The 72089-nt window shown below is 38.4% G+C and overlaps 3 protein-coding genes across 3 annotated transcripts; 1 reads left to right on the forward strand and 2 right to left on the reverse strand.

Annotated features, from left to right (window-relative positions):
• Nucleotides 1-416: 416 nt before the first annotated feature.
• On the reverse strand, nucleotides 417-29464 carry LOC128125793 (vomeronasal type-2 receptor 116-like). The gene is made up of 6 exons (XM_052763509.1): nucleotides 29253-29464; nucleotides 8451-8742; nucleotides 7293-8099; nucleotides 6390-6605; nucleotides 3941-4064; nucleotides 417-1345 (listed from the first exon to the last, which is right to left on the reverse strand). The coding sequence occupies exons 1-6, from the start codon at nucleotides 29462-29464 to the stop codon at nucleotides 417-419; spliced, it is 2580 nt and encodes an 859-aa protein (XP_052619469.1).
• A 13290-nt stretch (nucleotides 29465-42754) lies between these two features.
• LOC128124340 (vomeronasal type-1 receptor 2-like) lies at nucleotides 42755-43654 on the reverse strand. The gene has a single exon (XM_052760480.1). It carries the CDS (start codon nucleotides 43652-43654, stop codon nucleotides 42755-42757), a length of 900 nt encoding a protein of 299 aa, XP_052616440.1.
• Nucleotides 43655-71031: 27377 nt separating this feature from the next.
• Nucleotides 71032-72018, forward strand: LOC128124341 (vomeronasal type-1 receptor 4-like). Its single transcript, XM_052760481.1, has one exon. It carries the CDS (start codon nucleotides 71077-71079, stop codon nucleotides 72016-72018), a length of 942 nt encoding a protein of 313 aa, XP_052616441.1. The 5' UTR covers nucleotides 71032-71076.
• Nucleotides 72019-72089: the final 71 nt, after the last annotated feature.

Raw genomic sequence — 72089 nt, forward strand, 5'->3', positions numbered from 1 at the left:
TGGAGTTCACAAGAAAATCAAAATGACTTCATGAGAATTAATGATCTATTTTAAAGGATGATATAAATTTTAAACATGGAACAAGTGTGGTTCACACATTCTTAAGCTCAGAACAGTGGAGGAGGAAGTAGTTAGATCTCTATGAGCTCAAAATATCATGATCTTCATAGAAGTGTCTAGGCAAATACATATGCATAGTGAGGTCCTGTACACAGAAAAAAATACAACCTGGATTTCCTACTTAAAAAGTCAGTGGCTCCATTTCAAGAAGACACTCATAGAATTGGATGAAGAAATAATTGCCCATAGAATCAAACTGGTACTTTAATTCTATAATACACTATTAGAACGCTATTGTATATTATTTAATATTTCTACTTATTTTTTTTAACATAGGAAGTAGGTGTATTTTTAAACTAGTTTTTGAGAGTATTACTTCTTCTGGAATGGTTTGTTTCCCTTATATAATGAAGTGAGTTTTTATCTGGTCTTAACAAGATAATATAGCACTTTGGGGCAAAGATGAAGCCAAGAAGTGCTGCACTAGAAGCCAAGATAGAGAAGACTTCCATAGCCACCATGACATTTCCCTTGGTGCTGTGGTAGACAGGGAGGAAGGTGACCCAAACACAGAAGAACACCAGCATGCTGAAGGACAGGAATTTTGCTTCATTGAAAGTGTCAGGCAGATTTCTGGACAAGAAGGCCATGATGTAACTTCCAAGTGCCAAGAAGCAGAGATATCCCAGGACACAATGGAAAGCAATAGCTGAGCCCTTGTTGCATACAATGATGATGTGTCCATATTCTGCATGAGCATCTTGGTCAATGAAGGGTGGAGAGGTTGCTAGCCAGATTCCACAGAGAACAATTTGGATGAGAGAACAGAAGGGAATGATGAAGTTTGGGGCCCTTGATACTATTAACCATCTCACCACTCTCCCTGGAAAAGTGACTCTGAAGGCAATAATCACAGTAATAGCTTTGGCCAAGACAGTGGCAAGAGCCACAGTGAATGAACCTCCAAATATGGTCTGCTGCAGGATACAGGTAATAGTGTTGGGACGACCAATGAAGAGCAAGGGGCAGAGGAAACAGATAGTGAGTGTGATGAGCAAGGTGTAACTGAGGGACCGGTTATTTGCCTTCACAATGGGAGTGTCTTTGTGCTTTACAAAGACTCCAAGAACCACAGTTGTGAGTGCAGAGAAGCAAAGGGCTATGCTGGTGAAAATCATCCCCAAGAGGTCTTCATGAGCTAGAAAACTGACAACTTTCTGGAGACATTGGTTCTTCTCCTTGTTGGCAAAATGATCTTCTGGACACTTCACACACTGATCCACATCTGGAAAGAAAGCAGTGATTGTGAGTTTATGACGATGTGATCCCTCTTCTCTTAATTGTTTTCCTATTACCTGTTCATTAGACTGCTACTTAAGTCACCTTGCTATTTTCCTCTAGGCACAGAAATAGGTACTCTAGTGAAGTTTTTGTCATTATATTTGGTGGAAAGCATATATTGTCACAGTAGGAGAACTATTGAAATAGTTTTAGGTCTTCAAAAGACACATTTCTTATCCTCTGCTCTTGAAAAAATTGAAATCCATCTTGAACAAAAATAAATGCACATTGAGCTATGTGTCATATTTTTTATTTCAATGATTTTTTTTTTTAGTATTTCTTGAAAACCGAAGTCATTGCCAGATTTCAATTTTATGTCATTGGTAAACTTTATTAACATATTTTCAATTTTATTTTTTAGTAGAATGAAATTTGTTTTTTAAAAACTTTTCAATATTTTCATGTTTTGTTAAGCTGTCTTGACATGTTAATAAACTGCTTTTCAGAGTTTACTATCAGGGTTATCTCTCAGATTCTGTTATTTTGGTCATTCCCTCTTGGAGTTGTTTCTTTTCTGGTGGTTTTCTCCTTTGTATTGAATGTTTTAGGCAACATAACTACATCTCTTACTAAAGGCTCATGATATACTATATAAAAATTGTTTACATAGAAGTAACATATCTCCTTTATGAGAGAATTGGCTTATTGTGCAACATTCAATCAGCAATATTTTCAATTTTGCATTGCTTAACATATTTTTGATATGCACATTGTTGTAAAGTATAAATATGAAACAGAAAACCTGAAGAATTGTGTGTAGGTGAGTGGCACTCCTTATATAAATACACACACACAGTTGGGGATACAGTCCATTATATATCAAATGTGGTAATTTATAGAAGAGAGTGCAAAGATTTAAGACTCTGATGCAGTGGAACACTGAAAGGAAACAGTGGTATCAAGACACAGCCACACATTTGCAGATAAATATAGTTGTGAAAGCATGTACATAACCTTTGTAATCTTAGGTCACAAAAGAACACACCGTGAAGATGAGATTGTCATAAAGTTCCACAATTATCGGAGGAGACACTGGAATTTCATATCTGCTAAAGGAGGAAGAGTCCATATTCTTTAAGAATGTGACTTCTGGGCCGGGCGGTGGTGGCACACGCCTTTAATCCCAGCACATGGGAGGCAGAGGCGGGTGGATTTCTGTGAGTTCGAGGCCATCCTGGTCTCCAAAGTGAGTTCCAGGAAAGGCGCAAAGCTACACAGAGAAACCCTGTCTCGAAAAAACAAAACAAAACAAAACAAAACAAAAAGAATGTGACTTCTGATGGTAATATCACGCTCCACTGCAAGTTGCACACACAAGAGTGTTTGAGCAGCACAAGTTAGAATCGATATTTGTTTGTTGGTTTGTTTTGTGAGAGGATAAGTAGGGAGTTAGAAAGGTAGGGGTAGATCTGGAAGCATTTCTAGGGTAGAAATATGATCAAAATATGTAGTACAAAATTCTATAAGAAATAAAATTACCACTTAAAGAATTTCAGATTTGATATAAGTTATAGATCAACTGTGTTGACAGATGTGGACATACTGATGTTAACAATTTTTTTTTTTTTTTTACCACAGAAGGCATCAAAATGTGTTCATGATCTCCTATAAATGGAGATTCTGTAGCCCATTCCAGGCCTTGGATCATGGTATGTCTCTTCATTTCACACTATTCCGAGTGTTCTGAAGTTATTGTTTCACATACTGTTAAATGGAGCATGATAATAAGGTAGTAATCCTACTCATTAAGGAAATTTGAATTTTTTAGCTATATCGGATAGCACATATGTATATAAAATCAAACACAAATTTCCAATCTCTTGATTTGTATAAAAGATTGAGCTAGGAAGAATAATTATTAGATGCAATAAATCAAAGATTTATGTGAGTTCTAAATGTGATTAAAATATAGTTTGGAAAGCATCAAGTTTGATACTTTAAAATTATGTGTTAAATTGCATTGTGAAATAAAACACATTATTATATGCAGAAGAAATTTGTTTCTTCAGTAAACAACTTACACAGTGGATCACAATCCTAAACCATGTATAAATTTCAATGCCTAGCATTTGCTGTTTCAAGAGGACTATAATAAACTGTGACATTTTACTTGCTTAAAAATAAGAAAAAAATTGTCTCTGACTTCTTGCCAGATATTTCCCTTTTTTATGATTACAATTCTTTTTTAATTTTTTAAAAAATTTATTCTGTGTCTTGTATCTTGATCTCATCTTTCTCCATCCCTTTGCATTTGCCATTTGCCCTAGAACTCTCCAATAAAACAAAATGCAAGAGAAAAAAGTAAAAAAAAAATGAAAAAAAAGGGAAAACATTAAAATCTTTTCATGGAAGCTGCAGTGCAACCCAACAAGTTACACCATATACCCCTTTGTCCATACATCTCTACTTACTAGTGTTCAGTGCAAAGAGTCTGGTTTGAGGTCCCTGGTCTCCACTATATGATCAATGATTTTTACTTGCTTAGGTATTGTAGACTTCTGTAAGGAAGTAGGAAAGTTCTCTGTAAATACACATTTACCTGTCTCATTGGAAATCTCATGGTCTGGACAAGGAGTGCAATCATAACAGCAAACAGCCTTGCCCTCCAGCGCAGCTTTTCTGAATCCAGACCCACAGCTCTTACTACACTCAGAATGAGGAATCTGGGAAGAACAAAGGAAAGGTTTTGAAAGGCTTAAGATTTTATAGGAAACTGGGAAATACAAAAGTTTTAAATATTATACAACTAATTTACTTACAATTATGTCTATAAATGAATGTGGTTTTAAAAGAATGAGTGGAACGTGAATCTTTTTTTTTTTTTTTTTTTTGGGTTTTTTTGAGACAGGGTTTCTCTGTGTAGCTTTGCGCCTTTCCTGGAATTCGCTTTGGAGACCAGGCTGGCCTCGAACTCACAGAGATCCACCTGCCTCTGCCTCCCGAGTGCTGGGATTAAAGGCGTGCGCCACCACCGCCCGGCCTGGAACGTGAATCTTAAATGGTATTATTAATAAAAAAAAACCTGGAGCCAGGTATTGGGGTCAATGGTGAAAGATCAGAGAAACAGAACAAGTCACAGCCAACCTCACCTTGCCAGCTCCTCAGCTGACCTTGCTTCTTCAGACTGAAAGCCTCTGAATCCTCACCCGAATGGATCTCAGCTGAACTGTACAAAAGCCTCTAGTTACTGCTTCTCATACCTTATATACCTTTCTGCTTCCTGCCATTACTTCCTGGGATTAAAGGCATGTATACCTTTCTCTGCCCAGACATCACTTCGTTCCTAGTGATGGGATTAAAGGCATGTGTGCTTATCAAATACTTGGTAGCAAAGGCATGAAAGCTCAAGTACTGGGATTAAAGGTATGTACCACCACACCTGGCTCTGTTCCCAGTGTGGCCTTGAACTCACAGAGATCCAGACCGATCTCTGCCTCCAGAGTGATAGGATTAAAGGAGTGTGTGCTACCACTGTTTGGCCTCTATGTCTAATCTAGTGGCTGTTCTGTTCTCTGACCTCTAGATAAGTTTATTAGGGTACACAGTATATCAACCACAACTGAGCCCATCAAAAAGGCCCATGTGTTTACAGATTGAACAGGAGATATCACAGCGTTAGAGGTTATGGAAACTTAATGAGGTAGAGACAAGTATAAGGAAGTTGGGTCATTGGGTACATGATGTAGAAAAGGAAGAGATCCTTCTAAACTGAACTTCTCTCTGGACTTACTGATTATTAGGTTTAGCAGCTATTACTTTCACTGCAATTGTGTGTTTTAGTTATTAAATTGATGGACATTTGAAATATTCTGGAAACAAACCTTTGCACATTTCTGTGAGGGGTTTTATAGAGAAATTTGCCTATGGTGAAAGAGCCACTAAGGAAGTAAATATTACCACGTCATTGGCTGTTGTCCCAAATGAATAAAATGTAGAAAGATTGAGTAGCAGCATTCCATTCATTACTACCTAAATACTGGCTATTAATGTGATGCTGTCATTCATCTAATGCTTCTACAATCTTGCATTTTCAAAGATAATGAACTGTGCCTTCAAACTGTGATCCAAGCGAAGTGTTTCCTTATGTTATTTTAGTTACTTGCTCTTTTGCAGCAGCCAGACAAGTAAATGACACATACATGCAAACCATGATATTCTCTCTTTCCAGGGGCCTAAATGGAAAAGGATAACTGTTTGAAGATGAAACTTCTAAGCATAGAATCAAAATAAACCTGTTAGTGTCTAGAGGCAGTGAATGAAATGTGACAGAGACCCTATGTGGTGATTTGGAGGGAAAAATGTCCCTCAGAATCATAGGTATTTAAATATTTATTTTCTGATTGTTGTCATTGTTTGAGCAGTTATTGAAACTGTATTAGGTACAGATTTGCTGGAGGAATTGTGTCATTGGAGTGGACTTTAAAACATTAATAAACCGTACCTGAATTCTAGTTTTCTTTTCCTACTACCAGTGTATGGATGGAGACATTTACTCTTAGGTACTTACTCCTCTTTCCTTGGTGCTACTTGTCATGCCTCATGTATATAATGCACTCTCATACCACCAGAACCATAACTGAAATTAAACTCTACCAAGTCATGTTTGGTCATGGTATTTGATCACAGCAACAAACTGCCACTATTATACTTTTCCAGAATGTAAATCACTAAACACATGCTTTCTCTAAGACATTGGACCGGGTGACATTTTAGGCCTTGAGATTCCCTCTTAACAGATGTCCCACATTTTTGTCCTGTTGACATAAACTAACTCATACACAAACATTAACAAAAATAATTAAAGTGAAACACTTCCAGTCATCAGAATTAAGGCATGAGAAAACAAACCTATTGGTAGTAGTTTTTTGTTATTTCTTACAGGTAATTTCATAGTGATAGGCTTTGAGTGAGAAATAAAAAATTATGACAATGAGAAATATATTTGTTTTCACAGTAAATTGAAAGCATTGAACTAGTAGACAGCCCACCTCTGAAAATGTTTCTGGCCATTTTATCATTTGCTCATGTAAAGACAACTGTTGATGTTGGGGAGTAGTTGGGGAAAAGGTTCCTACTTTCACCTTTAGTCCAAGACCCTTTGGAAAATTCCAAAAGTTGAGAATGTCATACTCGGCATCATAATTCTGATTCCAGTCTAAACTCATGTTGTGTTCCACATTAATCTTCCTCAGGAAGTGGTGAAGCTGAAAGGGATGAACTGTGTTAAAGTGCATGCTAGACATAGATAAAAACTTTCATAGTGTTTCTTTCATTATTTTTAACCTCTGATGTAAAACATAACATTAATATTTTTATCAGTGAGTCAACGATAGCCTCGGTGAGTGGGATTTCATTCTGCCTTTGAATGGGCAGTCACCTTCAAGAAATACTTTGACCAAACTCAAGTAAGGAATCAGTGACTGTTGAATAAGACAAACTTCAACTTGAAAAACTAGCCAAACACGTTTACTTTTGGAGTATATTCAGAATTTCAGTATGTAAAGTGAGAGTGCTGATGACTAAAGGGTGTTTAAAAGCTTCATTTATGTGTTAATATAATGTTATAATGAGCTGTGTTATTATTTATCTTAAGGATCCACTTCCGTGATTACATTTTGAAGAAACATGTAGAAGAATTCTGAATTTTGTGAGAAGATTGTAAGATTATTTGTGATATAAACTAGACACTGACTAATCAAAATTCTTCCTTGCCAATTGCACCCCATTCCTCAGCAATGGATCTGTATTAATCTCTGAGAATATGAAAATCTATATATTCTCCTGTGCTTTTTAACATGATATATTGAAAGCTACAATAGCTAAATTGGTACCTTAGTGAATGCTCAAACTGTAACATAGCTGATGTTCCAGCATAATGGAATGTATATTACCTGCCATGGGAAAAACTCAATTGTGTTCCCATTTTCATTTGGCTGTAATTGTACTTGCTGAAGACTTATCTCATGGAGACTGTGGGCCACAACATACACGGCATTGTATATATTGTAACTCTCTTCACTCATGGCCATGTTAAAAATGTGCCTAGGCAAGAATTCCAATGAAGCGTTGGGTTGGCAGTTCTCTACAAGTTGACAATCAAGCTCAGAAAATGGGCATTTGAAGAACAAAAACCACAATTTAGGAAGGTAGTTGTCTTCTGGGTATTTATATGGATTAACTGTTTTAATAAAATTGGTAAACTCAACCATCTCCTCATGGTGGTGTTCAAAAATGAGACTCCCATGGAAAGAGTCTATCATGAAATAATCAGCGTGGTTGGTAACATCCCATTGAGAGTTTAAAACCCAGACTTTCTGTGTCAAAAACTGTTGCCCTAGATTTCTCATTAAACCTTGTAGAGAATCAGTGTCACCATAAATAATGATGACATTGGCAAATGATTCCTGAATCACTCCCAGATTTTTCCAAAATTTGTTGGAAAATAAAGTCCAGGTGCCGGGGATCATTTCTACAAAAGCTGTGCATATTCTACTACTCTCCATCTTTTCTCTTAAATCTGATAGCATCTGTGTCCCTCTGTGGTCATCTGGGAGTAGTAGACCAACCCAGGTCCAGTGGAAATGCAGCATCAAAGAAACAATGGCAAGTGACAGAAATGTGTCTTTGGGGGCCATCTGGTAGACAGAAGAAAACTGACCTTGGTTGCTCAACATAGGATCAAAAGGCCCAAAAGTAAGCTGAAGAGAAAATAGAATAGGAAACAAGGGAAAGAACATTGGCATCATACATAATCTCAATCAAAAGCAACTAGTGGTCAGTTTGAAGTTATACTCATTCTTATTTTAAAGACAAATCTCTGTGACTGAGTTTTCCAGAAAATTACTGCTACATCTTCCAGTTTTAATAACACATCTTGTCTGGTCCATTGTGTTCTTCCTTTCTGTTCTAAGCATTATAAATGTGGGTCTATCATCAGTGTCTGAACCTGTGCATTTTTAGATGCATAATCTATATGTCCTTTTTTCTTCAAAGACACGTGAAATGTCAGCAACAGAGATCTAGCTTTCTTTTTCCACACCATAACTTACCTGTGGGAATTTGTAGAGTTGCAGGAGTGTCCCTATGTGGGCAGATATTTTCCATGATCTTCCTGTTATCACAGCAGCTGCCTTGTTCTCCTTTCCACAATTGTAATTAGAGAAGGGATTGCTCATTCCTGTGAGCCAAATTGCAGCATTCATAAGAACCTGTAGTTCGTTGTATGGGAGATTATAGAAATCAAACCCCAGGGATATGTTTGATAGAAGGTATGGGTTCCTGTTGATTTCCTCAACAGCAAAAACTAGAGCCAGAAGAAATTCATAGTTCCTAAAATTATACCTGCATAGATAACATGAAAATATACACACATCTATAGATTTAGCTCAATATATTTTCTAGTTCAAATGTTAGTGTTTCCCTAAGATCCATACTTAATATATTTGTTCAAGTGACTGGAATTCTTTTGAGCATAATATATTTTAAATACGAAATAAGATCTTGTAATTATGCCTCAATTTTGACAGTTGCAAGAGAGCTCTGTTTATATTTCTTCTATGTTAGATATATTACCAATCCTCTGTGGACATGAACAAAGATACTCACAAAATAACACATCTCCTGGTTCATTGACCTTGGTCTTTTAGGTTCTCTAATTATAAGCTCATAAGCTTTGATTAAGGCAACAAATTTCCTAAGAAAATATCCTGATCCATAGGTATGATGTTAATGCAAACCCTCTAGAGAAACAGTTATTTCTTTGAAAACATCATTTTTGTTTGATTTTATAATATTTATGTGTCATTCATATGCATATGTGTCTCTTTGTCTGTGAAAGTACAAGAATTTTAAATGTTGTGTGTGCAAGACAAAGCACAATGTCAAGGATCGGTCACAGCTTTCCAAGTTCTTTAATAGGCTCTCTTTAGAGTTCCCCCTCTGTATGCATGATTGTCTCCCTTAAATACTTCCAGGGCTTCTTGTGTGTTTTTCCCCATTACAACACATGCTTACTGGATTACAGATGTACACTCATGTAGTTTCTCAGAATCTGAACTCAGGTAGTTGCACTTGCATCTGAAGCCTTTTGCTTTCTGAGACATCCTTTATCTTAATATCAAAGTTTGCAATTCAGAAAAAATTGCTTTAAGAAACTAAACAAACCAGTGAGAGGCATTGGAAACCTCTGTTTTAGTTGTTGGTTAGGGGAGCTCAAGAGACACCACCCATAAAATAGAGGCTACTACCACTGTCCTTAGTGGCATCCAGAAAAAGAAGATAAGGCCCAGTTGCTAAAGACACCACACACTTCAGAATCAGAATGTGGATGAATCAATCTCTATTTGACATTGAACCTCCTCACAGAGGAGTAGCTCTCATAGTTACAGAAAGAGACCTGCAATCTTTCTATGGAGAAAAGCAAGCAGGAGTCTTATCCAGTTGTAAGGCAAATGAATCACTACAAAAGAAACATGATGAGATATTCTGATAGGTGGAATTATGTCACTTATGACCTGGGATAACCTACAGATGCCTAATTGGTTAAAACCTGTTGGATAGGAAGAAATCCATCCATGCTTGATACTATGTATTTAGCCAGCTACCTGTGACTAGTGAGGCTATTAAGGCTAAAGGAGAATCCACTTCTGCCACTTTTCTAAACCAGTATAACCTGTAACTGCATTTCAAGTACTTATAATTAAATCCACATGTGAGTATTATTCTCACCTTGTATTAAAGAAGCTACTCTATGCAGCCTACATAGATCATTACAGGATGACACAATTGGGTACAAATGCAGAGATTAACTAACCATGGGGTGTCTGCTTCATATTAATGCATTTACTACATAACCTCTACACCTAAGGTTCAAAGAACATTTTGGAATGGGAACAGAACATTGTTAAGAGCCAGAGGCCTAGGACATCTGCTTTAATATAGTCTGTTTAAAAATAAAAGAGGACATGAAGTGGGGTGTGTGGTGAGGGGGGAAAATTTTGAATAGTTGGAGAGATTTGGAGATTAGTATGATTGCGATATGTTATTTGAAACTCACTAACAACTCACTAAAATATTATTTACAATGTTGTATTTTACAAATTATTCCTTGATTTGATAACAAAATATATTGTACTAAGAGATATTTGCAGTTTCATAGAGAAACAATATTATTTTCTTTATGCTGGACACAGGCACCAAGAAGGAGATTAATTCTCCTTTAAACACATGTAAAAAGGATAGAGATTGGGCACGTTTGGGTGTATAGCTACCCAGGAGAGTCTTGGCCTTGTAATCATAACATTTATTTTCTCCTTTGACAGTTTGCTTAACTGATCATATATAATATACTCAGTAGGCTGATAATGGTAGCAGAATTTATAGACACATCAGTAGGAAAGGTTAGAAATCTCAAAATGTTTATACGGTTTTTGAAATGTTTCCCAGCATCATATAATTTCCAATGCAAATCAGAAGAGATATCATTGTTTAGTTATTTGATTTCAAAAAATGCAAAAATAACATTGCATAATTTTATATTTTGTTATTCACGTCAGAAAAAAATCAATCCACAGAAGTTTGAGTTGTTACTGGATGTAAGTACAGTAATGGGTTGTACATATACGTTCCTGTAACTTACAGTTTGAGATGAATGGTTAAAAAAAATCCCCACAGTGCTGACAATGACAGTGTCAGCATTCATCTCAGGGAGACCTGCCAAACATGCTTATATCAGGGAGGCTGCAATATTTCTGATGGGTTGCTTGTGTTTGTGATTTTGGGTGTAATGGAAAATATCTCAGAAAATTGCTTCTTCTCTGTGAAATACTCTTAGAAAACTAGGAGCTAGAAGACAAGACTTGAGAGGAGGAGTGGATGAGGAGTGGGGTAGATGGGAGTTGGGGGAGAAGGAAGGGGAGGAAAGGAGGAAGGGGAAACTGTGGTCGGTATGTAAAATGAATGAAAAATGTTAATAAAATAAAATAAAATTTAAAAAAGACAAGATCCAAGTGCCAATTAAAAAGACAAGCTGGAGATGAACAAAGTTCAGTGGCTACAACAGGGCAGACAACAAAAATGTGGGTCTCAAGGAAATGAATTCAGGACAAATAGTCTTCCATAAAAAATTCAGAGAACATTCAAGAATTACTTTCACCATTTGCAGAGAAAAGCAGGAAATCCCACAGGGTAGCAATTCACTGAAAGAGAAACTCCAATAGGCCACAGGCAATTATGGAGGGAAATGCTCAGAATCAAGGTACAATTATGGGTTAGAACATTTTTCACTACTAATATACAGAAGGGAAGATGTGAACAAGGAAACCAGGATGGCTTTATTTATATGAGAAATGTTCTAGAAAATTGGAAAAGCACCTTTTATAGTTTTTCCATTCTTAAAATGAATACATATTTGAATAGTACATATTTGTTTAAGTGTGTATGTCCTTATGTTTATTTGTGATTCTTAAAAGAAAAAAAGCTTTAATAATTATCAGAAAACATAGGCTGATAAATTTTAGTCAAAGTGAGTCTTCATGTGATTTTGAACATTAAATATAAATTTCAAAATGCTTAAAACAAGCATCATAATGTAACATTTTAGAATTATCTCCAAGGAAATGTTTTGACTTTTAGTACTTAGTAAAATTCATACATACATATGTCTATAGTAAAATATTAAAATACAAAATTTCAAGTAATATTTTATTATACTTAGGATACATCAATTTCATCAAGCTATGATGAAAGATAAATATTATGGTAAATGAAGAACTAAGTGAGAAGGAAGGAAGAAGACTTTTTGGTTGCATTATGTATTTATGTGGTCTATCCTGTATGAAAACAATGCATTTAGTAAATAAGTTCTATAAGACAAGGCTGATAATCTTGTGTAAAAAAAATACTGTTTTTTGGGTTGGGGATTTAGCTCAGTGGTAGAGCGCTTGCCTAGCAAGCACAGGGTCCTGGGTTCGGTCCTCAGCTCTGAAAAACAAAACAAAACAAAACAAAAATATTGTTTTCCTATCATGAATTTGGTTTGGAATTAAAACATAATGCTACAGTTACAGCTGTGACTCCTTAAAATGTGATAATTACATAACAATGTATTTATATATGTAAAAGTGAGGAAACACAATGGTGGAGAGACAGAACATAAGGCCTCTTTGCAAACGTGTGTGCATGGTCAAGTAGGCTGTGCATAGAGCTTCTCCGCACTCTCTCTGTTCCCTCAGACCAAACCTACAAGATCTTCTCTACTGCTGCAACACAACACCATCTGCAGCCTTCCCTCACCCCTGTCCACTCCTCTGGGGATTCCACTACCATTGTCCCCTCACCTTCTTCCTCCACATCATAGGTATTTCACAACCACTGCCCAACTGCTGGTCATGCCTTCCAGAAAACCAGGTAAATTGCCTGTGGAAATTTTTCTCTTTTTCTCTTCCTCTAGACTGAATCCTCAGTTTTATCCCACCACCCCTGAAGCCCCTGTTCCCCCCTACTCATGCCTGCTGTGGATCTCAGAGACCATCCCCACTCTGACTACTCATTCCTAGCCTCCAACACCAGGAAGTACTCCTAACAAACTCACAGGTGAGCAGGCAAGTAAAACAGTTGGGTGTGTGATGTCTGTTTTACTTGCCTGCTCACCTGTGAGTGGGGATGGTCTCTGAGATCCACAGCAGGCATGAGTAGGGGCACACCCTCTTAAGCTCCAAAGAAGAAACAGAAAGCAGTAAAGAAAACACCAACTCAAATAAGACAAACATAGAAATCAACACCTGTAACTATAATCACTCCAACCCCAGATACATAGATACCAGCATAAGAATACAATCAATAATAGCCAGAGAAGTATGTTTCCACCAGAACCCAGTTATTATGACTCAGCAGGCCCTAAATATGTCACCATAGTTGAAGTACAAGAAAAAGACCTTAAAATCAACTATATGAAGATGATAGAGGTCTTTAAAGAGGAAATGAATAAATCTCTTTTTTGGGGGGTGGGTTTTGAGACAGGGTTTTTCTGTGTTATTTTGGTGCCTGTCCTGGATCTCACTCTGTAGACCAGGTTGGCCTTGAACTCACAGAGATCCGCCTGGCTCTGCCTCCCAAGTGCAGGGATTAAAGGTGTGTTCACCACCACCAGGCTGAGTAAATCTCTTTAAAAATTCAAGAAAAACACAAACAAACAATTGGAAGAATCCATAAATTTTTTTTAAAGAAAGCCAAGAAAAAGCAAACAGTTGATGGAAGCAAAAAATTGTTCCAGATCTGAAAATGGAAATAGAAGCAATAAAGAAAACCCACACTGAGGGAATGCTGCATATGAAAAATTTTGGAATGAAAATGAGCTTCACCAACAAAATGTAAGAGATAAAAGAGGGAACCTTAGGCATTGAAGATACAATACAAGAAATAGATACATTACTATCTACATAAATAGATACAAAAGAAAAACGTTACATCTGACAATTTCCTGACAAAAACATCTAGGAAATTTGGGACACTATAAAAAGGCCAAACCTAAGTAATATAAGAGTGGGGAAGGAGAAGAATCTTAGCTGAAAGGCAGAGAAAATCTATTTTTGCTAACCTAAGGAAAGTGAAGCCTACACAGGTAAGGGAGCTTAGAGAACACCAATTAGATTGGATCAGAAAAGAAAGTCCCCTTTGACATAATAATCAAAATACTAAATATACAGCACAAAGAAAGATTATTAAAATTTTGCAGGGAAAAAGATGAAGCAACACAAGGGACACCTATTAGAATTACAGCTGACGGACTCTTCTCCCACCCAGAGTGTCCTGCCTCTAGGACCCAGGCCCTGGGACACAGCCCGTCCCCAGGAATCCCCATCCAACTCTGTCTCAGTTACTGGCCAGCAGGAAAAACTCCTGCGGGAAGCCTCCCCCAAAAGCCCCCGTTAGGACCCTGCAATCTACAAGTTCCATGCCGTGCCCCAATACCCATCCAACTGTGACCCAGTAACTTCCTGAGACAAGGAAACAAAACTGCCAGCTCTCATTGGACCAAGAGCTCTCATTGGACCAAGAGTAATTTCCAGAGACAGGAATCCAGCAGCCCTCATTGGACCAAGAGTGCCTTTCTGAGACACAGAATCTTCCACCTCTCATTGGACCAAGAGAAGCTTCCTGAGACACAGAATCTGTCAGCTCTGACTTGACCAAGAGCCATGATAAGACCAAGAGCAGCACCGTGAGTCACAGAATCAGCTAGCTTAGATTGGACCAAGAGCAGCTTCCTGAGATACAGATTCTGCCAGCTCCAATTAGACCAAGAGCTAAGATTGGAACCAGAGGGGCCCCCTGAGACACACACATCAGAAGCACAGAGTGGACCCATAACAACTCGCTCACACACAGGCAACTCTTGAACCTATTAGATGAGGGGATGGGCAGATGTCAATGCAAAAAATACATACAACAACATAAAGAGTAACATGGCATTACCAGAACCTGGCCCTCACCCAACAGCAAGACTTAAACATCATAATGTAGAAGCAGAAGAAAGCAACCTTAAAAATAGCTTCATGAAGGTGCTAGAGGCCTTTCAAGAAATAATGAAATATTCCCTTAAAGAAATTGAGAAAAAGACAAACAAAAAATTAGAAGAAATCAATAAAGAAATTGAGGAAAAGATAAATAAAAAATTGGAAGAAATCAATAAATCCCTTAAAGAAAGCCAAGAAAACCATGAAAAAGCAATTAAACATGTGAGGGAAACAGTTCAAGACCTGAAAAGGGAAATAGAAACAGTGAAGAAGACACAAACAGAGGGAATGCTGGAAATAGAAAATCTGAGTCAATGAACAGGAAACACAGATGCAAGCATAACCAAGAGAATACAAGAGATGGAAGAGAAAAATCTCTGGTTTAGAGGATACAATAGAGAAAATAGATTCATCAGTCAAAGAAGATACCAAAGACAAAAAAGTCATAACACAAAATGTCCAGGAAATCTGGGACACCATGAAAAGGCCAAGCCTAAGAATAATAGGGATAGAAGGAGAAGAATACCAACTCAAAGGCACAGGAAATATATTCAACAAGATCATAGAAGAAAACTTTCCCAATATAAAGAAGGAAATACCTATGAAGATACAAGAAGCCTGTAGAATACCAAACAGACTAGACCGCTCCCCCAAAGATTCCTTGCCATATAATAATTGAACAACTAAACATACAGAATAATGAAAGAATATTAAGAACAGTAAAGGAAAAAGGCCAAGAGACTTATAAAGGCAGACCCATCAAAATAACACCTGACTTCTCAATGGAGACTTTGAAAGCCAGAAGGACCTGGACAGATGTGATGCAGACACTAAGAGACCATGGATGCCAGCCTAGACTAATATACTCAGCAAAACTTTCAATCACCATAGACGGAGTGAACAAGACATTCCAAAACAAAGCCAGATTTAAACAATACCTATCCATAAATCCAGCCCTAAAGAGAGCACTAAAAGGGAAATTCCAACATAAGGAAGTCAGATACACCCACAAAAACACAGGCAACAGATAACCCCACAGGAGTAAATTCCAAAGAAGAGAAATACACACACACTACCATCAAAAGATAACAGGAATGAACAATCACTGATCATTAATATCCCTTAATATCAATGGAATTAATTTGCCTATAAAAAGACACAGGCTAACAGAATGGATATGAAAGCAGGACCCATCTTGCTACTGCATACTAGAAACAAACCTCAACTTCAAAGACAGACACTACCTCAGAGTAAAAGCCTGGGAAAAGTCTTTCCAATCAAATGGATTTAAGAGGCAAGCTGGTGTAGCTATCTTAATATCTAACAAAATAGACTTCAAACTAAAATCAATCAAAAGAGATTGAGAAGGATGTTACATACTCATCACAGGAAAGATCCACCAAGATAAAGTTTCAATTCTGAACATTTATGTCTCAAATACAAAAGCACCCATATTTGTAAAAGAAACATTACTAAAGCTTAAATCACACATCAAACACCACACAATAATAGTGGGAGACTTTAACACTCCACTGTCACCATTGGACAGATCTGCCAGATTGAAACTTAATAAAGAAATAAGGAACTTAATTGATGTTATGACTCAAATGGACTTAATGGATATCTACAGAACATTCCACCCTAACACAAAAGAATATAAGCTGGGCAGTGGTGGCGCATGCCTTTAATCCCAGCACTCGGGAGGCAGAGCCAGGCGGATCTCTGTGAGTTTGAGGCCAGCCTGGGCTACCAAGTGAGTCCCAGGAAAGGCGCAAAGCTACACAGAGAAACCCTGTCTCGAAAAACCAAAAAAAAAAAAAAGAATATACCTTCTTATCAGCACCCCGTGGAACCTTTTTAAAATGACCACATACTTGGTCACAAAGCAAGTCTCAACAGGTATGAAAATATTGGAATAATCTCCTGTATTCTATCAGACCACCATGGTTTAAAGTTAGATTTCAACAACCACAAAAATTACAGAAAGCCTACCATCTCATGGAAACTGAATAATGCTCAACTGCATCACTAGTGGGTCAAGGAATAAATAAAAAAAAGAAATTAAAGACTTCCTAGAGATCAATGAAAATGAATGTACTACATACCCAAACTTATGGGACACTATGAAAGCAGTGCTGAGAGAAAAATTCATAGCACTAAATGCCCACATAAAGAAGTTGGAGAAATCTCACACTAGTGACTTAACAGCACACCTGAAAGCCCTAGAAAAAGAAGAATCAAAGTCACCCAGGAAGAATAGATGCCAGGAAATAATCAAATTGAGGATTGAAATCAATAAAATAGAAACAAAGAAAACAATACAAAGAATCAATGAAACAAAGAGTTGGTACTTAGACAAAATCAACAAGATAGACAAGCCCTTATCTAGACTAACCAAAAGGTAGAGATAGAGCATCCAAATTAGCAAAATCAGAAATGAAAAGGGAGAAATAACAACAATGAGGAAATCCAGAGAATTATCATGTTGTACTTCAAAAACCTGTACTCCACAGAATAGGAAAACTGAAAAGAAATGGACAATTTTTTTGGATAGATACCATATACCAAAGTTAAATCAAGACCAGATAAACTATTTGAATAGACCAATAACCCCTAAGAAAATAGAAACAGTCATTAAGTCTCCCAACTAAAAAAAGCCCAGGACCAGATGGTTTCAGGGCAGAATTCTACCAGATTTTCAAAGAAGAGCTAATACCAATACTCTTCAAATCATTCCATACAACAGAAACAGAGGGGAAATTACCAAACTCCTTTTACAAGGCTACAGTTACTCTGATCTCCAAGCCACACAAAGATGCAACAGAGAAAGAGAATTACAGACCAATCTCCTTCATGAACATTGATGCAAAAATACTCAATAAAATATTGGCCAACAGACTCCAAGCACACATCAAAACAATTATCTACCATGATCAAGAAGACTGCAAATAGATCCATATCTGTCACCGTGCACAAAACCTAAGTCCAAGTGGATCAATGACCTCAACATAAATCTGAACCTGATAGAAGAGAAAGTAGGAAGTAGTCTTGAACACATTAGCACTGGAGATCACTTCCTAAATATAACACCAGTAGCACAAACACTGAGAGAAACAATTAATAAATGGGACCTCTTGAAACTGAGAAGCTTTTGTAGGGCGAAGGCCATGTTCAATAAGACAAAACGAGAGCTTACAGAATGGGAAAAGATCATCACCAACCACACATCTGACTGAGGGCTGATCCCCAGAATATATAAAGAACTCAGGAAACTAAACATCCAAATACCTAACAGTCCAATTAAAAAATGGGCTATAGAGGTAAACAGAGAATTCTCAACAGAAAAAGCTCAAATGGCCAAAAGACCATGTGCTCAACATCCTTAGTCATCAGGGAAATGCAAATCAAAATGACTCTGAGATAACATCTTATACCTGTCAGAATGGCTAAGATCAAAATCACTGAAGACAGCTTATGTTGCAGAGGATGTGGAGCAAGGGGAACACTCCTACACTGTTTGTGGGAATGCAAACTTGTACAGCCACTCTGGAAATCAGTATGGTGGTTTCTCAGAAAATTGGGAATCAATCTTCCTCAAGACACAGCTATACCACTCTTGGGCATATACCAAAGGAATACTCAATTGTCCTATAAGGACACATGCTCAACTATGTTCATAGCAGTATTCTTTGAAATAGCCAGAACCTGGAAACAACCTAGATGCTCCTCAACTGAAGAATGGATAAAGAAAATGTGGTACATATACACAATGGAGTACTACTCAGCAGAGAAAAACAATGACATCATGAGGTTTGCAGGCAAATGGATAGAACTAGAAAATATCATCCTGAGTGAGGTAACTCAGACTCAGAAGGACAAACATGGTATGCACTCACTCATAAGTGGATACTAGATGTAAAGCAAAGGATAACCAGACTGCAGCCCACTGCTACAGGGAGGCTAGCTAGTAAGGAGGACCCTAGGAAGGATGCATGGATAGCTCAGTGATGGAGAAATGGATGAAATCTACATGAGCAAACTGGGGGTGAGGGAGAGTAATGGAGAGCAAGTGACAGGGGAATGAGAGTTTAGGGGAGTGGGAGATTTGAGCTGGATAGGGAACAGAATGGGAGAACAAGGAAAGAGATACCATGATAAATGAATGCACCAGGGGAATAGGGAGAAGCAGAGTGCTTGGGAGGTCCCCAGGAGTCCACAGAGATGACTCCACCATAAACTACTGACAATGATTGAGAGGGTGTCTGAGCTGACCTACTCTGGTGACAGGGTGGCTAAATATCTTAACTGTCATCATAGAACCCTCATCCAATGACTGATGGGAGCAGATGCAGACATCCATGGCCGGGTCCCAGGCAAAGCTCCAGGAGTCCAATCGACGAGAGAGAGGAGGGATTCTATGAGCAAGAGATACCAAGACCATGATTGGAAAAAGTACAGAGACAACTAGCCTAACTAGTGGAAACACATGAACTGTGGACCAATAGCTGAGGACCCCGATGGTACTGGATTAGGCCCTCTTGATAAGCAAGACAGTTGTTTAGTTGGAACTGTTTATGGGGCCCCCAGGCAGTGGAATCAGGACCTGTCCCTAGTGCATGAGCTGGCTTTTTGGAGCCTAGTGCCTATGGTGAGACACTTTGCACAGCCTTGGTACAGGGAGGAGGGGCTTGGACCTGCCTCAACTGAATGTACTAGGCTTTGCTGACTCGCCATGGGAGACCTTGCCTTGGATGAGGTGGGAATAGGGGGTGGAGTGGGGTGAAGGCTGGGGGTGAGAGAAGCAATCTGTGGTTGGTATGTAAAATGAAAAGAAAATCTCTTAATAAAAAAGAATTACAGCTGACTTCTCAATGAGAACTCTAAAATATAGGAGAATTTGGACAGATATCTTGCAGACCCCAAGAGCTTGATGCCAGCCCAGATTATTATACCTAGCAACAATTTCAATCATCATGCATAGAAAATATGATATTCTATGATAGAGACAAAATAAAATATATCTACAGATCCCACCATATGGAATGTGCTAGAAAGAAAGCTCCAACCCAAGGCGGCTTACTATACCCATGAAAACACAAGAAATAAATAATCTCATACTAGAAAAAACAAAATAAGGAAGCCCAAAACACACACATGCAAATGCACACACACACACACACACACACACACACACACACACACACACACACACAGACACCCCGCCAATACCAGCACCATCAACATCAAAAACAACAAAATAATAGGAATTAACAGTCCTTGGTCTTTAATATCTCTCAATGTCAATGGTCTCAATTCCCCAACAGAGAGAAACAGCCTAACAAAATGGATGCCAAAACTGTATCCATTGTTCTGCTGCATATAAGAAACACATCTCAACATAAAATATAGGTATTACTTCAGGGTAAAGGGTTGAAATAAGGTATACTATAAGAGGGGACCTAAGAAGTAAGCTGGTATGGCCATTTTAATATCTACTAAAATCAACTTCAAACCAAAATTAATCAAAAGAGATGGAGAAGAACACAACATACATATAAAAAGAAAAATCCACCAAGATGGCATTTCAAATCTTAACATCAATGCTCTAATCACAAGCGCATCCACTTTTGTAAAGGAAACATTACTGCAGATAAAATCACATATTGATCATCACACACTAATAATAGGAAACCTCAATACCCCATTGTCATCAACCTAGAAGTCATCCAGACATAAAGTAAACAGTGAAATACTAGAACTAGCAGATACTAGAAACCAAATGGACCTACCACATATTACAGGACATTTCACCCAAACACAAAAGAATATATCTACTTCTCAGCACCTCATAGAAATTTCTCCCAAATTGTCTACATACTGAGATAAAAGCAAGTCTCAATAGATACAAGAAAACTGAAACAACTCCCTGCATATTATATGACCATCATGAATTAGAGCTGGATATCAGAAACAATAGAACACTTATAAACTCATGGAAACTGAACATTTCTCTATATAATGAAAAGGGAAATGCAAATCAAAATGACTCTGAGATACCACCTAACACCCATCAGAATGACTAAGATCAAAAACACTGAAAACAGCTTATGCTGGAGTGGATGTGGAGCTAGGGGAACTCTCCTCCACTGCTGGTGGGAATGCAAGCTTGTACAGCCACTTTGGAAATCAATATGGTGCTTTCTTAGAAAATTGGGAATCAATCTCCCTCAAGATCCAGCTATACCACTCTTGGGCATATTATACCCAAGGAAATGCTCTATCATACCACAAGGACACTTGCTCAGCTACGTTCATAGCAGCATTGTTTGTAATAGCCAGAACCTGAAAACAACCTAGATGCCCTTCAATTGAAGAATGGATAAATAAAATATGCTACATATACACAATGGAGTACTACTCAGCAGAGAAAAACAATGACATCATGAGGTTTACAGGCAAATGGATGGATCTAGAAAATATCATCCTGAGTGAGGTAACCCAGACTCAGAAAGACAAACATGGCATGTACTCACTCATAGGAGGATACTAGATGTAAAACAAAGATGACTAGACTGTTACTCACAACTCCAGCGAGGCTACCTAGAAAACAGGACCCTAAGAAAGACACAGGGATTGCCCTATGACAGAGAAATGGATGAGATCTATGTGAACAACCTGGTTGTTAGTGGGGGTAATGAAGGGCAAGGTTCGAGGGAAAGAGAGCTTAGTGGAGCGGGAGATCCCAGCTGGATCAAGAACAGAGAGGGAGAACAAGGAATAAGAGACCATGATAAATGAAGACCCCAGGGGAATAGGAAGAAGCAAAGTGCTAGAGAGGTCCCCAGGAATCCACAAAGATACCTCCACAATAGACTACTGGCAATGGTCGAGAGACAGCCCGAACTGACCTACTCTGGTGATAGGATGGCCAAACACCCTAACTGTCGTGCTAGAAATCTCATCTAATGACTGAGGGAACTGGATGCAGAGATCCGCGGCCAGGCCCCAGGTGGAGCTCCAGGAGTCCAATTGGTGAGAAAGAGGAGGGTTTGTATGAGCGAGAATTGTTGAGACCATAGCCAAACTAATGGAAACACATGAACTATGAACCAATAGCTGAGGAACCCCCAACTGTATCAGGCCCTCTGTATAAGTGAGACAGTTGATTAGCTTGAACTGTTTGGGAGGTACCCAGCTAGTGGGACCGGGTCCTGTCCTTAGTGCATGAGCTGGCTGTTTGGAACCTGGGGCTTATGCAGGGAGACTTTCCTCAGCCTGGGAGAAGGGGACTGGACCTGCCTGGACTGAATCTTCGAGGTTGAGCTGAATCCCCAGGGGAGTCTTTGCCCTGGAGGAGATGGGAATGGGGGGGTGGGCTGGAGGCAAGGCGGGGAGAGGGAGAGCGTGGGAGGGGGGAGGACAGGGGAATTCGTGGCTGATATGTAAAATTAAATTAAATTATAAAATAATAATAAAATATATATATAAAGACAGAAATAAAAAAATTAAACACTTTCTAGAATGAAATGAGTACAAAATATATACAAACTTATAGGACACAATGAAAGCTTTGAAAATAGGAAAGTTTATAACACTAAGTGCTGTGGTGATATATTGTGTACCCTAATAAAGTTTGTCTTAGGATCAGAGGACAGAGCCAGCTACTAGATTAGACATAGAAACCAGACAGTGGTGACACACACCCTTAATCCTATCACTCGGGAGGCAGAGATTCATCTGAATCTCTATAAATTCAAGGGCACACTGGAACCATAGTCTGGCAGTGGTGGCACACACCTTTAATCCCAGTACTGGAAAGCACACATTCCTTTAATCCCAGGAAGTGATGGCCAGGCAGAGGAAGGTATACAAGTTGTGAGGAAACAGGAACTAAAGCAGTTCAGCTGAGATCCTTTTGGGTGAGGACTCATAGACTTTCAGTCAGAAGAAACAGGATCCGCTGAGGAGTTAGCAGGTGAGGTTGGCTGTAGCTTGCTCTGCTTCTCTGATCTTTCAGCTTTCATCCTAATATCTGGCTTTGTGTTTTTTATTAAAAGACCATGTAAGATTCAAACAACAAAATGCCTACACAAAATATGTAGATGTCTCATACTAACAACCCAACAGCACACCTGAAATCTCTAGGACAAAAAGAAGTGGTTACACTCAAGAGGAGTACATGGCAAGTAATAATCAAACTTCACACTATAATCAATAAAATAGAAAGAAAGAGAATAATACAAAGAATCATGGATAAATGGTTGGTTCTTTGATAAAATCAACAAAGTAGACAAACACTTTTACAAACCAAAAACCGAGAAAGAATATTCAAATTAACAAAATCAGAAACAAAAAGTGGGATATTACAACAGACACTGAGAAAGTACCAACAGTCATGAAGACATACTTTAAGAGCATGTACTCTACAAAAATTAGAAACTCTGAAAAAAAGGGATAATTTTCTTGACAGATGCTTTAGGTACCACTTATCAAAGTTAAATAAAGATCAAATTAACAATTTAAACAGACATATAACCCTTAAGGAAATAGAAGCAGTATTAAAATCCTCTTCCACAGCAGGGCAGTGATGGTTCACACTTTTAATCCCAGCACTCAGTAGGCAGAGGAAGGTGGACCTCTGTGACTTTGAGGCCAGCCTGGTCTACAGTATGATTTCCAGGATACCCAAGACTGTTTCACAGAGAAACCCTGTCGAAAAACCAAAAAAAAGCCACCCCCTGAAAAATAAACAGATCCAGATGGTTTTACCATGAGATTATACCAGTCTTGCAAAGAAAAGCTAATAGCAGCACTTCTGAAATTATTCCTCAAAATAGAAAAAGAAGGAAAATTGCCAAATTTATTTTATGAGGCCACAGTCACCCTGCTACCAAATCCATAAAATGATTCAACAAAGAAAGAGAATTACAGACCAATTTCTGTCATAAACGTTGATGCAAATGACCAAGTTGAATCCAAGAACACATGAAAAAGATCATCTGCCATGATCAAGTAGGCTTCATCCTAGAGATGCAGGGATGGTTCAACATACAAAAATCAGTCAATGTAATCCACCATATAAACTGAAAAAAAAAACTGAACTGAAAAAAAAACATATGACCCTCTCATTAGATGCTGAAGAAGTCTTTGCCAAAATCCAACATCCTTTCATAATGAAAGTCTTGGAAAGATCAGGGATACATTCTAAATATAAGAATGGTGATTTATGGCAAGTTGTAAACATCAAATTAAATAGAGAGAAACTCGAATTCCACTAAAATGAGGAACAAGACATTTCTGCCATCCTTTTCCATTTCTATTCAATATAGCAGTAGTTGAAGTTTTATCGGGAGCACTAAGACAACTGAAGGAGATTGAGAGAATAAAAATTGGGCAGGGAGAAGTCAATGTATAATATTTGTAGATGATATGATAGTATATACAAGTGACCCTAAAAAATTCAACAGGAAACACCCACAGCTGATGAACATCTTCAGCAAAGTGGCTGAATATAACTTAACTAAAAAATCAGTAGCCCACATAAAAACAAATTAACAAAGGGACTGAGAAAGAAATCAGGGAAGCAACATTGTGTATAATAGTCACAAGTAATATAAATTTCAGAGTAAATTAAACCAAGTAAGTGAAAGAATGAATGATGAAAACTTCAAGCCTTTGAAGACAGAAATTGAAGAAGATATCAGAAGATGAGTAACCTCCCATGCTCATGGACCAGTAGGACTAAACTAAATTGGCCATCCTACCAAAAGCGATATACAGACCCAATCTAATCCCTATCAAAACTCCAACACAATTTTTTACAGTCCTTGGTAGAACAACAATCAACTTCAAATTGAAAAACAAAAATGCCCAGAATAGCTAAATCAAACCTGAACAATAAAAAACAATACTGGGGTATCACCATCCTTGATTTCAAATTGCACTACAGAGGTGCAGTAATAAAAAAACCTGAATGATATTGGCATAAACATAGAGGTGTCCATCAATCAATATTAATTGAACACCTAGAAATAAATCCATACACCCATGTACTTCTGATTTTTGATAAAGAAAGAAATGCACACTAGAATAAAGAAATCATCTTCAACAAATGGTACAGGTCAAATTGGATATCTGATTGTAGAAGAATACAAATAGTTCCATATTTATCACTCTGAACAAAACTGAACTCCAAATTGACAAAAGACCTCAACATAAAACCAAAAACACTTAACCTAATAGAAGAGAAAGTGGGGAATAACCTTGAATGCATTGTCACAAGAGACAACTTTTCGAACAGAACACTAATAGTGAAGGCACTATGACCAAAAATTAAGAAAAGGGACCTCAGAACCTTACAGGTTTCTGTAAGACAAAGGACAAGATCAATAGGACAAACAGCTGACTATAGAATGGGAAAAGACTTTTTTTTTTTTTTTTTTTAGCAATTCCACATCCCATAAGTTTTAAATCCAAAATATATAAAGAACACAAGAAACTAGGCATAAAAAACCCCTAATAATTCAATGAAAGCATGGGCTACAGCTCTAAACAGAGTATTCTCAACAGAAGAATCTCAAAGTGCTGAAAAACACTTGAAATGTTCAACATCTTTAGCCATCAGGAAAATGGAAATCAAAAAAACTCTGTGATTCCATCTTACATGTGTCAGAATGGCTAACATAAAAAACAGAAGTGACAGTTCCAGTTCATGCTGGAATGGATATAGAGCAAAGGGAACACTCCACCATTGCTGGTGGGAGTGCAAACTTGTATAACCACTATGGAATTCAATATGGCACTTACCTAGAAAATTGGGAATTGATCTACCTCAAGACCCAGCTATAATGTCATTGTTTTTACTGCTGAGTCATACTCCATCATGTATATCTGCCAGATTTTCTTTCTATTCTTCATTTGAGGAGCATCTAGGTTGTTTCCAGAATCTGGCTATTATGAATAATGCTGCTATGAACATAGTTGAGCACGTACCCTTGTGATATAATTGAATATTCCTTGGGTATATTCCCAAGAGTGATATAGCTGTGTCTTGAGATGGATTGACTCCCAATTTTCTGAGAAACCAGGAGGAGGGTGGAGAGGGTGATCTGTGGTTAGTATGAAAAATGAATAGAAAATGTCTTAATAATAAAAAAAGAAAAAAACCAGCTACAGCATTATTGGGCATATACACAATGGGCACCCCATCCTACCACAAAGACACTTGCTCAACTCTGTTAATTTTGTCTCTATTTATATTAGGCACAAACTGGAAAGAACGAGATGTCCCTCAACCAAAGAATGGATGAAGTTACACACAATGGGCTATTACTCAGCTGTATAAAAAAATGACATAATGAAATTTGCAAACAAATGTACGGAACTAGAAAAAAATCATCCTGAGTGAGGCAGTCCAGACCCAGAAAAACAAATATGCTATATATTCACTTATAAGTGGTTATTGATTGTTGAGTAAATAATAACCAAGCTATAAATCCACAGACCCATAGGTGTTAGGTAAAAAGGAGCTTTCTAGAGGAGGAATGCATGATTCTCCCTGGAAAGGGGAAATAGAATGAATTTTGAGAATGGATTGGGGGCAGGTAGGTATAGGAACAGGAGTGATCAGGTGGGGGTGAGGGATGGAGAGAGTAAGAGCAGAGAAAGACAGCTAGAATTAGGGGTCATTTGGGGGACTCTTTGGAAACTTGGTGCTGTGGAAACTTCTGAAGGATGATCCTAGTGAGGACTTCTAGTACTAAAGGATGTAGAATATGAGCTGTTCATCTTCTGTAGCCAGGCAAAGCTTGCAGTGGTGGGCCATTGTTCATTTGATGGAGTTATTGGCCAAAGTGGTCCTTCAGTGATTCCCAAACAACTCAGGTTGATACTAGGAAAGAGGTTCACTCTCCCAAAACTGACAGCAGGGCCTAATTGTGTAGGACAACATCCACAGAGCTCACACTTCATAGAGTAGTCAAGCTGTTGCCTGCATGGGACTTTCACCTCTGTTCTAGTCTCTTTGGTGAGGGAAGATGCTCTGCAGTCTACCTAAAAAGAAACATAAACACCAACCCAGTAACAAAATATGTGACCTACAATCTATCCTGACTATAAAATGTGCTTGGGTAGTCGTGTAACAGAACTTGTACATCTTTTGGAAGTCAACAACCACTGTCTGTTATAACTTGAGACTTTTGCTTCAAAGGGAGCTCATGGCAAATGCTGCCTGGATGGCCAGTAACCTGAGACTGGATAGCACAGAGCTTAGGATAGAACCAAACAGGACTGGAAAAAAATTAATGAAATTATTCTGATATAATTATAGATTAGTTCCTTCTCCAGTGTCATGGCAGCAGGTGGCAGTGGGTGCAGAGGCCCACAGCATGACACTGTTATGTGAAGTGGCTAAATTGGAGGTCTCCATCAAATCCCTCTTCTCAGAGATCAGGGAATCCCACTGAGAATGAGGGAGGTATATTGTTAGAGTCAGAGAGCATGGGGGACACCAGGATAATATGGGCCACTGAATCAATTAAGCAGGGCTCATGAGAGGTGACTGAAGCTGCAAGCATGGGGCCTGCATGTGTTGGTACCATGGTGTTTTTCTGGGATTTAACAATGGGAGAAAAGTGTGTCTCTGAATCTTTTGCCTGCACTTGGGACTCTCATTCCTTTTGGGTTGCCTGATCCAGCCTTGATAGGAAAGCAATTTCTTTTTTCCTTTTCTTTTTTTCTTTTTTTTTGTCATGTTTGGTTGTTGTCTCTTGTAGGCCTTCTCCTTTCTGAAGGAAAAATGAGGTGGAGTTGATTGGGGAGAGGGGAGGTTTGCAGTAGCTGATAGGAATGGAGAGAGGGGAAAATGTGGTTGGGATGTACTATCTGTGAGAAGAATCTATTTTCAATTAAAAAAAGATGGTTAAAAGCAACAGTAAATTCTTCCCAACACCTAAGCCTTGTGAGTAATGTGGTTGCTCATTGAAGATTGGAAGTCATTTTATCACTTGAAATTAAGGAGCTCTTGGGCTGCTGAGCCCTCACTCAGGTCTCAGAATGGTATGCTTATTAAGTCAACAGGTAAGTTCAGGGGATGGAGAGTTAGATGTACCAAGAGCAATTGTAGGTTGCAGAGGACACGACAAAGAACGAAACATGGGGTACTGGTTTAGTACCTAGTGTACTGACAGATTAAACAAAAAACAGGTCAAAAATACCCACTTTTGTGAAATATATGGTTAACCTGAAGAAAGAATTGATATGAAATTATTCACAGATTCATAGAAATGCTGATTTTCTTGTATCTAATGTTGGGTATATAAAAATAAGAGTTTTCTGGTGGGCTGCATCTGAATGCCTCCTTATTTGACCTTTTTAATGAAGTATGGATTTTTAAATTACTAAATATTGCTTCTAGAAAGCCAAGAAATGTTGAATAAAATTATCATGATACTTTAAGATAAGAAAGACAACATGTATGTACTTCCCTACACTGAAGTAAAGGATGTATCAGAAGCATGAAAGAAGGCTTTTAGATTGGAGGGACTTCATGTGCTCTACCCTGTATGAAAAAAATAGGAAAAAACAAGAGATGCTCATGGTAACCTTTTATAATCATAATAGTATTCCCCTATCACAAATTTAGTTTGATTTTATTTCTAACTTAATAAGAAACAGCCCTATGTGACCACCACCCGAGTCAGTGTTTCCTATTAACAAATACATGAGAATGAAAATAAAACTTGTTAGAAATGCATGAATCAAATAGGTAAATGGTAAATATATCTGATAGTAAAAGACTTAGAAGACAAAGGATATAATATGACACTCCTACACAGGCAGAGATCTTTTGACAGCAAAGAAGTGAGCCCAACGTCTAAATCTGATATCCCTGATCCTGAATCAGTGCATCTAACACAGGCAGGTCTTGACACTCTAGCATCACATCCAGCACTCAAGAGACACAGTTTTCAGTGGCATCAACTTTTCTTAAAGGAACACATCTAGCCTTCTAGAATTCCCTTAACTACTAGGTCAACATTAGAGAAAACCATCCTTCCTGTGAAGATATAATGTGGATAACAATCAAAACCTTGTGACAGTAAACACAGGGCAAATCAGACCACATGATTAAAAATACCAATTTTGGAAACAAAAATCAAAAAATATTTTCTCATGTCCACTTTTTATCTTATGAAAAGAAAAAGAAGTGAAGATTTGAGAATAGAAGCCAGGTTGTCATGATGAAAACTATATGGATAATGGAAGTTTAAATCCATACATCATCTTGGTCATAAGAAATATGAATTAAAAAAAGAATACTTAAATAATGGCACTTACTGTAGGTGGAAGTCTTTGAAATAGTGTTGTAAAGATGCATGTGGATCCTTGTTGATTGTGTAGACAATATGAATAGGGAAAAACACACCAATCACCACATCTCCTTTGTGGTGAAAATCTTCCTTGATTTTGACATAGCATTCAAAGCCGCTATAGGCACATACAAGAGTGGCAAGCAGGAGAAACCCAAGGATAAAAATCCATGAAGACATTCCACTAACAAGTGTGTCTGCCAAGCTGTAAGCAAGCTAGATGCAGATACTAAGGTGTCCAGGAGTTATATAATCAACTCATATGTTTGTGAGTGTATGTACTTCTAACCTTGTTGATGAGTGAGGCTGTTACAATAAGCAATACAAGCTCTTTCTGTTGCCTCCTCACCCATTGCCACTGAGAATTCTGGAATCTTTTCTTCTTCCCTTAGGCTCTGCATCTGGGGCCCTGTATTCACGTGAAAAACAAACTGGAAAATGTGCTTATGGATCTTTTTCTCTAGCCACAGGCGGCATGACTTCATCCAAGTTGATGAACATGATCTCAGGGATGACCCCCTCTTAGGGCCATTTGGTCACATGTATGAAGCAAGAAACTTTTCCTATGTAAATAACTGTGGCTGAAGTAAACATGCTACATCTGAGGTTCCTGTGTTGGTGAAAAAAGGGAGACAGGAGAGAGGGTGGAAAAGGCCTGTGCAGCATATAGCATATAAAATAAGGAGACCGTTATGCTTGCCGAAGCCAAAGTTAACCGGTGAATGTATTCCTGACATAATGAGTCTAGGAGTCTCAGGATTTCATTTTATAATATGTCAATATATGCAGACCAATTTGATGTCTACACACAACACAGTCAGTTTATTTCTCACTTTGGAACATCGATGACCCTACTGAATTCCTCAGTTCCAAATGAACCACTTAATTTCAGTGCAGAAATCAAGATTCTTGTTTACATTATGAGCTTCCTCACTATGGAAGGCATAGAGCTTCTTGTGCTTACAGACACCAGGGGAGCTAGGAATGTTAAGCGCACGAGGTTTTCCTTTCAAAGGCAGAGATGTAGAATCTAATTTCCACCTAGAAAGCTAGTAGTGGACTGTTGAATAGCCTGGTCACATTTTTGCTATCTGTGAGGCTGGAACTATACCCTATTCTCCCCCAGACACATGCCTTGAGTCTTTCCACCTACCAAATGTATTTTTATGAAAAATGTTTACATGTAGTCAATCTAAAAGAACCCATAGTTATAGAAGATGTCACTTGCACTTTATGAAGAGTTTCCATTATGCAAATGGGATTGAGTTATTTATCACCAGGATCACCAGGAAACTTTTTGCCAAATTGTGCTGTGCTGAAATACATCTAAAACTTAGTAAATTAATAGATGATATCAACTTTGGCACACAGGATGAAGTCCTGACTATAATGTGAAACTTTCTAATACTGATTTCAATTTTCTTATCTCTTCAGCATGAGAACAGTACAAGTTACTTCTATACTAACTGTCATATTTTTCAATTTATGACTTAGAAGAAGAAACAAAAAGTTTGCGTCTAGGGTAAAGACTCAGACATTATTGGGATGCAGACCTGACAACAATATGAAATTTCTCAGTGAGGAGATAGATGGTTCAGAGGTTAAGAGCAATAAATAATGTTCCAGAGGAACTAGGTTCATTTCCCAGGTTGCTGTGGGATGGTGTGTATGTCAAGTGTGTTGCTGATTGGTCAATAAATAAATCACTGATTGGCTGGTGGCCAGGCAGGAAGTATAGGCGGGACAAGGAGGAGAATAAAGCTGGGAAGTGGAAGGAAGGCTGAGGAGAGAGACACTGCCAGCCGCCAGGATGACAAACAGCATGTGAAGATGCCAGTAAGCCACGAGCCACGTGGCAAGGTATAGATTTATAGAAATGGATTAATTTAAGCTGTAAGAAAAGTTAGCAAGAAGCCTGCCACGGCCATACAGTTTGTAACCAATATAAGTCTCTGTGTTTACTTGGTCAGGTCTGAGTGGCTGTGCGACTGGCAGGTGAGAGAGATTTGTCCTGACTGTGGGCCAGGCAGGAAAACTCTAGCTACACCAGGTTGCCTGGTGTTCGATCATGTCAGGAAAAAAAAGAATAAAATTTCTCACCATGGGATTCTCAAATTTTCACCAAAAATCCATTAAAAACTAACTTTTTTCTTTTTTTCACAGAAATATTATATCATAGACCTGCTCCTTAAAAACACTGGTCATTCTAAGAAGTCACATACCACCCTCATTTGCCATAAATTTTCTGAAGGGCTTTGATCCAAACAAGGTCAGACATCTGCAATTCCATTAATGAGTAATATCTGTGGAAGTTCCATCTGTAATCTCTCTGTAGTATGCTTTGTCCAGCCTAATTGCCCTGTCAGTAAGGCTAAAAATAGAGAACAGGTTTCTAGGTGTCTACAGTCCACACGGAACAATAGATCTAGTTATGAAGCATATTTTAATATGTTTCTATTCATCAAAATTATACAGCTAAATGAGAAAATTATACATCTTCCTGACCATCCACAAATATGTGTGTGCATATGCTTGAGACATATTCATGGGATTACATATATATATTATGTAAAAATGCATTGTAATGGAGAGATATCATGGCTGTTTTTGCACAAGTGAAATTACAGACAGGAGCAACAGGTTTTCTCAGAGTCTGTGGCCCTGTAAGTTCTGCTTGACAGGGTTCCTCCATCAGTGAACCACTCATCTGGTGGGTTGACATCTGAATTATCAATTGATAACTACTGTAATTGCATCATGGCCCACAATGACTTGTGATATCACTCCTGAGAATGTATGTTGATGTGCCTTTGTCAGGTTCAAAAGCTTTTTAGTATATCACTAATGTCACTAATCTCCATTTCCTGGACCATGCAGAGGACAACTATGATAAGGTTCTGTGGTGGTATTGTGTTCCCCAAAATATTGTGCATGCTAATAAACTTATCTGGGGTCAGATACAGAATAGCCACAATATTAATCATAGAGGATAGGCAGTGGTAGTACACGCCTTTAATCCTAGCATTCCAGAGGCAGAAATCCATGTGTTCAAGGATTCAGCCAAGCATGGTGACTCATGCCTTTAATCCCAGAAAGCGAGACTTTAATCCCAGGGAGTGGTGGTAGAAAGCAGAAAGGTATATAAGACGTGAGGACCAGGAACTAGGCTGGTTAAGCATTCAGGCCTTTGAGCAGCACAGTTCAGCTGAGAGCCATTGGGATATGAGGACACAGAAGCTTCCAGTCTGAGGAAACAAGATCAAATGAGAAGTTGGCCAGGGGAGGTTAGCTGTGGCTTGTTCTGTCTCTCTGATCTTCCCGTGTTCACCACAATACCTGGCTCAGGTTTGATTTTATTGATAAGAACTTTTAAGATTCATGCTACAAGGTTCAAAGATCCTGAGGCACAGTTAGCAAACAAAGTTGCAGGCAGGGTCCTGTTAGGTTATGGCTGAAGGGGCCTTTCTCACTTGCCCCAGGCTGGGGATTTGAAGCAATGTCTCATGAAGGGAAATTATGTGGATTCACCAACAGCCAAGCTGTCATTGTCATTGGAAGCAGGAGTGAAGTTTCTCAAAGTTTTGTGAAGTTGCTGAAGCATGCAGGATCCACAATGACAGTCCATGCTACAGACAAGAAATCTGTTGGACGGCAGCTCCTCAGGACTGTGTGGAACAAGCAATTGTCTGAAAGCTGTCCATCCATGGGTCATATTATCAAGCAGTTTAGGTTAGTGAAAGAAAAGCTAGACAAACATTTGCTTACTGTGAAGATGTCTTTATAACATTAACCTCATATACCTGTTAATGAAAGCCCTTAAGGTCCAGCCTCATAAGCTTTCACACAGAGTTCTAAGGAGACTGTACTGGCACAGTGGAAAACTAACTGAGGGATAAGGAATGGGTCTACTCACAGTGCTCTTTTAGTCCAAGACTCCTTATTGTTCTAAGTAAGCTCTAAATACAGCTATTTTTAGCTCACATGCTTAGCTCCTGTCTTGTTTGACTGTCCATACGTTTCTAACAGGAGACTCCTTGCAATCCTGAGACAAGTTTCAAAACCCTTGAGGTCATAGCACATTCCTAAAATAGATGATAAAGAACAGAGCCATTACCATGGTAACAAAGGTTCCAAGGTCTCCCGTGGCCTTTTGTTACCAGCAGCTCTCAACCTGTGTTCAAACTTTCATCAAATTCTGAGAGAGAATTGACTCCTTTAGTATCTCTTCGCAATTCTGGATTCTTTACTCTGTCAGATGAGGGACGGGGATAGGTCTCCCATGCTCAGGTTCTCAGAGTTGCATCATCTATACTCCCATCAACAGGGCCATGTCTGCGGTGTCGCCCAGACAAAGCGCTAGTCTTGCTTTCCTGTGTGTTGGCACTGGTCAAGAGGTCAGATGTTTCACCAGTTCATTCCAATCCCTTCCTCTCTCATCTCTTCAGATATGGCTCTGTATAGGACCTGAACACTCCCCTCTCCCTCTTCTCTCGCTCTCTCTCTCTCCCATAAGACACCATACCATACCTCTGATCACTCTAATAGTGCCCATTTTGCTGGTGCTGCAAGGTACCAGGTGAGTCCCTTTTTCTCCTCTGAGGCTGGTGTGGACAGCCCCAGGCCTGTGTGTGGGTCTCCTTGTCCCACTCAGGTTCACCATGACGCTGGGCTGGGCCATGCTTCCTCATAACAAAGAGAGATCATTATAGTTCTGCTGCTGAGTTCTGCCTACCTTGGCTACATGGCATGGGGTGAGGGCTTTGCTGAAACCGCTGGTGGGCCAGGGCTAGAAACCCTGGTCCTTATTTGGCTGAGTTCTGCCCACCCAGCCACGTGGTGTGGGGTGGTGGCTTTGCTGAAGTTCAGCTGTTGTGAGCCAGGGTTAAAATCATGTGATAACTTTTTAAATGTATAGATCATGTATTTTTATTACTTTCCCACAATTTTCCCAATTACTGTCTGGCAGAAGCCATGTTGTCACCCCTGGCAATATCACATAAATATTTTGTGAATGAACTTCCTTGAGGCAAGGTCCTTTGGAGAATCCCATCCACTTGGCTGTGATCTCTGGAAGTGCTGCTGCAGACCCCTGCACTGATCCTAGAGAGCTCTTGGGCTCCAGGCCTCTCTAACTTTCACTATGCTTATTTTAGCTAGAGTTTTCCTGCCTGGCCCACAGTCAGGACAAATCTCTCTCACCTGCCAGTCCCACAGCCGCTCAGACCCGACCAAATAAACACAGAGACTTATATTGGTTACAAACTGTATGGCCGTGGCAGGCTTCTTGCTAACTTTTCTTACAGCTTAAATTAATCCATTTCTATTAATCTATACCTTGCCACATGGCTCATGGCTTACTGGCATCTTCACATGCTGTTTGTCATTGTGGTAGCTGGCAGTGTCTCTCTCCTCAGCCTTCCACTTCCCAGCTTTATTCTCCTCCTTGTCCCGCCTATACTTCCTGCCTGGCCACTGGCCAATCAGTGATTTATTTATTGACCAATCAGCAACACACTTGACATATAGACCATCCCACAGCACTTATTCTCATGGTAATGCTTAGTTTTGCTTTGTCAGTTGTGATTATAGCTGAGTTTACCGGGAATGAAAGCTGATCATTTTCCTAAAGGTTTCCACAAAGAAATTAAGCCTCTCTGATGCCTACCAAGGGAACCAGTTTCTCCAGTCATCTTTGGCTGCCTTTGTAGTCATCCTGTGTAAGCAGGAGTAACTCACTAAGGTTAATCATTCTTGCTTACTTAACTATTTTAAAAAAAAGATAACTATATTCCAAAGAACTTAAGAAGTTGGGAGACAATTTCTTAAAAGATGACATTAAAAATTTAAAGGACACATAAGGAAAAGGTAAAGGATATGAAAGGTCAGACATCTCTCTAGTGCCAGGAAATGAATGGTTAGATGTTTTTTTCAGTTAAAATTTCCAGTTCCCTTGGATGTAAAAGTACATGTAGAAACTGCTAGGAAGAATAGAAACTTTGTTCAAATGTTTAGAGTTAGATAATCATTACCATTTTGAGAATGTATAAAGAGTAGGATTACAAATGTTGTCCATATAAAAGTAATAGACAGATTATTTAGAAATTAACTTACACCTGAAAATAATATTCTAGATATGGCATTATATACTCAGCTGATTACAAAAATACAAATGTATCACATTGTTAAGGACTAATGATAAAGGTTGAGTCCCTTTTTTGTAACTGTATGTTTGCTGCCAGCTAGGGCATAGTATGAATAAGATGTTTGTGTGGTGGTATTTTACTTGTACTGAAATGTGATTTTAATTGTATGTTAATAAATAAAGTTGTCTGGGGGTCAGAGCTATTAGAGTCATAGCAAGTGCATGGCGTCGGTGGCGCACGCCTTTAAGGACCTGGAGGGCGGTACATTCAGGCAGTGACGAGGCAGTCACATGTTTGGGTTTACAACCAATGACAAGGCAGAACAGGAAGACTTTAAGGACAGACACACAGGAAGTAGGTCCTTTTCGGAGAGCTCTCTTGGCTGGAGAGGATCCCTGAATCAGGAAGGGTGAGGCTCTTAGCTCTGACCTCTTGGCTTTCTTCTCTGAATTGGCTCTGTGTTTCTTATTTTATAAGACCGTTACATCTACATTTGGCGCCCAACGTGACAAGAATCCATTAAAAACCGCTTAACTTGGCTTGGCGGCAGGTCCGGTCTCCCGCCAGGGCGGCCGGCAGGTCCTGTTTCCGCCAGGGCGGCCTGCAGGTCCCGTTTCCCGCCAGGGCGGCCGGGTCCCTAGCCCAGGCCCAGGTCGGCTTGGCCTCAGGCCGGACTAACTTTGAGCTACTTGCTTAAAGCCTGTGCTACAGACAATTCAGGCCTGCCCTGCCGAACAGGGCCCCTGCCTGTAAAGCCAACGCACGTGGTTGGGGCTTAAGGTAGCCAGAGCCAAGGCTTGACTAGGCTCAAGCAGAAACACGTGGCTGGATTCAAGTTCTTAGGCAGAACTTGTGGCTACGGTTCTTGCGTGTTCTCTCTCTCTCTCTCTCTCTCTCTCTCTCTCTCTGGATTCACACCTCGGACACTAGGAGGCTGTTTTGAAATTCCCTTGGATTGGTACTGTTCTACGAGGACTTGGTAAGTCACTTAACATATCGAATATTTTAAAGGAAACTATTTAAAAGAGAAATTTTTTCCACATTTAAAAAAAATGGGTTTTCTGTGTTCATTGGAAGAAAATTGGGCTTTGTTTGCAATTTTAGACAGTCTGACAATGGAACAGCTATATGAGATTAATGTTGACCAAATTATGCTTTTTATTACTATGCTTATTCTCATTTTACAATTTAAAAAGATAATCAATTTAAGTGCCAGGATGACAGCTTTAGAAAAACTTGATAAACCTGTAAAAACTCAGACAGAAGAAACTAACAGTGAAGTTGCTTCAAGATTGGATCATAGGGTTACAGAAAGAAAGCCTGTGTTCACACAGTCACCCTTAGTTTGTCCAGTAACCATACAGCAGTTGCCTGATCAAATGACTACACAAAATATTTGGGCTCCAATTGAAATGTTAGATTTACGAAGGTTTAAGAAGGCAATAGTATCTTATGGCATGCAAACCCCCTGTATCATGCCAGAATAAAAGAGCCATCTTCTGCTATGGGACAGGAGAAAAGCCAAATTAAGTAAGGGACTATTCTATTACTAATCTCAACTCTTTGATTCTATTCTGATTCTTTAAAACTTTTCTTAAAGTATAAATTTTATATCAAAATTTACAAGATTAATATATAGATATATAGATATATATACATTTTAACCTTTGTTAAGATATGAATGGTCATATAGAGTATTAATTAATTCTAGAAAAAAGACTTCAATTAGCTGCATATATATGTCTTTGTGTTCGAGTCTCTTAGCAGTTTTCTGCAGGAAATCACGGCCAGGCCTAACATCAACTGAAGTCTCCAGGAAGAAGTTGGGGCCCCACAACAACAACAATTCCACGTGGACAATAATAACATCATTAAGCTGACAAACATCATCTACAGATCAGCTTTGAACTACAAGGTGCTCAGAGCAATTTTGAGATGACTAGCTGAGATGATCCAGTCTCAAAGACTACTTGAATAAAGACTTGAGATAAACCCTGAACTTTGGCATTATACACAGACTGGATAATGAAGGATATGGTTACCTTTCCTAGAATTTGACAATTAACCTAAAATTTTTCTTTCAGGATAAAGATAACTTCGCCCATACCCAGCAGGAAGCAATTTTAAGAATACGACGCCCACATTCCCAAAGAGGTGGTGTGGGGTGGGTGGTTTTTTGGTCTTTTTAATGGGTTTTGGGTCTGGGATAATTTTCATTGTTTAGGGGAGTTGGTTACAAGTTGTTGTCAAGGGTTAGGAAAAAGGCTAAGCAAAGGAGATTAGATTTAAGGTTCTTGTTTAAAAAAAAAAAGAGAAAGAAAGAAGAAAAGACAATTACTAGTTTTAAATACTTTACATTGGATTGGATTGTTTTATATTGTATACAAATTATATATATTGAAATTGATATTGTTAGAAAATGCTATATGTATATTTCTAATTGTACTTATACCGTTCATTTAACAATGCAATTTTCTGATCCTTGAATGTTATTATTACCAACTATTAGGATATAAAGAAATGAAAGTTAGTAGTTAGACATTACAATAGAAGTTGTAGTCATATTAGATATGTTTTAAAAATTGAGCAGATATATTTTAGACAGGTCATCTTCAAACCCTTCAGAGATCTACAGAATATGGCATTTAAAATGTTTTAATAACTTAGAAAATTTTTCTTTTTTGTTATGATTATGAGACATGTCGGCTCCTGGCAGTACCAATCTACTTCAGAGAAAATATGGGCATTGAAGAAACTGCATATGGAGTTAACTTTCATTGTGGCAAAAGTTAGCCACTGGACAACAAAGTATCCTTGAATCAACTGCTGACAAAATGGACAGACAGGACATGAAACAAAGGACTACTGATTCTTGCCAAAACGAGTGTGGTTATGGCTTTATCAAAAGGCATCTTCTGAGGCCAGGACAATATGGCACCATCCCTGAAGTTGCCTTTGCAATTCGGAAAAGGTACAGTGCCCTTTTCTTCGAAGGCAGCTGAATAGGCAGTGGGCCGATGGCTTCTGATGTGCAATGGAACAGCAGCTGAAACAGTTATTCTTGAAGAGTAACTAAGCTCACGCCTCGCAATAGTAAACTGGCTTTTGACAGAGGGATGTGGAGAAGAACGGGATGCTAAGATGAAGCCATATATACACAGCCAAGAAGAATGGACAGCTGAATTAAAAAATCAACAACAATTTCCAGAATTTAAAATCCTGAATCATGGCATGACACTAGTGGAATTCAGGTGTTTCTGGTACATGGACTGCTCTCACCCAATGTGAGGTTGAACTGTTGACCTTGTGTACATCCTACTTCACAAATGAGTCTGTCAGATATGCTAAGCCTATAGGCTGAAGATGATGCCCCAACACTGTGGAGAAACCTCAGGTGACTGTCCAGGCAGCTGGCTGTTTCTGTCAACTCACAAATTTTTTGGAAGTTGCTTGCATGCACTTTCTGTTTTTATTTTTGTTAGCTAATATTATTTCCTTCTTGGGTCTCTGAGGGAGTTGAAGATTAGGTAGTTATAGTTGAAGGTTAGTTAGTTATAGTTGAAGATTAATTAGGATAGAAAGTGAATTAGATACATTTTGGACTTAACAAAATAGGATAGATAATGAAATTATTTTCTCTGAATTTGTCAAATACAAATGGACTAGACATTGTTTAGACATTTATTACTTGTATATATTGTATATAGTCATTGTACTTTTGTATATAGTTTTTCTTTTGTTAGTTATAACCTTTTTCTTTTTTTTTCCTTTTTATTAAAATAGAAAAGGGGAAATGTGGTGGTATTTTACTTGTACTGAAATGTGATTTTAATTGTATGTTAATAAATAAAGTTGTCTGGGGGTCAGAGCTATTAGAGTCATAGCAAGTGCATGGCGTCGGTGGCGCACGCCTTTAAGGACCTGGAGGGCGGTACATTCAGGCAGTGACGAGGCAGTCACATGTTTGGGTTTACAACCAATGACAAGGCAGAACAGGAAGACTTTAAGGACAGACACACAGGAAGTAGGTCCTTTTCGGAGAGCTCTCTTGGCTGGAGAGGATCCCTGAATCAGGAAGGGTGAGGCTCTTAGCTCTGACCTCTTGGCTGTCTTCTCTGAATTGGCTCTGTGTTTCTTATTTTATAAGACCGTTGGTTACATCTACATGTTTGGCTAGATATAATCACTGGCTTGTAATATAAAAATTAATGATGGGGTAAAGGTCAAGGATATCAAGGGAGTGGGGAAAAGGAAAAGAAACTAAAATGGATAATTGTTAATTGCTGTGGGATGGTTTGTATGTCAAATGCGTTGTTGATTGGTCAATAAATAAATCACCGATTGGCCAGTGGCCAGGCAGGAAGTATAGGCAGGACTAACAGAGAGGAGAACTGAGAGAAGAGGAAGCTGGGTGAGAGAGATACTGCCAGCCGCCACGATGACAAACATCATGTGAAGATGCCGGTAAGCCACGAGCCATGTGGCAAGGTATAGATTAATGGAAATGGATTAATTTAAGCTGTAAGAACAGTTAGCAAGAAGCCTGCCATGGCCATACAGTTTGTAACCAATATAAGTCTCTGTGTTTACTTGGTCGGGTTTGAGCGGCTGTGGGACTGGCAGGTGAGAGAGATTTGTCCTGACTGTGGGCCAGGCAGGAAAACTCTAGCTACTAATGGCGCCCAACGTGGGGCCAAGAGTTTCCACCTAAAAACTGACAAAAAAGATTCTAAAACAGAGCTAAAAACAGTTCCTAACTGTCTCTCTCAAATGAGCGGCAGCTGCCGGTTTGAGCTACTGGCGGGTTCCTGGCGTGTGTGCTTGACCTGCAGTATGGCAGGAATGAGGCCTCTGCAAGTGGTGGATTTAGCCTTTGGTAGTACAAAACAAAAAAAGAGGTTTCTGGGCTACACGCTGCTTGGATAAAAACATAGACCCACTATTTTTGAGAGTTGATGGCTCTCAGAACTGGCCAAAAACGTACCACTGCCATGTTGGAAAGCTGAAGTGGGCGGAGCCAGCAGCCATAGTGCCAGCGCCATTTCAGGCTTAGAAGGCTGCAGTTTAAAGCAATAGGCTCAATCTAATATAAAAAAATAAGCCACGTAAAGATGGCTACCACACAGAGAATCTGGATTATGTTCTCTTTGATATTCGTAACTGAAGAAAAACATTTGATTATAAAAGCTGTTAAGTTATGCCAAAATGTATATTTTAAAGGTACCTTGACTTCAAAATTTGGATGTAAAAATATGTTGCTTTGGAAAGGAGGCTCTGCTTTTGTTTCCACAGAAAGCCAGAGGCTATGGATTTGTTCCAGATTAAGATACATCAGGTTTGACCAGCCAAGACCACCTGAAAGGTCTCCGATGACACCATGGCCCAGATGATCCAACATCCAGAACCGTTTCAAGGCAACTGGCTCAGATGATACACCCTCATGGACTACTCCATAATCTTAAAATATTCTTTGTGTCCCCATAAGATACAGCGCCCCCCTCCAGCAGGAAGTAATAAGAGAAGCTACGCCCAAATTCCCAAATATACCAAGCTGACTTTGGAGATGTGTAAAGGTTAAAACCTTCCTTTTTAAGAAAAGAAAAGGGGAAGTGCTGTGGGATAGTTTGTATGTCAAATGTGTTGCTGATTGGTCAATAAATAAATCACTGATTGGCCAGTGGCCAGGCAGGAAGTATAGGCAGGACTAACAGAGAGGAGAATTGAGAGAACAGGAAGCTGGGTGAGAGAGACACTGCCAGCCGCCACGATGAGAAACAGCATGTGAAGATGTCGGTAAGCCATGAGCCACGTGGCAAGGTATAGATTTATAGAAATGGATTAATTTAAGCTGTAAGAACAGTTAGCAAGAAGCCTGCCACAGCCATACAGTTTGTAACCAATATAAGTCTCTGTGTTTACTTGGTCGGGTTTGAGCGGCTGTGGGACTGGCAGGTGAGAGAGATTTGTCCTGACTGTGGCCAGGCAGGAAAACTCTAGCTACAGTTAATGATTCTTGGGAAATGATTAAAGAGAAATGTATTAGAATGGCTCATGCTTGAATGCATTAAAACTTGTATAAGTAAAAATGGCTTGAGTTATTTGATACCATCTGCTTGAAATACAACTGATGGTTAGACACTTCATTTTTATGTGACTTCACACCTCAGTCCTGTGTCTCAAAACCCTGCTGGAGCTGGACTCTGGAAACTGTCTTTATGAGAATTTTAAACAAATTCATTAGAACATTGGTTCAATGTGAATTTCTGAGGGAAGGATAAAAAAAATCTGCAGTTCAATAAAATAAAGCTCACATTTCTCTCTAATTCAATAGTAATGTTAATTTTGCTACTACTTACCTTTAAAGGTTTGACTTTCCTTGAAGATCCTCAAGTGAAGGGTACTCTTCAATTCCATGTACCCAATACCAGGATTAAAAATAGAGATTAAAAAATAGTCAACATCCGAGTGCTCGTGTTTCTTGAATTTTCTTGAGTAGTAAACATCTTTGTTTCTCTTGCAAGCATTTTATACTTCCTGGCAATAAATGTTGATGACGAGGACTGATTTCAAATTTTCCTTGACTTTGAAAATAATTACAGCTGCTATTCAGTAAAGAGCCAGTAGGTAAATCTCTAGAAATCTGTAAAGTTGGAGTTAATACTCTTTAAATCCCAGTCAGTATAGTTTATAGGCTGTTCTGTCATCTTGACAGAACCAGTTAATCTGTATCACAATGCAGAATGTTTCAGTATTTTGGAGAATAGGGATCCTGACAGGACAAAAGATTTGGTTATTGGCATAAAAATGTGTGAAACTTAACATGTAAAGGATATATAGTTAGAGGCAACCCTGTTAGTGAAGGTGTGGATGAGCCAGCCCCGTAGTAGTATGGGAGTGGAGCTCACATTCCTCATCTGTCCCATGGCAGCATGAGTGGAGGAAAGACAACCACCCAGCATCTGGAGCAAGTGTGGGAGCTGACTGTGAGGTCACAAGAGCCAAATAGCAGGCCCTCCATGAGGCCCTCCAGGACTGACATTATTCAATTTGCCACATGGAAGTGGATTTATTATTTATAAAAACAGAGTACAATTTTCTCACAAAAGAACAGCATGTTTCATTCACATCTGCTATGATATTTTAGATAGTAGTTTCAACAACTTAAAACCCACACTCAGACTACAGTTTCTCTTAAGAAGACTAATGGAGGTGGCATTAGCTGTATTCTGATATTTTATATAAGAAGAGAAATTTATATTTAGATACTTCAGGAAAGAGACCATACAATCATTATACGTGTGATAATATTGTGAAACTTTTGGATTCCTTACTCCCGAAAAGCACAACATTGGCACTGTGAATCATGGCTCATAACAAAGGGCCCCAAAGTAGGAAAACACATTGAAATGATTGCAGTAATGTTCATCAGCCACCAACCAGGGTTATATATAATAGCAATGAATCCTTGTAAAATGGAAGAGAGGGCATAAAAACCTATAAATGTCAACACCAGAGCCATTATGCGGTGGGTGGCTTTGGACTCAGGGGATGTTCTGGAGGAAGCACTGGTGCTGCGGATATGCTGAACCCTTTGTTTGTGCCTATAGAGAATGATAACCATGGAGGTGCTGGACCAAACAATAATGACAGAAAACAAAATTTCAGGAAGAACAAACAATGCTGTATATAATGAGTTTGCAAGGTCATCATGACCTGATGTGGAGCAGTATTTTATTATACTCTTATGAGTCAGATTATTGCTGTTCCCCTTGGTATATCTATACATAGGGAAAACCATATTTACTGACATGTAGTGAATCCAGCAGAGAGAAGTATAGAGACGAACGTGCTTTGAAGCTTTGACTTTAAGACACAAACCAAAAGAGCTCCCAGGGCTGATGGTGATGGCCTGGAAAACACTCAAGAAGCAGGTGGTGCCTATGGACATTCCCCTGCCTAGTCTTGCAATATACAAAAGAAATTCGCAGCCAAAATCATTGTTGAAATCTTTAATTCCAAAAGCTCTCATTGTATAGAGAACTCCTTTAGAAAGAATGATCAAGGAGTTGGCTGTGAACAGGTGTGTAAGTAGCAAATCTGTGGTCTTTAATGTCTGTTCAGTATAATAATGAATGAGGTAGCAGGAAAGAAGAGAGAAATTCCCAAGAATACCAACTGTACTCTGAAGTAAGAACACTATCCCTATTAGCAAATCCTTATGGTCCATTCTGTCATTTAAAACTTTTTCCTTAAACAGTTGCAAAAATCACTTCTCTGAGCAAAATGGTAACTTGAAATTTTGAGATGTGGTTGTTGGTGTAGGAAAAATCGCATGTGCTCAAGACTGTAAAGATATTGCAGCAATAAAACAGGACTTGACTAGCGAAATTATTTTGTCAACAATATTTGTAAAAAATATGTTTTCAGTGAAACTGCTGAAGTCTTCAAATATACATTTCAAATATTTATTGCAACTACTTGCAGAAGTTTGTTTTGAAGTGTCAGTATTAAGAGTAAATTCAAGTTGCTGTTGTAGAAACAATGACCAGTGAGTACAAATGGAAAGGATGTTGGGTTTTAAATATTAAGATGAACTTCTAATTACAAGTCATCTTGAAGGTAAAATGACTTTAGCCACTCTTTCAACATCATGAAGGAAACCCATGCATATCTCATCTGAAATTTAAACACAGAAATGAATATGTATCTCCACATCAATGAGGATGTTTCTGTTGTTGGGTAATAGAATATTTATTATACAGTAAAAACACAATCCATAAAGGTTAAGTGACAGAATAGAAATTATGTAAAGAGCTATATATCATCAAGTTTTATAAAAACAGACACAGACATAGGCAGGCATACTTTTTCATACAGATGAAGAACTGTGGAGTAAAGGGACACAGGAAGTATTGTGTGGCAAACTTTTAAATGGACAACAGAATGAAAGTAATTGATTCACTTTAATGGAAGTCAGGAAGAAAGTGATCAAACTTAGTTAGGAATTAACAGATGAAGAATGTCCAATTTTACTATGAAATCCAATGTCTGGTTTCATTGTGAGGTAACAGACATGTAGGAAACACCAACTCTCCAGATGTTTGGGTATCCTTCTAATCCCAAAGATGGGAAGAGAAGGACCACTGACCCAAATCATCATGGCCAAATTAATGAAAGTAAGCAATTAATTAAACCAAAAATTTTGATTCTAGTACAGAGGCTGCCTCCCCCTAAGTTGGGTTTTGAGAGTTTAGCCTGGATGTGAGGAAGACAATGTTTTTATAGCTCAGAGGGAGGTTAGTGATGGGAGGTTTGGTGGGCAAAATAGTCGGGATTACAGGAGCAGAGCATAAGGATAACAACTTAGATCAATCCCCTACTTGGTTTCAAAAGTCATCTTATAATTCAGACATACTAGGTTCATTCCTGTTTAAGATTAAACCTCTGTTTCTCAAGCATTGTGCTGTATCCCACCTATAATCTTAACTACACATAGTCATGTATTGCTTCTTTCAGGAAATGGCAATCTTTTCTTTGTTTGTAAAATTTACAACCACTGAGCAAGCACTACATTTGTTTCAAAATGTTCCTAAGACTATCTGTTGTTATGTCCATCTTATGACCACTTTGCAATCATTGTTTCAGAAGGCCATTTTGATTTATGCTTATATTATGCTCTTGTTCTGCTCCTGTAGTCCCACCTATGTTGCCTGTCAAATTTCCCATTTAGGAAACCCCAACTTCTGGGCTATAAAAACCTTATGTTCATCATGTCTAAGACTGGCTTCTGGAACCCTCCCTGCCTTTGAGGGAGGCAGCTTGTGTGCATGAATGAAAATGTTTGCTTTATTTGCTAGTTTTCATTAATTTGTCAATAACATTTTGGGTTAGAAGTCCTTCTCCATCTTTGGGATTAATGTCGGGGTTCATGAGCCTAACCCAAATTTAAAAATTAAGAGAGTGGACCCCTTAGGATCTTCAGGAGTACACTCACATATGAGGACTGAAGAGGTACTCCTAGTCATGAACTTCTTGGACATATTCCAAAGCCCCTAAGGCATGCCTTCAGTTTGTCGGACTGCCTGAACAAATGGCAGTATCATAAAAAAAGGAAAACAGAAAGCACCTTCTTTTCTTTTTCATGGCAGCCTACTCTGGTAAGTCATAGGGACTTTCTACCTCTTTTACTGATGCCTGGTTCTATTTCTTTCTGTTCCTATTCTGTGGCATCCTAATCTAGTAAAATTGGGGAGAGGCATGTCTGATAAGAGTAGACATTGCCCCATCCAGGGCAACAAGGAAGACGTTTCACAACCCATCTGGTAATTTCTGGTTATTTGGGGGTTTGTTCAGAACCACCAGTTCTTTTTCTGACCTGCCTTGGGACCCTGGGGATTCCCTGGTGAGAATGAGGGCCAAGAAATCATAGAGTCCTTCCACCTGAGCACACATTGGGAAGGTTTCAATGCCTAGGCCATACAACAGAGCCAAGGAACACTAGGACCTTCTGTAATACAGGGAACCAAGTGATTAGATAGTCACAACACTGAATGTAAGGCGTTACCCAGAGCTGAGACAGAAAGCAGAAAGGCCTAGCCTAACTGAACCAGGAAACCCAACAACTAGGAAGCATCTTGTGGATTCCTAGTGACTGGGTTGTGAAAGGAAGCAATTAAGAAAAATCCTTCTACTTCTTAAAAAGCTTCTTTGTTTGAATGCTAAAACTCTGAAAGATGTCAATGCTTGTTGTCATGGTCCCTGTTGATGTATTGTTTTTGTTGACTCCATGTCTTGTGCATTCTGTGTATTGGCTTAGGTTTTGCTGTCTCTGTCTCATGTATGTGTTTCTGTGTTACAGGTAGACATGGGAGCCAGGCCAAGCTCTAACTGTCATCAATTCCACACGGCTGGGATGGTGTAATTCAGACATACTTTGACACTGTATAGCACCCTAGGCAGCTTTGTGCATTGCCCTGGACCAGGACCAAGTCCTCTGCTGCCTCTTGCTATGGCTACTTCAATAACCAAAGCTCAAAATTTTTTTATGTTCACTGGGTTCAGTTTAGCAATGATACAAATGTCTTTTGGTATGGGTAATGTGGAAATATTGTATGATGTTGTTCTGCTTTATTGAAAAGGTGCTCCTGGAGTTGGATAGTTTCTGTCCTATGTCAGACAAGCCACCTGACTTTGTGGCAGAAAAAGAGAGGAAAGCAAAGCAACTAAAAAAATTAGAATATTGGTTTCATTTAGCTGTCTAAAATTGTGCTAAGATGTACATCTTATCTCAAAATTTATGACTATTATATGAATTTTGTGTACCTCAGAATTTATAAGTTTGTTGTATATAGCTAAAATATGAAAAATCTGTAACAAAAGTTGACTTACAACTCATAGCACACGGTTAATACTTAGAAAGTTACATAGGCAATTTTACAATAAAGACCTAACACATCAATGTGTATAAGTCTGGACAAGTCTCCAGTGTTGCTTCTTCCTGAGTGGGAAAGTCGAAATGTAGAATTTTTCTTTAAGTTCTTTCACTTTAACTTTTGTCCCTAGTCTATATCTGTCTTGGCAGAATATCACCTGGCTGGTCGACACAATTGGAAATCAGCTGAAGACTACAAATTGTTCCAAAGATGATCTACATGGTGGAAGCCCTCAGAAGTCCTACAAAATCAGAAAGCCCTGGACTTACTGAGAGCTGATGTAAACTATTCCAGTTGATGTAATTGCTCCCTGTCTCTTCAGTTGGGTCAGTAAATGAGATGCTTATGATGAATCCTCCAATGCCCTAGTCTCCTCCCCACCTTTGGCTAATATTCCAGCCTTACTGGGCCCATGCAGTAGAACCCTAATTTCAGACAGAGGAGAGTAGGTCACCCCTTGTTCTTAACAAAAAGCTGTAATATTATTTCCAAATAAAAATACCTGACAAAAGGAATAGAAATACTACCTATATTACCTTTGTTCTTTTCATGTTAACCAAACAGGTATAATTTACAAACAGGCCATGCATGCATTACAAATTTTATACACCTACAGATAAAGAATGTTAAGCCTTATAAAATATTGGAAAGGGAATATAAGACAAGTAGGGAATTATGAACAAGCTTGCCTTCATGTTAGGCTCAAAACCCATCTTATAATAAAGGCAAACTGGGTTTATTCCTGCTTATGATTGAACAGCTGTTGCTCCAAGATTGGGCTATGCCCCACTTTTAACCTTAATTACAAATGGTTTTGTATGGCCCCAGAAACAGCAATGTGTCTTTGTTTCAAACAGTTATAACCACCTTGTAACACTACTTTTGTCTCAAACTTTCTAATGACTACCTATTTTTATGACTACATTACAATCATCTTACAATCATGTTTTTGTTTCCTGAAGTCATTATGACTAACTTGTAATTCTTATGTTCTCGTGCTGTAAGGTCAACTACTGTGCCTGCCAACCTCCACCCCCATTTACAATCCTGCAACTCCTGAGCTCTAAAAAACTTGTCCCTTACTTTTCTCATTTCCAAGGCTTGCCTCTCAAACCCCACCTTAGGAATAGGTAGTCTGAATACACAAATAAAACAAGGTTGCTTTAATTAATCACTTGTTTTAATTAATTGGGCCATGATGATTAGGTCACTTATCCTTCTCCTTCCTTCTTTGGGATAAATAACAGAACATTCATCTCACCCACAGAAAATGGTGATTATACTATAGAATTTGGAATCTGAGAAGTTGTGTACAATAGAAGTTATATAAAACTGCATGTCAATCATCCCATTTTTGTGGTTTGCAATCAAAGTCACAATCCTGATGTGAATTTTATTCAAATGTTAGACCTCCCCACATGTCCTCTAATAGTACAAAGCCTCAGCTGATACTCAGATGATGCTGTGCTCTGAAGCAGTGTGAATGAAAGATGAAGAAATTTACAAAAAACAAATACAAAGAAAAAGTAACAGTTCATAAATTATGAATGTATTTAGGAAAAGCAAAACACAGATCAAGAATAATCCCATTTTTATATGTTAGCATAGATATAATTGAATGTCCCATAATACAACATGGAAAAACAACAAAACAGAACACTATTATTGGTGACATGATGTAGGGTTGGGACAAAACCAATTAGAAATGTTATATTACTATTTTTTTTGGTAAAGGCCTTAACAAAGGTTTCTATTTTATAAAGTTGTTTGGATTATAACTATGCAAATTTCTTGCTGCAGACTCTGGATTCCTGGCATTAACTCTTAGATATTACCTTCATTCTTAGATATTACATGGAAAAACTAATATTTAATGGAATAATGTACCCTTAAGGTTAAGCTTTTTCTAGATTTGTGAGATGGTTCCATAGGAGAAGTCCTTGCCTTGAATATGGGAGGGACTGTGTTGAGCCTCCACAGGTCAATAAAAATCTAGGTTTGGTAGTACACATCTGTCACCAAAGCACTGGAATGAAAAATAATGAAGATCAATGGGGCTCCTTGACCACCCAACTGAAAACATTCAGAGTCTTCCAGGCCACTTAAAGACATTGATTAAAAATATTACAATAATATTTTTAAAATGCAAAATGTGTCAGAAGAAGAAACCTGAGGTTATTCTCTGAACACACACACACACACACACACACACACACACACACACACACACACACAGAGTATACTTCTGTACTTCTATGTCCCTGCCCACATGCTCATACACATGCACTCATACACAGAAAAGAAATTAAATTATCATTAATACATATTTGAATGCTTATACTTACAAATTCCATGATTAAGTCAAACATATGGGAAAAAGTCAAGATTTTGGAAACATTAAACTGAAGATAATCGTAGAATCTAAAGTCTAAAATTTTACTCCATATGTTTCCCATTTCTGAATCAACTTTTCAAAAATAATCACTTCCCAAGATTTCCCTTAGTAGCTGGATTTGCTTCCCAGATTAAATACAAACTGCTCACCTGACTGACTCTGTGTAGAAATTTCTGGTCAGTGTACACTTTACAATATCCTGAAATTTCTGAAATTCAGCATCAAAGAGAGGGAGGTGTCTTAACTGTAAAATAAAGGTCTGTGGCTATGACCTCATTTCCCTTCTGAACTACAGTTTTCATTTCACCTACAGAGGCAATGACAGTTCTTGCTTTAAGAGTCAACAACTTTTCCCAAACTTTATTTGATAGGTAATTACCAAAGTTGATCATAAAATTCTTGTCAATATCTCCAGAGAGACGGTGTTTGGAGAGGCTCTTAAAATTCTCACGATTCCTGAAGGACAATAGGAACAGAGGACTCAGAGAATATGAACATCTCATGTGTGGGAATATTGGAAAGACATTTTTTTGTGTCTTACTTCCCTCATGCCTTCTCTTCATTCTTCTTCACAAAGTGAAGTTGGTTATCAACGACCAGATTCCAGTGCTGTCTAGTGTTAGCATCCTTGACCAAACATAGTCAGGAATCTAGTGATGTCCACTAAAGTGTCTGTATTAGAAAAAACACAATGTCATAATCTGCACTAGAAATGATTGCAATGTTTATAAAACTGTGCACAAAATAAGTAGAGTTATGATAAAGAAATATTCCAGGAACTTTAACAAATATCACCATGGCAATGACAGAAACTCTGAACACATCTCATTTATCAAAGAATTTACATGCAACTATCCATCACAAATGAAAGCAACTGTGTTCTTTAAATAGTACATAAGACAGGGTTACATTTTCAATATAAAAGCATTTAGTACAACTAAAACAATACACCATTAATTTTGATGAAAAAATTTTGGAACATTAATGCTTTGTTATTAGTGAAGAAAAAGAAAAGTTAATGGCTTAATATTTTGTCAAACAAATTTCATCCTTCTTTGAATGTTTAAGAACAACGGAGTTATGAAAACTGCCTGTACCAGGCAATTTCCCTTCTGAGTCACCTGTGAGCCTTCAGTTGCCAGAACTCTCTGAATTTAAATAATTCACTTCAATAAGTTACAGACACAGAAAACTGTTGTGTACGTGGTCACTGTTACATGAAATTTGAATGAGAAATGTTTCCCATTGCCTCAGGAATTTGAACACTTGTTGCTCACTTGTTTGTGCTGTTTTGGGAAGATTGGGTGGAGCAGCCTTCCTAGAGAAAGAATATATTGGAGAGGGATTTGATTTTAACAGTACTGTATATTTTCAGTTGACTGCTTTTGAAGATATGAACATTCAGCTTCCAGCTCCTGATGCCATGCCTCTTGCTTTCTGCTCTGCTACTCAGCCTTGATGAACAGTCTATCTGGATACAAAGGCCCAAACTTACTCGACCTAATGTAAGCTGTTTCCAGTTATAGTGTCATAGCAACAGGAAAGTAACTAATGAGTAAATTGTTACCAGACAGTGGGATGGTGTTGTGAAAACTCTGACCACCTCTGTTTTTGAAGGGATGTGGAAGAGTTTGGAACTTTGGATTAGAGAAGCAGCTGAGTGCTATAAGAAGAGCTTAATGTTATAATAAAAGAGCTTAATGTGTCATTCAACTTGTTATCTGGAAAATAATTTTACTGAGTACAAACTAAATTGTAAAGGCTGGCTCAAGACATTCCAGAATGAATCAGGGAGTTTAACATCAACTGTGTTAAAAGACATTTTTGTGACATTTGACAAACTTTATGGCTATTTTTTTGCCACATCCTGATGATTTATATGGAGTTGAATTTACGAGTGATTGGTTATATTATTGGGCCCAGGAAATTTAAATACAGTGTAACATTAACTCCACGGAATCTTTTATTTTAAACTTTATTTATTTATTTACTATACCAGCAACACTTTCCCCTCACTCCTCTATTCCCATTCCCCTCATGACGTCCATTGTACCTCCATCATCCACTGCTCAGAAAAGGGTAAGACCTCCAGTGGGAGTCAACAATGCATGGCATATCATGTCCAGGCAGGACTAACTTCATTCCCCCTGCTTCAAAGAAACACTGTGTTTCAATAAAGATACAAGAAGGAAAAAGACAAATAACAGATAAGTATAAGATAAAACATATCTTTCCATATCTAATTACAAAGACTCCTTGAAGATAAATTTTAAACCATTTCTAATCTGAAAAAATAACAACAGTCTCTAGGGTGGATAGCAGTGAATGGAAAGTGGGCTCATTCAATAAGAAATCTCCTTCTGGAAAGATGCAGCCACAGGAAAGATGCCCAGTGGTCTTGGCAGCTGAATTGAGTCTTGGCATCAGGTGATGTGGGGCTAAGGGTCACAATCTCTGTGTCAGGCAGGTTGAGCTGTGGTCCTAAAGTGTCATCATGTGTGTTGCCATGGAGTCACTTTTATACTTTAATGACAAAAAGATATGACAGCATCATATGTGGGTCATTATTTTCAGTGGTCCAGTGTTGTTTGAATCTTAGATGGTCTTTTGTAAAAAACCCAGAGCTAGATATCAGCATGAAAACTGAAAGATCAGAGAAGCAGAACAGGCAGCCACTAGTTCTTGTTTCTACGAAATCCTCAGCCTAAAGAGAGTAAGTTCCTTTTTCCTCATGCCTTATATACCTTTATCTGCCCTGTCATATTACTTCCTGGGATTAAATGTGTGTGCTGCCACTGCTTGACCTCTATGTCTAATCTAGTGGCTGACTCTGTTCTCTGATCCTCAGGGAAGTTTATTAGGGTACACAATATATCACCATATTGCCACAGTTCAGCCTTGCCTTGAGTGATCTATGGGTTTCAAATGATCTTTTTTAAGGATGCGAATAAAGTAAGCTGCTGGGGAAACTGAGGAACTGTGCTTAGAAAGACACTTCAAAAGTTCACTGATAGGGACTTCTTTCACCTATCTGCACAGAATGTATATACTCCTTCCCCAAATGTGTGAATATTCTGTGTTCCTAAACTCTGAAGCTGATGATATCATGGTCTGCATCTGGTCAGGCATAAAGGAATTCTCAGTACTGTGGTTATTTGGTTTTAAGATACCTTGGTAGTCCTGATACCTTGTATGTTACAACATAACTGACTAAGGGATTGTAGAAGATTCCTAAACATATTGTGGCCTCAGATTTTCTTATTAACAGGAATTCTGTTGTCTGGAATTATATTCATTATTCTGTTTCCAGCATAAGGCTAAGTTTTCACAACACAACCTCAAAAAGCAGGCGTCTGGCAAAGATATCTGAGCTCTTGACACTCAGTAAGTACTCTGTCTTTGGAGAACAAGTGTCTAGACTACAGTCTCAGGAGCTGCTGTATGAACTAACTTTACTAGTCCTTGTTGATGACTCTTTCCAGTATAGTTAGGCACCCAATTAGACAAACAGTTCATGATCTTGAGGCAGGCATTGCGACCAAAGCAACTTTTAAATTTTCTATTTCCCAACCCTTGTCATTTTGAGAAATTGAATCATACTAATCATCCCTGCTTTACATCTACCTAGGTCTTTTAGTATATGATACACACTCCAACCTATTACCTTTCTGAGGTGCATCTTTATTCAGCCCCTCCAAGCAGCCCAATCCATTACTATTTAATTGCTTTCTCCTTGCCCTGTATCTGCTCTCAGTTCAAATACTTTAGGCTTTTCCAACTATATGCTTGGCCCAACAATGTATTCAATATCTCATGGCTTTAATACCTGTCCTTGAACCCTGAGTACTGATCTCTGACCTGTGGCTCAAAAGCCATTGAAATTTATCCTGGCCCCTTCTAACTCACTCATGCTCACTGCCCTTCACATCTCCTTTCATTTTATTGTTCTCCTTTTTCATTCTTCTCAAGTAGTGCCATGTCTCTTTTGGCCTTCTTTCTTTTTTTTTGGTGGTTTTTTGAGACAGGGTTTCTCTGTGTAGCTTCGTGCCTTTCCTGAATCTCACTCTGAAGACCAGGCTGGCCTTAAATTCACAGAGATCCACCTGCCTCTGCCTCCCAAGTGCTGGGATTAAAGGCGTGCACCACCACCACCAGGCTGGCATCATTTCTTTACTGATAGAGTTTAAGGATTAGCTATTTCCCCCTCAGACTTATGTTTTGAACTCATGGTACCAAGTTGATAACATACTTTTTAGAGTTTTAGGAACTTTAGATGTGAGACATATTTAGAAGAAGTGGACTGTGAGTCAGGGGAGAGTCCTTTTAGGTAGGATCTGGGTATTAACAACTGACAACTCCCTTGAGGTGTTTGAGTGCTCTATGTATACAAATTGGGCTTTTGACCAAGTCCTCTCTTTTGCCACTTCAGCGTTGTAGATTTTCACAGCAGTTCTTCCATTCTTGTTGCTGCTGCTGTGGATGGAAGTTCTATGTTTTTATATGGTTCCTGGCAACCTGCTTTGACCTCTCTCTCTTTTTTATAATGAAGAAGTTTTCTATTCACTTTACATATTCCCTGTTCTCCCTCCTCCCAACCCCTAGCCTTTCCCCCAAACCTAATCTCCAGTCCCACTTCCTCTAAGGCAAGGTCTCTCATGGGGAGTCAGCAATGCCTGGTACATTCAGTTGAGGCAGGTCCAAGCCCCTCCTCCCTGCACCAAGGCTGTGCAAAGTGTCTCACCATAGGCACTAGGTTCCAAACAGCCTGCTCATGCACTAGGGACAGGCCCAGGTTTCACTGCGTGGGTGCCCCATAAACAGTTCAAGCTAAACAACTGTCTCACTTATCCAGAGGGCCTAGTCTAGTACCATGGGGGCTCATCAGCTATTGGTCCACAGTTCATGTGTTTCCACTAGTTTGACTAGTTGTTTTTGTACTTTTTCAAATCATTGTTTAGATATCTCTTGCTCATAGAATCCCTAATCTCTCTCATCGATTGCACTCCTGGAGCTCTGCCTGGGACCTGGCCATGGATCTCTGCATCTGCTTCATCAGTCACTGGATGAAGTTTAGATGATGACAGTTAGGGTATTTAGCCATCCGATCAGCAGAGTAGGTCAGCTCAGGCACCCTCTCGACCATCGCCAGTAGTCTGTGGTGGAGTCGTCTTTGTGAATTCCTGGGGACCTCCCTAGCACTCTGCTTCTCTGTATTCCCATGGTGTCTTCATTTATCATGGTATCTCTTTCCTTGTTCTCCCACTCTGTTCCTGATCAAGCTCAAATCTCCCACTCTGTTAATCTCTCTTTCCCCCAACTCTTGCACTCTATTACCACCCCCCCTTACCCCCAGTTTGCTCATGTAGATCTCATCCATTTCTCCATTGCTGGGTGATCCCTATGTCTTTCCTAGGATCCTCCTTACTAGCTACCCTACATTGAGCTGTGGGTTGCGGTCTGGTTATCCTTTGCTTTACATCTAGTATCCATTTATGAGTGTGTACATACCATGTTTGTCTTTCTGAGTCTGGGTTACCTCACTCAGGATGATATTTTCTAGTTCCATCCATTTGCCTGTAAACCTCATGATGTCCTTGTTTTTCTCTGCTGAGTAGTACTCCATTGTGTATATGTACCACATTTTCTTTATCCATTCTTCAGTTGAGGAGCATCTAGGTTGTTTCCAGGTCCTGGCTATTACAAATAATGCTGCTATGAACATAGTTGAGCATGTGTCCTTGTGGTATGATTGAACATTCCTTGGGTATATGCCCAAGAATGGTATAGCTGGGTCTTGAGTAAGATTGATTCCCAATTTTCTGAAAAATTGCCATACATATTTCCAAAGTGGCTGTACAAGTTTGCACTCCCACCAACAGTGTAGGAGTGTTCCCCTTGCTCCACAACCTCTCCAACATAAGCTGTCTTCAGTGTTTCTGATCCTAGCCATTCTAACAAGTGCAAGAAGGTATCTCAGAGTCATTTTGATTTGCATTTCCCTGATGACTAAAGATGTTGAGAATTCTCTGTTTAGCTCTATAGCCCATATTTTAATTGGACTGTTAGGTATTTTGATGTTTAGTTTTTTTAGTTCATTGTATATTCTGGAGATCAGGCCTCTGTCAGATGTGGGATTGGTGAAGATCTTATCCCATGCTGCAGGCTCTTGTTTTGTCTTATTGACCTTGACCTTTACCCTGCAAAAGCTTCTCAGTTTCAAGAGGTCCCATTTATCAATTGTTTCTGTCAGTGTCTGTGCTACTGGTGTTATATTTAGGAAGTAGTCTCCAGTGCCAGTGCGTTCCTGACTACTTCCTACTTTCTCTTATGTCAGGTTCAGAGTACCTGGATTTATGTTGAGGTCATTGATCCACTTGGACTTAAGTTTTGTGCACGGTGACAGATATGGATCAATTTGAAATCCTCTACATGTTGACATCAAGGTATGCCAGCACCATTTGTTGGAGATGATTTCTTTTTTCCAATGTATAGTTTTGACTTCTTTGTCAAAAATTAGGTGTTCATACATGTGCGTATTAATGTCAAGGTCTTCAATTTGAATCCATTGGTCCACATGTCGGTTTTTATGCCAGTACCAAGCTGTTTTTATTACTATAACTCTATAGTAGAGCTTGAAGTTAAGGATTGTGATTCCTCCAGAGGTTGTTTTATTGTACATGATTCTTTTGGCTACCCTGGGTTTTTTGTTTTTCCATATGAAGTTGAATATTGTTCTTTCCAGGTCTGTGAAGAATTGTGTTGGGAATTTGATGGGGATTGCATTGAATCTGTAGATTGCTTTTGGTAAGATTGCCATTTTTACTATGTTAATCCTGCCTATCCATGAGCATGGGAGATCTTTCCATTTTTTTGATATCTTCCTCAATTTCTTTTTTTCAGAGACTTAAATTTCTTGTCATACAGGTCCTTTACTTGCTTAGTTAGAGTTATTCCAAGGTATTTTATATTATTTGTGGCTATTGTAAAGAGTGATGTTTCTCTGATTTCCTTCTCAGCCTGTCATTTGTATATAGGAGAGTTACTGATTTTTTTGAGTTAATCTTATATCCTGCCACCTTACTGAAGGAGTTTATCAGCTATAGGAGTTCATGGTCAAATTTTAGTGGTGACTTATGTATTCTATCATATCGTCTGCAAATAGGGAAAGTATGACTTCTTCCTTTCCAAATTGTATCCCCTTTATCTCCTTTTGTTATCTTATTGCTCTAGCTAAAATTTCAAGTATTACATTGAATAAATAAGGGGAGAGTGAACAGCCTTGTCTTGTTCCTGATTTTAGTGGAATTTCTTTGAGTTTCTCTCCATTTAATTTGATATTGTCTGTTGGCTTGCTGTAAATTGCTTTTATTATGTTTAGGTATGTTCCCTGTATTCCTGATCTGTCCAAGACCTTTATCATGAAGGGGTACTGGATTTTGTCAAAGGGCTTTTCAGCATCTAATTAAATGATCATGTGAATTTTCTTTCAGTTTGTTTATATGGTGTATTATATTGACAGCCTTTATATGTTGAACCAACCTTGTATCTCTGGGATGAACCCTACTTGATCATGGTGGATAATTTTTTTGATGTGTGTTTGGAGTCTGTTTGCCAATATTTTATTGAGTATTTTTGCATCAATGTTCATGAGGGAGATTGGTTTTATTGAGTATTTTTGCATCAATGTTCATGAGGGAGATTGGTCTGTAATTGTCTTTCTCAATTGCATCTTTGTTTAGCTTGGTAATCAGAGTAACTTTAGCCTTGTAAAAGGAGTTTGATAACGTTCCTTCTGTTTCTATTGTGTGTGGAACAATTTAATGAATATGGGTATTAACTCTTCTTTGAAGATCTGGTAGAATTCTGCATTGAAGCCATCTGGTCCTGGGCTTTTTTTGGTTGGCAGACTTTTAATGACTGTTTCTATTTCCTTAGGGGTTATTGGCCTATTCAAATAGTTTATCTGGTCTTGATTTAAATTAAGTGTGTGGTACCTATCCAGAAAATTGTCCCTTTCCTTTACGTTTTCCAATTGTGTGGAGTACAGATTTTTGAAGTATGACCTGATGATTCTCTGGATTTCCCCATTGTCAGTTGTTATGTCTTCCTTTTCATTTCTGATTTTGTTAATTTCGATGCTCTCTCTTTCTTGATTAGTCTTGATAATGGCTTGTCTATCTTGTTGATTTTCTCAAAGAACCAACTCTTTGTTTCATTGATTCTTTGTATTGTTCTCTTTGTTTCTATTTTATTGATTTCATCTGTCAAGTTGATTATTTCCTGGAATCTATTCCTCCTGGGTGACTTTGCTTCTTCTTGTTCTAGAGCTTTCAGGTGTGCTGTTAAGTCACTAGTGTAAGATTTCTCCGACTTCTTTATGTGGGCATTTAGTGCTATGAATTTTCCTCTCAGCACTGTTATAGTGTTCCATAAGTTTGGATATGTAGTACATTCATTTTCATTGATCTCTAGGAAGTCTTTAATTTTTTTTATTTATTCCTTGACCCACTGGTGATTCAGTTGAACATTATTCAGTTTCTATGAGATTGTAGGCTTTCTGTAATTTTTGTTGTTGTTGAAATCTAACTTTAAACCATGGTCATCTGATAGAATACAAGAGGTTATTCCATTTTTTGTATCTGTTGAGATTTGCTTTGTGACTGAGTATGTGGTCAATTTTAGAGAAGGTTCCATGGCATGCTGAGAAGAAGTTATATTCTTTTTTGTTAGGATGAAATGTCCTGTAGATATTGATTAAGTTCATTTGAGTCATAACATCAGTTAAGTCCCTTATTTCTCTGTTAAATTTTGATCTGGCAGGTCTGTCCAGTGGTGAGAGTGGGATGTTGAAGTCTCCAACTATTAATGTGTGGGGTTTAATGTGTGATTTAAGCTTTAGTAATGTTTCTTTTACATATGTGGGTGTCCTTGTATTTGGGGCATAAATGTTCAGAATTGAAACTTCATCTTAGTGGTTCTTTCCTGTGATGAGTATGTAATGTCTTTCTTGATCTCTTTTAATTGATTTTAGTTAGAAGTCTCTTTTGCTGGATATTAGGATGGCTATACCAGCTTGTTTCTTACAACCATTGCATTAGAAAGACCTTTCCAAGCCTGGGGTAGTGTCTATCTTTGAGGTTGAGATGTGTTTCTTGTATGCAGCAGAAAGATGGGTCCTGCTTTCGTATCCATTCTGTTAGCCTGTGTCTTTTTTAAGACCAGTGATTGTTCATTCCTGTTATCTTTTGATGGTAGTGTGTGTGTATTTCTCTTCTTTGGGGTTTACTGCTGTAGTGTTATCAGTTGTCTGTGTTTTTGTGGGTGTATCTGACTTCCTTAAGTTGGAATTTTCCTTCTAGTGTTTTCTGTATGGTTGGATTTGTGGATAGATATTGTTTAAATCTGATTTTGTCTTGGAAAGTCTTGTTCACTCCATCCATGATGATTGAAAATTTTGCTGGATACATTAGTCTAGGCTGGCATCCATGGTCTCTTAGTGTCTACATTACATCTGTACAGGTCCTTCTGGCTTTCCAAGTTTCCATTGCGAAGTCAGGTGTTATTCTGATGGATCTGCCTTTATAAGTCTCTTGGCTGTTTTCCTTTGCTGCTCTTAATATTCTCTATTCTGTATGTTTAATTGTTCAATTATTATGTGGTGAGGGGACTGATTTTTGGGGTCTAGTCTGTTTGGTATTCTACAGGCTTCTTGTATCTTCATAGATATTTCCTTCTTTAAGTAGGGAAAGTTTCCTTCTATGATCTTGTTGAATATATTTTCTGTGCTTTTGAGTTGGTATTCTTCTCCTTCTTCTACCCCTGTTATTCTTAGGTTTGGCCTTTTCATGGTGTCTCAGATTTCCTGGACACTTTGTGTTATGACTTTTTTGTCTTTGTTATTTTCTTTGACTGATGAATCTATTTCCTCTATTGTATCCTCTACACTAGAGATTCTCTCTTCCATCTCTTGTATTCTGTTGGTTTTGATTGCATCTGTGTTTCCTGTTCATTTACTCAGATTTTCTATTTCCAGCGTTCCCTCTGTTTGTGTCTTCTTCATTGTTTCTATTTCACTTTTCAGGTCTTGAACTGTTTCCCTCACCTTTTTAGTTGCTTTCTCTTGGTTTTCTTGTCTTTAAGGGATTTATTGATTTCTTCCAATTTTTTATTTGTCTTTTCCTCTATTAATTTATAGATTTCTTCTAATTTTTTGTTTGTCTTTTTCTCAATTTCTTTATTGATTTCTTCCAACTTTTTGTTTATGTTTTCCTCAATTTCTTAAGGGAGTTTTAATTTTTTTCTTGAAAGGCCTCTATCATCTTCATAAAGCTAATTTTATGATTGATTTCTTCTGCTTTTTCTACATTGTGATGTTCAGGTCTTGCTGTTGGAGGATGGCTAGTTTCTGGTGCTGCTGTATTGCTCTCTATGTTTTTGTATGTGTTTTGCATTGATGTCTGCCCATCTCCTCCTCTAATAGGTATAAGAGGTGCCTGTGTCTGAGTGAGTTGCTATTGGTCCACTCTGTGCTTGTTGTGTCTGTGTCTCAGGGGGCCCCTCTGGGTCCAATCTTAGCTCTTGGTCTAATTGGAGCTGGAAGATTCTGTATCTCAGGGACCTGCTCTTGGCTCAAACCAAGCTTGATTCTGTGACTCATGAAGCCTCTCTTGGTCTTATTAGGGCTCTTGGTCAAGTCAGAACTGACAGATTCTGTGTCTCAGGAAGCTTCCCTCAGTCCAATGAGAAGTGGCAGATTCTATGTCTCAGAAAGCCACTCTTGGTTTAATGAGGGCTGGTGGATTCCCTATCTCAGGCAGTTACTCTTAGTCCAATGAAAGCTCTTTGTCCAATGAGAGCTGCTGGTTGGTTTCCCTGCCTCAGGAAGTTACTCTCCATCCAAAGTCAGCTAGTGGTTTAGTTTCTGTGCCTCAGAAAGTTACTGGGGTTACAGGCATATGGGTATTGGGCAGGGCATGGAACTTGTAGATTGCAGGGTCCTAGGGGTTTTTGGTGGGGGACCTCTTGCAGGAGTTTTCCCTGCTGGCTGGCAACTGGGACAGAGTTGGGTGGAGGTTCCCAGGGAGTGGCTGTTTTCCAGGGCCTGGATCCTAGAGGCAGGACTCTCTGGGTGTGAGAAGAGTCACTCACCTCTTGGTCCAATGAGAGCTGGTGGTTTGGTTTCTGTGCCTCAGGAAGTTATTCTTGGTCCAATGAGCGTTTTAGGTTTGGTTTCTGTGACTTAGGAAGTTACTGGAGTCACATGTGGATGGGTATTGGGGCAGGACTTTTAGATTACAGGGTCCGATAGGGGGTTTTGGTGGTGGGGGCTTCTCACAGGAGTTTTCCCTCTTGGTCCAATGAGAGCTGGCGGATTGATTTCTGTTCCTCAGGAAGTTCCTCTTGGTCTAATGGGAGCTGGAGTTTTGATTTCCATGCCTCAGGAAGTTCCTGGGGTTACAGGCAGATGGGTGTTGGGGCAGGGCATGTAGATTGCAGGGTCCAGTTGGGGTTTTGGTGTGTGTGGGTCTTCCCACAGGAATTTTCCCTGCTGGCTGGCAAATATTGGTCCAATGAGAGCTGAAGGTTTGGTTTCTGTTCCTCAGGAAGTTCCTCTTGGTCTAATGGGAGCTGGAGTTTTGATTTCCATGCCTCAGGAAGTTACTGGGTTCACAGGTGGATGTGTATTGGGGCAGGGCATGGAACTTGTAGATTGCAGGGTTCGATGGGTTTTTTTTTTGTCCCACTTTGACCTTTTATCCAATAGAAAGACTATAAACAAAAAGAATCTGTTTAGTAAAATCCTTTATGTGGTGTAATAGTAAAATGTTAGATATTGAGACTCATTAGGCACAGAACTGCAGGCTTTCAGATTAACCTCCAAAACATGGGGATGAGCCTACTCATCTAGCATTATGAGACATAACCTGGTATATAAAAATTGAAATTATACCAGTCATATTCTAACATATGCATGGCTTCCCATTATATCTGCAAGAACCCTTACACATGGGCCAGTCACAAGCTTCACATGAGAAACAATCACAGTATTGTAATGCTCACCCATTTTTGATGATCTAAACTTCATGATGATTCACTAGGGGTGGTAGTCTTTTTCTCATACAGACAATATAAAAGACAAGTATGATATAGAAAAGCTAAAAGAAGCTCTTGCAGTCTGCAGGAGCAGCTGAAGGCAGTGTCATCAGAAGATTAAAACTGAAGGAACTTTTCTTATGATTTAGTTGTATGTAATAGGGTCTCCTGAAAAGGAATTCTATGCTGTCACTAGTAGCCATACTTTGACAGTGTCTTTTCAAGCTGAAATGATTTTGTTAAGGTGTCTATGTTATCTGTCAGCATGTGAGTGCTGGGAACTAAACCTGGGTCCACTGCAAGAAATACACATTCTCTAAACCTATCTCCCTATGAGCAGGAGCTGTTATACTAGGATTCTGTCACAAATTAAAATCCTCATTGGCCCATTTTTTACCACAAGGGACTCCAATTTCTTTAATCCCTATACTTATTATTATTGAAACAATTAGTCTATTTATTCAACCTATTGACCTGTCTCTCCAGAACCCCCAGCACAATCATCTCTAATCTCACTGATATGGACTTGCTTTGGGAGACAATTACCTTGGGGTTACAAAGAAGTCAATGTAATTTCTTTGTGGAACAAAAATCTTCTATTCTTCATCTCAGGAATGATCACTTTCTCTGGACTCCAAACATCATTTCAGACAATTGTTAAAAAGAAAACAAAACAGTACTGCACAAAATCTATGTATTTGACAGAGATGTACATGATGAATTGGTGAGAATAACATGCACCACTCATTCTTCATGGTATTTGATTCAGGCTAATGTTGACAAAAAAGCTACTTGAACATGGGCCATATTGAAAATGGCATCGGAGAGCTGAAATATAATCCATTAAATCTGCCTCAAGGTAAAACACTAAGACTTCTGTCTGCAGGATTCTGTACATCTGACACAGAACAACGTGTGCCGTTCGCCTCTGATGTGCTCCTGTGGGGACACATTCAAGCAAGATGAAAGCCCAAATACCTACCAGGCTTTACCTTACCATCTCAGCGACTTCCAGTGTAAAGGTCTGTGAACTGTTTGAATTTTCTTGGCATCAAAAATTAAAAGTCAGTGATCACAGCATTGCAAGATCTAGTCTCCAATTCATTTGATGTCATTGGTAATGTGAACTTAGAATCCTGAAGTCTGTAAGTGCATATATTTATGTGAAAAAAAATCTCTGTTAGAAAATAAGAAAATTCAGCATTAAGGATTGGTTCACATTACTCTGAGAAAAGCAATGACCAGTGAGTACAAAAGGAAAGAATTATCAATACTTCCAGATAAACTGCTACTTACCACTCATATTGGAGACAAATACACTTCAGGCACCATTTCACCAGTGAAGAAATCCATCCTGAATTGATCAGTCATCTGAATTTTAAACATTAAGCAATGACCCTGATACAACAATGAAATAACTCTATTCTTAGAAAAGAAAATGGTTATTATACAGCACACAGCACATAATTATAGGTTCAGATGACAAATTGGAAGATGTTAACATTAATAAAGAGCCCTCATTGAATTTGTATCAAAACCCACATCTTAGTATTCTTGAGAATTCAGACACATGGTTAGAAAAAGAATTGTAGGTAACTATATTTGATGAAAAATCATCAGAAACCAGTCTCCAGTGTTATGAGGATCCACGTTTGCATTTACCTTACACAAGTAGAAATGAAAATATTAATGGATGAAACATCAGCCTTCAGTAATGATGGTGGTAAGTGGGCATCTCACACACAGGTGATTGTGTTTGTATTGCTACCAACATCTTGTAAAATGGGGGTCTTTATAACTACAAAGAAAAATATACATGTCAGATATCTCATCTCTTCTGTATGAGGCTTTATCCTCAATGTAAAAATTCAGTATTTGCATGCAATTAACATGTCTCAAGTAGAGACAGCCCCATGTCTACTAACAGTTGTAGAAGTAACCAACCGTCTTATTGAATAAGAAACACAGAGTCAATGTAAAGATAAAAGCCCAAGAGGTCAAAGCTAAGAGCCTTACCCTTCCTGCTTCAGCGATCCTCTTCAGCCAAGAGAGACCTACTTCCTGTGTGTTTGTCTTTATATAGACTTTTTGTTCTGCCTTCTCATTGGTTGTAAACCCAACCACATGACCACCTCGTCACTGCCTATCTGTACAGACCTCCAGGTTGTCTATGGTTGGTATTGAGATTAAAGGCGTGTGTCTCCAATGCTGGCTGTATCTTTGACCATACAGAAATCTACCTAGCTCTGCCTACCAAGTTCTGGGATTAAAGGCATGCACCACGAACACCCAGCTCTGCTATGGCTTACTATTAGCTCTGACCCCCAGGCAACTTTATTTATTAACATACAAATAAAATCACATTTCAGTACAAATAAAGTATCACCATAAACAGTACATCTATTTAGCTGATAGTAACCCAGTGATGTCCAAGGCAACAATATCTGTGAAAACAGCAACACATTCACCAAAGACCACCAGGAAAGTGTGGAAGAATTACTGTTATATGATTTCACCAGTGCAAAGCACAATAATGGAAAGCAGTGATGTAATCAACTACAGCATAACACAGATGTGAACCTATGTTTCAGTAATCCCATGCTGACCATTAGCCAAATAAATTCCGTGATTTATCTAATGACACAATTATCATGAAGCTATTTTTAAGTAGCTTATGTTCCATTATTTGGGATGAGAAATTCAGATAGGTTCTCACTCTATAATGTACCCTGTTCAGGAACTTGAAGCAATCCTCCTGCCTTTACCTTGGAGTCTTGGAATTGATACAACCAACTAATCCCCTATGTCTCAATTTATGTGGTATATACTGTGAACTGATTAACTGAGAATTTAGGACTTTTAATGTGTTTGTTTGTAAAGTTTGTATCAAAAGCATAGAATGTGAATTGGTGAACAGTTCCTTGGCAGTGCTTAACTGCATGATGTTTACTAGAGAGCAACAAACTCAGATTATAAGTCAAACATGAAATATTCATGAATATTAAATGGTATGTACCTTGTATGTTCACTACTGTGCTTCTTAAGACACCATTCTGAATCTTTTGACTTAATTGTATGTTGGCTGTGATCATCATATACGTATAAAACACATTATGATGCAAATAAAAGGGAAATGATTATAAACTCTGTGTACTAAGATCTTTGTAAATCCACCTACTTTGACAACTTTGATTTCTAGGCTTACCAAGATGGCTTAATATACACAAACATTGATGGTGTCCATGGAATTATCAAGACAGATCTTTGAGGATAGAAATAAATGTGGAAAATCATTGAAAAATTCTTTGAACTAAAATATTCCAAGGCCTTGAAGACACTGGAAAATAATGTTGAAAGTGGATTGCCACCTGTCTTTGAAAAACATGTATAAGGACCTCAGCCCTCATTCAGTAAGGAAAAGGAAGAAATTATAAAAAGGAGACAGAAAACAACTTGGAATTAATCTTCACTCTAGGAAGTATGGACCACTCTTCATTCTCAGTTGTCAGAGTTATCTGCCGTTCACTGTTGAACACATTCATTTTCAGAGTGACAGGATATTGCACAGAACCTTGTGTTGCCACAAGAGTCACATCAACTGATTTCAAATATTCTCACTGGTCATACTTTCTGAGGACTTCATTAGGTTCAGGGACATTCTGGAGAACAATGAAAACTGTAGACAGGCTGCAATATATGAGTCAGTGTTATGATTGATTTTTTCTAGCACCTTCTGCGTGTTGTGTATCTATTGAAGAATACAATGATGTTTCCATGATTAATGTGACAGCTCTAAGAGGTTGTGTGGTTAATGATTATCTAAACTTGTTAGGCCACTGTGGGCAATGTTGAGACCTGAGAAATGTGAACATCATCAGTCTGGAAGTAAAAAGATTATATACATTAGTTTGTAGTCATCCATGCCATGTCAGTCACATTTTCAAACTTTCAAAGTATGCATGGTATATTTGCTTGCTTTCCCTTGTGCCCTTAACTGCTGTCATTATATAAAAATGCAATTTTCAGTGTATACTAATATGCAGGTAAGTGTATGTTTGGTTTGATGAGTGTAAGAGAAAGGCAGTATTCATTTGCATCAAAATTACTTTTAATCTGTGAATAGAACCATGGTGGTATGTATTAAATGTATTATTGAATATCAAGATTTAACATATGAAGAATTAATGGGTCATTCAACTAAAAAATGTAAAAATCAGTATTTAGTTTGAATCTAAATTTGGTCTGACATCAAAATGTCATTAAACCACAAGATATAACAGGTGATACACTTGGTCCAGTCATACAAGATTAATACTTACTTTGTTACCTTTCTTTCGACAACTTGTCCCCAAGTTCAGGAGATTAGGAAACATAAACATTCAACACATTAATGGCTTTAAGACACACAAAATGAGTACCCAATTCATGAATGATTTACTCCTACATAAACATATTTTAATTCCAGAACTGAATTCATATGCTGGATTCTTTCCAGGGTTAGATACATAGTTTTTCCATTGTATTATTTATTATATGATGATGATGTTGTACCAAAATCTATGTGTACTATACATAAAAGTTAGACAAAGATTCATGGAAATGTGTACGTGGAAAGTACCTATTAGGTCCACCTTTAAATATCTTCAAGGTCATATTTTATCATTATTTACAAGCTTCTATTTGAAAGATCAATGATTTTATCACATTATATTACTCACATCAAAGATTAGCTCAAGTTCTGTACATCTTTTTCTTCAGTAGCTCATCTCACAGCCCATAAAGCCTTCCTCTCCTCTGATTGAATTCCCACTGCATCTGCTTCACTTTAGGTCCCTATCCAAGCATGTATGCTTACCAGATTTAACTTTAACTTTAATTTTAACTCCCATGCTGAAATAAATGGAGATCATCTGACTTCTTTTCTGTGAAACCTCTTCAGGTCAGGTTGCAGAGGAGACATCACTCCAGAAAGAGTGTGGGATAAGGAGACAGCACAAATCTGATATACAGACTTCGACATCTATGACCTTCACTTGTGAATCCAAGCAATCATTGCTATCCCAGGAGACAGAGTGATGAGAGTCTAAGGCTTAACTAAATTTCACAGTATATTAAAAGGAAGTTGAGTTTCATTTTATGTGACAAAGAACATTGTATGTTTTTAAAAACTGAGTAATGAAACATTACATGTTATCCAAAATTACATTGAAATTTGAAAGACACATGTTCCTAGGTCTTAATCTTAACTGATTTATCTCGGCAGATTCTCTGTGCTCATATCCTGCTGTCTTGTCTGTATTTTCCAAATACCCATGTCACACAGGTCACTTGACTTCTGCCATACCCACTAATTCTACATCAATATCTTCCCTTTGTTTCTTTCCTCAACTAGTGTCTTTTCCATCCTATATGGTAAGTATGATGTTCCTTTTCCTGCGCTGATCATAAGAAATTTCCTTCCTCCTCATGACTTCAGTGATGGCCCACACTTGTGGAGGGCTCATGCAAGACCACAAGTGGGATACCAAAATGGATCTGTACATATGACATTATATACGTTGACCGATTCTGAGTTCTTGCTGTGCCTCACACCCTTCACCATGCTCAGCTCACACCACTTACCCTCCTTTGTTGTGTTGCCTGCAGGAGCAGACCTGGGTTCACCCAACCCCAGGACACTGCTGACCTTGGAAATGTTAAAACTAAAGATCTCCTGATGTCCTGTCTAAAATTAATGTACCTTTCACTTAGGTATATATAAGTGGTAGAGCATATGCCTAGTTGAGCAAGAATTGTTTATGCATAAAGCACAAATTATTTTCCTGGATTTTACTCTATCTGCTTCTATTCAGGATGTTTTGAAACTATTCTGTTCCTGTAATAACTACAGCAGTCTTCTGTGTTCCTAACTTATTCTAGGGAATTAGGGAAGTCCATATCGAGTTGCAAAACAAAGGCTTCTTTGTGTGGAGGAGCTGATGGTAATCTGATGTAGACAGTATCTCTCTTATTTCTATGTTGGCTTAAAACCCTGAAAGCGAGGTGCTTCCTGGACAGAGGATAAATTTTCAACCTTTAATTCTTATGATTTTTCATTAAATGCTAAAGAATGAGCACTCCTTATCTAATTAGTAAAAAAAAAATGACTAGATTATTCTGTTTTCTATTCAGTGCTTTAAGAAAGAGAAAATGAAAATTCATTATGTGAAATTTATTGGATACATTTGATGTCATTTGTGAGGAATAATTACATATACAAATTCTTATAGGATAGGGTTCTGTTCAAACTTTCAGTTGCTGCTGGGTTTATAACCCTAACTTAGGCAATCATTTTTCATAACATTATTTCCTGTTTATTTGCATTGAGTTCAATTGAAGGCACTGATTTCTAGCAAGGATTATGATGTCACTGTTTCTCTTTTACTTGTACTTCAGTAAATTCCCATAACTCACGACTGACTGTGCTCAGGTGGCTGTTCTGAAAGTGAGCAGCACTGGGATCCAAAAGTTAATAATTAGTTGGTTTTGTTTAGGAGATCCCACAGAAGACTAGTCACATCCAAAGAGACAAAGAAACCTCTTTATAGGACTCTTTCACATGAGACTTTGATATTCACTGAATCTTCCCTCCCAGTCATCCATCAGAGATCAGGATAACATATGAACCAAACACATTGTCTCATTAGATACACTTTCAAGGAACTCATCAGTATCTTTGGTAATAATCAGCTGGAAAAGTTCCTGACTCCCAAAAGTAGCTCTGTCATCACGATGGTACGTGAGATAAAAATTGCATTTCTGAAGGGAGTTGAGGTCATAGATCTATGAACCTTTATTTTAGGGTTGGATTGCCTCTCTCACACATATTGTTTATTGTCATGTCATGAGCTGCACACTGAGCTGAAAATTCTGCAGAGGGAAAAGTCAGGGGAGCATATTGTTTTTCATTCTCAAAGACAAAGAAAGCAAGGAAGTGAGGTATGGTAAGTACACACCTCTTAAAATTGATTCTTGGTAGAAACAGAACAGTAGAGATTCATTCAAGAGACAGGGAGACTTTATGTGATATAGGCCAAGTTAGTAATGAGAAGTGATTATCCCTGAACTTATTCTAATACATTTTTTCTTTATTTATCAAGAATTTTTAATTCATTTTACATATCAACCCCAGATCCCCCCTGTCATCCCTCCTCCCATTTCTACCCAGCCTTTCACCCTAAGCTACCCCCATTCCCTTCTCCAAAAAGGTAAGGCCTCCCATGGGGAGTCAGCAAAGCCTAGTACATTCAGTTGAGGCAGGACAAAGCCCTTCTTGCATCAAGGCTGTGCAAGGTGTCCTACCATAGGTAATGAGTTCCAAAAAGCCTGCTTGTGTACCAGGGATCCTACTTCCACTGCAGGGGCCCCTTAAACATACCAAGCTACACAACTGTCTTGCTTTTGTAGAGGGTCTAGTCCAGTCCCATCAAAATAACACCAGACTTCTCAGTGGAGACACTGAAAGCCAGAAGGTCCAGGCCAGTTGTTATGCAGACACTAAGAGACCACAGATTCCAGCCTAGACTACTATACCCAGCATTTAAAACCTCATACGCATCAGGGAAGAGCTTGTGCTGTTCATATGTCCCTTTGTCTGTTTGCAGGACCTCTCCTGTGTTCAGGTGACCATGAACTTATGTGAGAGTATGGAGTCAAAGTAACACTTCAGTTGTAGTTCCTCAGACTTTTTTTTTTTTAATCTTGTTCCTTTTGAATCAGGGCCTCACTCACCTGAAATTCTCAGGGAATATTATGCTTTCTTGTCAGCCAAATGCAGAGATATAACTGACTCTGCCCCTTCCCTGCTGTGTGATTTGTAACTGAGGGCACCCACTTCCAGATTTTTATGTGAATTTTGGAGACTGAACTCAGGTCCTCATTCTGCTAAATCGAGGACTGTAACAGCTTAACTATCTCCATTGGCCACTTCTGGTCTTATGGTGAAGATGAAATCCTGGATGTTTTCTCCCTTCTTGGCATCATCTCTTCCTTCTATTCAGTGACTGGGGGTTCTGACTTTACATAAGATTCTCATATGCAGGGTGCATTCCACTGCTGCACATTGTCTTCAAGGTGTCTTCAAGATGTTGGCATCTCTTGTGTTAAAACTGATAAGTCCTTGAATTTTTGTATTTGTTCATATCTTCACAGATCACAAATGAAAGCCACTTCACTATGTTACACATAGGTCAAGAAATTAACATTGGTTTGATGTTAATCCCAGGAATCCCTGAAATGAAGCAGGAGGATTATTGTACATTTTAGGACAGCCTCCATTACTGAAGAAGACCCTATCTGAAAACACACACAACCAATGGAAAAGATTCCATTAACTAGCTTCCTTTTGATTTCAGTCATCATATCAAAACTAGAGATCTATTGGGTTATGACAGAAGTGGAAATTATTAGAGATAAGTTCATGTCTCTGCTAAGCCTCAAAAGACAAGAGCACTGCTTCTGTGTCTTGCTCTTGCATAGTTTGAATCTCAGAGAAAAATCTCTTACATTTTTGAAGTGGATTTCAGTGTATGTGAGTGCTGTTAATGAACTCTTGAGTTCATTTACATTGTTACATAGGACTTCATTGAATAAACATCTGTCAATCACTGTACTGCCTAAGTTTAGGTATTTATTTTCCTTCAAGTCAATCATTGGATGTAAGTTCTGAGAATTATCTATGAAGACTCGTCTAATCTGTAAAAGCTAGGTTTTCTGTAAAAGCATGAAAGTGTACATTTGTTACACATAATCTCAGCCTCTCACTTGGTAAATTTTGTAAAATAACGTGAACACCATAGCCAGGATTCTTGTTTCATCCACATGTTTACCAAGAGGTAGTGTTTCCTATGACTTGTGCTTCACATTTCTACTGCAGAGTAATGCATCAAATAATAGATTAGATAGGAATACTGGACATTCTTCCCATATGTATTATTTGTTGAGTACTGCCTCCTTCTAACTAATTTCTGTTGGAATCATTCCCCTGTTTTCTCTCCAGTGTGTTAGATAACAATTCTTTATACAAAATGTGTCTCTTCTCCTCTCTCTTCTCATCTTAACTTTGCACCACTATTCTTATGTGTGTTTATGTAGGGGATGGAATTTAAGAAGTTATCTCTTAATGTAACATTATCTAATTCATCATTTTCACCTAATGGCGAGTGCTATGTAATAAACATAATTACCAATGAATAGAAAAACATTGTCATTCCTGTCGTAATATTTTCAGTTTTAATGTTAATATTGATATAAGAAAGACATTCACAATGGATTTCTTTCTTGGAAAAGATGACAAGAGAAAATTTTTTCTCCAATATGGGAGGACTTGTAAAATTGAATGTACTTTCATTTTGAACTCACTGGTCATTGCTTCTACCAGGATAACTTTGCCCTATTCTTAGTGCTGAGTTTTGTGAGAAATACAATGGAAATTTGCTCCATAAATACGTGCATTTGAAGATTCCAGCAGTTCTTACTGATTGTTATCTTTGATGTTAAAATAACTGTGAGAAGTGGTGTGGACAGGATTGTGTTGTGCTGACCACCTTGGGTTTTCAGTCTTCAGCTAATGTGATTCTTGTGCATTTGTGACACCAGGTAAACAAGACCATCTTAGAAATAAAAATACAAAATTTTTCTCTGAGAAGTGACAGTTGGCACATTTTGAAGTAAATTTTTCTCAGTAACAAAATGGACCCCAAGAATTTGGCAATAGGAATAATATTCTTGATTCAGAATACAGTTGGAATTCTAGGAAATGTCTTTCTTCTTGCCAAATACCTAGTTATTTATTACAAGAAACACAAAGTAAAGCCCTTGGATTTAATTCTCATACATCTGGTCATGGTTAACATTTTGATCATTCTCTCTAAAGGAATGGTCAACACAATGATCATTTTTGTGTTGAAACTTTTCTTCAATGATTGGAGTTACCAACTTTTTATGTATGTTCTAAGGGTTTTCAGGATCATGTCCATTGCCACCATCTGTCTCTTGAGTGTCTTCCAGGCCATCATGATCAGCCCTAGGAACTCCTTTTGGAAGAATCTTAGAGTCAAATCTCCCAAGGACATTGGTGTCTACATTTCTCTCTGCTGGTTCTTGTACATCATGGTAAATGTTCTTTTCCCTTTGTATATGTCCATAAAATTAAGAAGGAAAAACATAACAAAAGAGACAGATTTTAAATACTATACTGTTGTAGGTCATGACAAATTCACAATCTTCACATACATAGCATTTTTTGTGTTTCCCGAACTTGTAATTTCTGTCCTCATCACCTGGTCCAGCAGCTCAATGATTGTCTTTTTGTATAGGCACAAACAGCGAGTTCAGCATATCCGCAGCACTTATGCATTCCACAGAAACTCTCCTGAGTCCAGAGCCACCCAGAACATCCTTGTTCTAGTGTTCACCTTTCTGGCTTTTTATACCCTCTCTACTATTGCACATGGTTGCAGTGCTCTATTGTCTCATCAAAATTGGTGGCCAATAACGATCACAAGCATTATAACTTTGTGTTTTCCCTCTTTGAGTCCTTTTTTAATTATGAGTCAGTCATCCCCTCTCTCCAGACTCTGCTTTCTTTGGATAAAGAATACAGAATCCTCTAATATTATTGTAACTATTTAAATTGCATGCTTTTTCAGTATCCAATTTTTGAAAAATGGAACAATACAAACATACTTTGGGGAAGACATTTA

The sequence above is a fragment of the Peromyscus californicus genome, unplaced genomic scaffold (assembly GCF_007827085.1).
Source record: "Peromyscus californicus insignis strain IS unplaced genomic scaffold, ASM782708v3 Scaffold_4__1_contigs__length_199733344, whole genome shotgun sequence".
In the NCBI taxonomy this organism is placed as follows: Eukaryota; Metazoa; Chordata; class Mammalia; order Rodentia; family Cricetidae; genus Peromyscus; species Peromyscus californicus.

Excerpts from the sequence above, each read along its gene's own strand:
- LOC128124340 (XM_052760480.1), bottom strand. The coding sequence starts at position 43,654 with ATGGACCATAAGGATTTGCTAATAGGGATAGTGTTCTTACTTCAGAGT.
- LOC128125793 (XM_052763509.1), bottom strand. The coding sequence starts at position 29,464 with ATGTCTTCATGGATTTTTATCCTTGGGTTTCTCCTGCTTGCCACTCTT. Across the intron at positions 6,606-7,292 it reads TTGAGTTTTTCCCATGGCAG|CTTCACCACTTCCTGAGGAA; the intron begins GTAATATACATT and ends CATCCCTTTCAG. Across the intron at positions 1,346-3,940 it reads TGAGATTTCCAATGAGACAG|ATGTGGATCAGTGTGTGAAG; the intron begins GTAAATGTGTAT and ends CTTTCTTTCCAG.
- LOC128124341 (XM_052760481.1), top strand. The coding sequence starts at position 71,077 with ATGGACCCCAAGAATTTGGCAATAGGAATAATATTCTTGATTCAGAAT.